Source organism: Anguilla anguilla, chromosome 1 (genome assembly GCF_013347855.1).
Source record: "Anguilla anguilla isolate fAngAng1 chromosome 1, fAngAng1.pri, whole genome shotgun sequence".
NCBI classification, from domain to species: domain Eukaryota; kingdom Metazoa; phylum Chordata; class Actinopteri; order Anguilliformes; family Anguillidae; genus Anguilla; species Anguilla anguilla.
In genome coordinates, this window is record NC_049201.1 from 63,324,616 (window position 1) to 63,396,704 (window position 72,089).

The 72,089-nt window shown below is 39.4% G+C and overlaps 2 protein-coding genes and 1 long non-coding RNA gene across 3 annotated transcripts; 1 reads left to right on the top strand and 2 right to left on the bottom strand.

Moving 5' to 3' along the window:
- Positions 1-10,631: 10,631 nt before the first annotated feature.
- Positions 10,632-20,965, bottom strand: snx10b (sorting nexin 10b). Its single transcript, XM_035388482.1, has 7 exons — positions 20,639-20,965; positions 18,991-19,038; positions 17,991-18,077; positions 17,232-17,332; positions 16,025-16,123; positions 12,533-12,748; positions 10,632-11,870 (listed from the first exon to the last, which is right to left on the bottom strand). Exons 2-7 carry the CDS (start codon positions 19,021-19,023, stop codon positions 11,723-11,725), a joined length of 684 nt encoding a protein of 227 aa, XP_035244373.1. The 5' UTR covers positions 19,024-19,038; positions 20,639-20,965; the 3' UTR covers positions 10,632-11,722.
- A 2,029-nt stretch (positions 20,966-22,994) lies between these two features.
- On the bottom strand, positions 22,995-28,017 carry cbx3b (chromobox homolog 3b). Its single transcript, XM_035378674.1, has 5 exons — positions 27,754-28,017; positions 26,641-26,783; positions 25,652-25,841; positions 24,349-24,500; positions 22,995-24,137 (listed from the first exon to the last, which is right to left on the bottom strand). Exons 2-5 carry the CDS (start codon positions 26,778-26,780, stop codon positions 24,014-24,016), a joined length of 606 nt encoding a protein of 201 aa, XP_035234565.1. The 5' UTR covers positions 26,781-26,783; positions 27,754-28,017; the 3' UTR covers positions 22,995-24,013.
- Positions 28,018-34,676: 6,659 nt separating this feature from the next.
- On the top strand, positions 34,677-43,052 carry LOC118224596. Its single transcript, XR_004764674.1, has 3 exons — positions 34,677-34,748; positions 34,841-34,882; positions 39,763-43,052. It is a non-coding gene; the product is annotated as an uncharacterized LOC118224596 (long non-coding RNA).
- Positions 43,053-72,089: the final 29,037 nt, after the last annotated feature.

Below are 72,089 nucleotides of genomic sequence, written 5' to 3' on the forward strand. Positions count from 1 at the left end.
GGCGAGGATTTTCTGTCTTCTCTGGCAGAGGGGAAATTGGAGTCTTCAGATTCCATTAGTGGAGCCGTTCTGCAGTCGCTCACACCAGCGACGTCAGAATGGGACGCAGTCAGGGTGTGTGGAGAGGAGGAAATGATCAACACGGGCCCCAGCATAATAATGATCTGAGCTGCGGGGGGAGAGACCGTGTCTGGGTGACGGCCTAAAAGGGCTGGTCGCACGGGCCTCAACAGAGAGAAGGGTGGGGGAGGGGTGCAACTGTTGGGAGGGGGTCAGGTACAGCTGCATGCTTCTTCCTCATCATCCTCACTCTGGCTGTGTGTGTGTGTGTGTGTGCATATGCGCCCCTGTCTGTTTATGTTTTACAGTTTCCTCAAACTCCGTTACAGTTAGCTGACCACAAATATAGACTTGGATCATAAGCAAAACAGATGTAATTGGAAGCATTAAATGCCAGCCAGTGTTGTCAGCAGTATTCCATTTCACCCTGAGCAGGGTACAAAGCAGCAGAGGAAGCAGAGTGGTCAAGTGCTTATAGATGCGTGCCAGGATGAGGAGCAGAGCTCAGTATGGTGCAGAGAGGAATAGCATGGCTCTGCAGCAGATGGTCTGTTCCCCATGGAGCTGTTTCCCGTTCTCTCACCTTCTGCAGTGCCTGTCTAAAAAGTGACTGACAGAGCACCAACAGTGTCCGTGTTGGGGAGGGCAATCACACCGATGACATTGGCAGGACACATTTTCTCGTTATAAAAGTGGTTTCTTCTCTAAATGTTTTTTTTTTCTTCCTTTTTTTTCCCCTTTTAATATCAGCCAGTTCCTCTTACTCACTGCTGCGCCGATCTCAAGGCTGGAGAGACTCCGGGTCAATTTCATTTCATTCCTCTGATGTTTTCCTCTCCTTCCACCCTGAAAGGACTGATTAAGTTCGGTCAAAGCTGGCGGGATGGAGCTGGCATTCAGGCTGGACCATTAACCGATCGATTCACTGGGGCCTGCTGAACTTGCGCGTGTCAGGGTTGTCATGGCAGCGCCTTGGCTTTGACAGGCAAGGCCGCACCTGTTCTACCCTAGTCAGCTGAAGGTTAACGGCCGATAGACCAGTGAAACAGGCAATTATGGTATAGTCAATTCCACTCAGAGGAATACTTGAGCAGTAAATATTTCAGATCAGGGCACACAATTAAGGAGGAGCCGAATATTCCCAGGGAAAATCCATGGCTATTACTCCGGTATCTGCGAGTGCTCCACAGGGGTGGCTGAACGAAACGAGCCTCTGAGGGGGATCGATACTCAATACCACAGGCCGAGAGGCCCTCAGCAGCTAGAATATCACATCATCACAATTCCTTTTATCATCCGGAAATCAGAGGGATTTAATGGAAAATTGACAATTTTGACCACTTCATCTATTTTATATATAGAAAATACTATTTATATATTTTTTTAAAACGATTTACATGCTTCTAAGTGGCATTGGTGACCAGTTACACCCTATATTTCTGTGTGGCAGAAATGGCAGAGAAAAGAAAAGTATTGTGCTTTGGTGAATTGAAAAGTTGTCATTGAAAATACTTATGAAATCTCCCATTTGCTTGCATGTCATTCATTCTGGGTATGGTTTTTTATGATAATTAACAACATGACATCTTTATATGTTCAGAGCCATACGGAGAGCCACAGTGAGCAAAAATACAAAGCCCTTTTGTAAAGGACAGACTCTAAAATAAAAACTGCACAGCCAAGTATTGTAAATAAGGTCAGTGATGAAGTGCAGTCACCTGATCAACCGCTATGATGGAAACAAATTTATCCACTCTGAGTTTGAAGGGTCACTGTGATAAGGCAGTCTTTATTACATGCGGCATGGAGACAATTTCACAATGCATCAGTATGGTTCTTTCTCTGAAACAACGCAGCTAGCTCGCTGATATACATACTCTGCATCTTACGCTGAAACTATATATTTATCACATTCTACATTGATCCAGCCATGTGCATATTCTTCTAGTTCCTGCTGAATCAGCTCTAAAGCGAAACATCTTTATCTGGCTTCACAAAACAACTTTATCTAACTGCTGACAAACAAGCAGACACGTTCACGTGGTTATTTCAAAATATACCTTAAGCATGCCAGTCTTCTACACCATTTAAAGCTGAAGGTCTGTCCCTGTGCAGCCTCACCACTGACAGCCAAAAATTATTCAATATCATGAAATCAGGACAACCAAACTGATTTTATATATGTTAATAGCAGACCACCCGTAGTCATTACCATTACTCTCTATATATCAGCTGCCAATGATCAAGCATGAACCATGTTGATTGTTTATTATTTGGAAAAATATAAAGAAAAAAACGACCATTTTTCTCTGGCCTCGCAGATCTTCTTTAATGAAGATGGTGCAACCACTGTTTCTGGCATAGTCTTTTTATAGGATCAAAGGAATCTTTATCAGTTTCTGTTAATCACATGCATTCAAAAGTAGTAAGACAGTAATTCCATTTAATTGAATGCTACTCTCATAATTTAGCTCAATTGTAGAAACAAATAAAATAACATTGCAGATCTCACATGAAGGGACTGATCATATGTGTGTATATTATTTGCTCCTTAACAAACCAGAGTTTTATACTACAAATTCTACATAGATAGAATACATAAATTCAATGTGATAGATACTACAAATTCAAAGTTCAGTTTTTGATTAGTTATCGTAAATTATACATCACATTTTTTTGTTTTGGGGCCATTAAAAAATCAGATAATGTGATCATTGCTAGTGATCATTACTTTTAAAATGTATCTAGGTCTGCTGGACTGCATTGCACCATTCACAACAGCAACATCCTTTTTCTCAATGTTCTCTTCCTCTTAACAATGGCCATGAGCCAGTACTCATGCCAGAAATATTGTCTGCTGTATATTCAGCGGCAACAGTATATTTATGACAGGACAGGGGAGGGAGGACAGGAGGGGTGCCCCAGCTCACCGTTTGAAGGGACATCATTCACACATCCCAACACTGCCCCCCACTCCGCACACACATACACACACAAACACTTTTTTGTAAACGCCGCAGAGAAAAGGCCATCGGCCCTCCCCAGCAACATTAACAGCTAATCCAATATGTAGTCTTTTCTAATTTCCCCTTCATTTTCTCTGACAAATGGCAGATGCTTCTGGAATAGTGGGATTTAGGTAACTGTCCACCGATTTTTTTTTTTTTTTTAAAGGGAACAAATAGCAGGTGAATTTTTTCCTTAAGAGAAAAAAAAATTCTCTGCATCAAGATTCTGTCTATTGTATTCTCAGGATTACAAAGAGACTTTGGGGTTACTATAGGATCAAAAAACCAGGGCCCGAGTGGTAATTGATATCCAAGAATCATATTAATGAGTGTGACACATGGTAAATAGGCATGTGGTCTCACATGGCAGCTGGGGGGAGGTAGGGTGAAATGTGTGACAGGTTGGCTGATACCCTAAGACAGAGACAAGCAAGCCAGACTCACCAAGTGGACTAAGGAGAAAGTGTTTAACACTGGCTCTTTGACACTGATGAATTGACACTAGGAAAAATCGAAGATTCAGTAATCAGCCAATGGATCTGATAACAACAACATTTTTCAGTATTGTCATAGTCTATGCAGGGAGACATTCACCACCGCCACTCATCATTGGCCAACCTTTTGATCTTTTCCAGACCCCTGATTGGGTTCTGGATCATCGTGTTTTTTATAATTTCTTGTGAATGGTCAATCGAAGAAAACAAAAACACGGTTGAACTGAGTTTGAGCAGTACAACAGGGAACTGACAGAGGCAGAAATCCTACAGTTTATTTTGGGAGCAACTGTTTTATTCTTAATTCAGAGTGAGAAAGGGAAGTTAGATATAAAATCAGTTTAATCAATTAAACCATATGCTATTTATATGATGTTATTTCCTAAGGAGATGCCATTGTTTTCCTAACATGTCTTTTATATCATGTATTTGCAGCTGTCTTTATCCAAGCCACCCATATACTACTTTAGTTTGTATAGTTGAATAAAGTGAAACTCCAGTACTGTACCCAATACTCCACTCTACTGCATGTGCTGTGCTGTACATTTAAAAATGCTGCTTGCATTACAGTGCTTTACAAACTTGGTCAAATAAAGACATCACAGACTGGGCGTGTTGGGAATGAATCCCAGAGGATTTTTTGATAATCATGTTTTTCATAATGAGTGAATTCTCTACCCATCTTTTCATATTTTATCTCTGTCTGTTTGATGGCATGTGTAAAACACATACGGCAGATTTACACACATGCACACACAGAAGTGTCTTCCATCTCACTCCTTTCAGTGACAGCCATGCTTCTTCATATAATTGTAACTCCTGGGACCAGAAGAATGGATTGCTTATGACAAGCTATTATATATCTTTAATGAAATGTACAAATGGTGCGAAACATCTTTAGATATGTGTCAGGACTGCTTGGTTGTCACCATAGTACAATTGTAGATCCCATCTCCTGGCAGCAAGTGATACTCACACACGCGCACACACACACACACACACACAAACGCACACACGCACACACACACACACACACGCATGCACACACAAACACACGCACTAACACACGCACACACGCATGCACACACAAATGCACGCACGCAAGCGCATTGTACATATAGGGAGCATACAGAATTAATGTGGGGGGGTCAGTCTTGCGTTAGGTGTTGTGTCCAGATCTAGCTGCACAGGGGGGGTAGCTCCTGTCCTGGAGCAGGGCCCGAGTCACACTCGCCATATGTAATTGGATTGTTCTGTGATCAGCTAGGGACGAGTCCATTTGAATATCACGCTGCGCCAAGCGCCGGCTGCTGTGACAGCTTCATTACCTCTGTGTGTAAAAATGACTGCGGGGTAATGCAAACGGCTCGCAGTCACTCACATACCGAGGTGGGGAGGGGGGGACACAGCACACATCACCGGGAGCCAGACAGCTTTTGTGCAATTTAATAAGTCATCTTCAGGAAGCAGTCCTCCCACTCCCAATTTACTGTGATATGTGCTGGCCTGGCCTGGCACGCCCGTTGAGTGGGTGAGGTGAACGAGGTGACACTCTCCGTCAGTCAGGGAGGCGCGCTCCTTTTGTCTGCGCTATTATGAATTTCTAATGAATGTTACATTCCCTTCCATGAGACACAGTAATCTAATTAATATTACAGAAATGTCAAGTGCATATCAGTCCACCGACAGCGTTGATCACCTCTGCATTAGCATAACAACACAGAACGTGGTAGCCGGTTGATACGCACACACACGTGCACATACAGACACACACACACACACACATACACACACACACACACAAAGCACACGCAAGTGTGAAATCCTCTTTGACAGTGTGTGTGCTACCCCATACAAAAATTAATTCATATTGTGCATTACCACATGGAGAGAAATAACTAATGTGAAGACATATTTCTAGTAGGCTGCATCTCTGCTGGCCTTCTATAATCCAGTTAGTCATTTTTTAAACTCTGTTCTCAAGCAAACTATTTGAACTGTTAACAAATAGAAATTGGACTCTATGTTACATTAATATTTTTGAAATGTTATGTATATAATGTTTTAAGTGGAGATTATTGTGCTGGATATTCACTTTTCCACAAATCTCCCTTGAATTCCACCCACAATGGTATGAAATAGGCTTTTAGGTATGCAGAATTTTTTTTGACAAGATTATTACTTGTAAGGCAATCATCAAGTGACATAGATTTTGTGCTATATTCATGTTTAAGACCCTTCACTCAAGTTGTCCCACTGCAAGTCTGTAGGAACTTTATTTCTAGTCCTTCACAATGCATGCACCCAGCATCTTCAAGAGAGAACTGTTAGAACACCTACAATTAATGATAATAATAATGATGATAATAATAATAATAATAATAATAATTTCTTGCATTTATATAGCGCTTTTCTCACACCCAAAGTGCCTTACAAATTGCAAAGTGTTGAGGGGGAAAATCGCCTCAACCACCACCAATGTGTAGCTCCCACCTGGGTGATGCACGACAGCCATTTGTCGCTAGAACGCTCTCCACACATCAGCTGAAGTGGAGAACAATTTTTTAGCCAATTATGATGATTAGGTGGCAGGTTGAGAATTTAGCCAAGACACCAGAGACCCCCCTAATATTTGTGATAAGTGTCATGGGATTTTTAATGACCACAGTGAGTCAGGACCTTGGTTTAGCATCTCATCCAAAAGAGGCATCTCCAATAGCACTGTGTCCCCATGCTGCAGTGGGGAATTTGGGGTTTCTCTTCAACCAGGGGGATGATTGCCCCCTACTGGCCTACTAACACCACTTCAAGCAGAAACTTAATTTTCCCAAGTCTCCCATCCAAGTACTAACTGAACTCACATTTGCCTAACTTCAGCAGGAGCAGTGTGCATGGTCATATGGCTGCTGATAGCAATTTAAACACTTAAATCATATTAATTAAGTCTTAAATCATAATTTAACATATTTATCTTAGTTTATTTTCCTTAAATAATCAACTTTCATTGATAGACTGTGTGTTTAATATCAAGACAGGAGTTAAACAACTTTCTGTGATCCTTATGCTCATTTTTAGTTATTAGCGATCAAACGGGTCGTTTCGGTTACAGTGAGAAGCGCGTGGAACGATACTCCTGGATATTGCGGCTGTGAACCCAGGCGTGGCGGCTCTGTCAGAGACGCGGACACGCGACAGCAGGAGTGACATTAACCAGCGCGGCAGGCAGGGCGGTGAAACGAAGCCTGTCACCGTCACCGTCAGCGTCGCTTCGGCAGCGGGAACACAATCAACCGGCTGACACCGACACTTCTCAGCGGGAGTGAATCCAGCGGGATCCCCATGGGACCTCCCTGTACATTCCTGATGGAAGAAAAAAAAAAAACACCCCAATTCCTGTTAAGTGCCAGCAGACTCCTCTGAGATCTTATTAAAAATTCTTCCCGACATCATAAAGCATGTGGTGTCAGGTGGATGACAAGACTCTAACAGATCCCGCTTTTTGGAAAGAGAGCACCATGAGATTGTACAACTTGAAAAATCAACCCGTCGGAAAAAAACCTGCATGGTAGGCACTTTTAACAAGGGGTGAGGAGGTGATATAAGGGAGGACAGAGACCCATTCACATCAACTGTATTAAGATAGGGGAAATGATATGACAGAGGGGGAGAGAAGTTTTTAGACTTCAGTAACCTGTCTGGAAGATAATTAAGTGCTGTTCCTTTTCAGAAAAGGTGGACTGCTGCAGCACTAGATATCTCAGCTCAGAGCTACTTTTTTCTTTTTTCTCTCTCTCGTTTTTTGCTTCTCTGAGTGTTGTACAACATAGATTGTCCAAAATTCTTGAAAGTTGGAAATGATTCGCCTTTTAATTTTAAGCTCATGCATCCCAGAAGAAGAAGAAGATAATGCTGATGGGGGGAACAATGACAGTTAATAATAATAATAATAATAATAATAATATAATGGTGTTGATGAAGAAAAAAGAAAAATGAAAAATTCATGATAAAATGATACTCTACTGGTGTTTGTGACCTAGAACACCAGAGATTTTATCTTTTGACATTATTATTTTGGAACACATGTACACAGACAGTCACACACACACACACACACACACACACACACACACACATATATATATGTATATATATATATATATGCAACACCATGCCATGCTGAAAATACTCAATTCAACTCAGTTTTAAATAGACCTAAAAAGAAAAAGCAATCAATTTTATGACGGTTGGACCTTAGCATTTTACCTCATTACAATAAATCATAGCAAAAAACTTGTTATATTTTTACAATTAGACATTATGTCCTGTGCTTAGGGTTAATGTTTTTTTAAATATTTACTTTACTGTGGAAATCAGATAATATGCATTGCACATATCCTAACAATGTGAAGTTAATATTGAAATACACAGCATAGCTGCCCTCTACTGGGCAAATTTGTTCCAATGGAATTCCATGTTCAATCCATTATATATTACCTAGCATTTTTAAAGCATAATAAAATTAAACAACACTTCCATAATGTTTTCTTAAACTGCTGTTGTACAATCTCTTTTATAATATACATTCTTCCTTGTAATTGTTAAAATATGGCATCAGTTCTTTTTTGTTGTACATTTTATCGATTTTGTCACATTTTGCTATTCATCTCTTAATTCGCTCTGTGTTACACCCACTAAATTTGCATCAGCAGAGCACTAGCCAATCAAATAAGTAGTCTGCATTTTGACTGTAGGTTCATCACCTGTTTCCCCCTATCTTCCCACAGGTATGGCCATCACTCTTATTTCCTGTGGGCTTTAAGCCTGGTATTATAGCCACAACCTTTTGTGCTTGATACATGAATCACTCTATCACAGGAATCACTAGACACTGTCACCCAACCTGACAGCCCCAAAAAGCTGAAAAAACCTACAATCCCTACCCTGTTGCCACCCAGACTGCCTCTCTCTCAGAGCCTTTCCTGATTGGCTGCACACATGGCAGCAGTACAGTGCCGCTGATGCTCTTGATACTCTATTAGAGGTTGAATTAAATGTGACTATTGTACTCATAATATGAGACATAACTCCCTTGTTAGCAGGTGCTAAAAGTGTGAGAATGAGTGAATTAGAGCAAGATTGAGAGGGAGGGAGAGAGAGAGGCTTTGTTTACTGTGTGATAATAATCATGTCATGGGGATGTAAACTGAGCTTCTTCAGGACTGGTGTGATGTAAGACTAATACCCAGACTGAGAGGTGATGCAAAAGCTTAGCAGGCTGACACACACCCAGATCACCATAATTTCAGAAACTGATGATTTGGTGGTCATTTGTACTGTTTACATTGTTTGCTATTGAATACCAATTAACCATCACAACTGATTCATAAAATGATAAAATGATTCATAAGACAGACTATATTGTATTTCAACAAACATTTTCTGTAAACGATTTTTACATGAGAGCAATTCTGAGAACCTAGAGATGCATAATCTCATACTTCTACTCACATCTCTTTTACTTTATTCCTTGCTAGAAATCTACCCATTTGTCATACATTGTACTCCTAAAATCTCAGGATCACCGTCATTGTAACAGCTGCAAAGATTAAGGAAGTGAATTTATATCCATCAGTTCCAACATGGGAAGTATCAAGGCCAAATTTCAAGTTCTTTATACCAAGGTACCAGCACAGGACTGGCCAATTGAAGTTCTGTGTTCTTTTTAGGTTTTTTAATTCATACTAAAATCAGCAGAAAGTTTGTAAGTGTTTGTGTGTTTGCTTGTTCGATAACATTTTACTATGTTCAAATGCCTTCCCATCCGTGACACAGCATATTCAAATGAATTCTTCTTCTTCTTCTTGTAGTAGTAGTAGTAGTCGTAGCAGGTTTAGTAACACGGGTGGTGGGGATGTAGACAATACGTCCTCATGATAACAGCATTTCTATCACTACATGTTATTTATAATATTAATTATAAATCCTGAATAATTTAAATCACTAACCGTACAATTCAGAAAATTTTTGCAGGTATGAGAAATGATTATTCATGACAAGCCATTAACGTATTGCACTTGAGATATCACTTTCCCTGTAGGAAAAACTCGCACAATTTCGATGTTGCTTTGAATTTGCTTATTTCTCGTGAAATACCCGTCTGGGAGAAGCAACGTGTCTCGACTCTCTGCTTCCAGTTGCCAATGGTTACCAACTGAGGTTGCCATTGGATACCGTAGAGAGACCGCCTTCATCTCAGGGAACAGGAGCGTAGAAATACACGCGAAATGTTCCGTCCATAGGCAAGCCAGGCCACCGTAACGGCGTCTATATTCAAGCAATAACATCAGTGTACATTACCCACGAAAATAATATTGTCTCCTGATAATAAAACTGGATCGTTATATAACATCTTACGGATACATAATTTAAAACCAGAAAAAAAATCCGTGAGTTGAATATCTTGGAACTTCTATGTCTCAATGTAGAACGGCTGCTAGGAAGATACTTTGTATTTTTTCTAGCTAAAATTGTGTGGGAAAATTGAACGTGTCGCTATCTAATACCTAATTCTAACGCCTTGTGAAGCAAATACACGGTGTATAAAATTCCATGACATTAATCTTTTCATTCTGAAAAGTGAGACTTTGTATCATTTATTTTCTCGTCAGTTTCTTTGGAAACGTGATTTGCTTTCTTCGGTTCGGCATTAAGTATGCAGATTAATAATTAGTTACCGGTAGTCTCATCAACTAAAGCCAAAATTGGAATTCTAACTTTTGATAATTGAAATGATACAAGAAGGTTACATTATTAAAAATCTGCAGAGGCTGTAAAATAATTGCATGCTTAGAGATTGCCAAAATAAAACAACAAGGTCGATTTCATCCTTAAACGTGGTTTCCAGCATTTTTAAATGCAAGAAATGCTATGTTATTATCCTGTGAGGTTTACCCTAAAATTAATGTAGAGATGTGTTGCTTTTCTCGAAGCATAACTGAAAGTGGTAGATTACACAATTCCAACTCATCAGTACACAGGTAAATGTGCGTAAGATCAGTAAATGACATGATTTAATTTAATTTACTTTATTTGTACAGGTACATTTTTCTTCTAAAAACCTTCCAACCTACTCAGTTCCATGTGACTTGCACCCGGAATGACAAACTTAACATTATACCCATCACAGGAGAAATAGAATTCAGTGTAATTAAATACAAAACTTCTATTATATACACATTTTACACCAAATCCCTTGCTACTGTAAAATTCAACTGACTGAATTTGCCAGTGTGCAAGACTTTATCCCAGCTCTGGTTTATTCCAGTGACATAATATATACAGACGTGAATTACAAAAACTTTCAGTGTATGAAAATACATCTTATAACATCAATTACAAATATATACACATCCAACAATTGAAACAGCAGAACAATACACCATTTTGTTGCACAAAATAAAAGTGTTAAGACCAGAACTTCATGTTTTCCAAATTATGCTTGTACATAATATGGATATAATAAACAAATGATTTGCCATAGGAAACTATGCAATCAGAATCAGCTGCATGCTATGAAAATAATAGCTATCCTATTGGGGGTCAAATGTAGTCACTCATCCTTTACAAAGTCATGGTTGTTTCTTTCACATAAAAGATCATTTAAAACCTAGAATGTAAATTCCATGTAGCCTTCACTAACCTTAGATTTGTATACTACAGTACAAAGCAAATACAAAAGGTTAAAATTCAGTAAAATACTTCAACATGATTTTAAGAACCTTCCCCAGTAAGGCAGAAATGTACGCACTTTCTCTAAAAGCAAAATTCCACTAAGTCATGAACATACATACAGCTGACCTTGACTACGTTATAAAAAAAAAAAAAAGATAAAAATTAAGAAGGCTCTTATGGATAAGAAAACCTCAGCTGGCACTCGGGCAACAAGCTCATTTATTCCTCACAGCTGTTATATACAAATAAATTAACCGAAAACATCTGGCTTCCCTAAACCTGGATGATGTACAGTAAAAGGCAACACATGTAAAATAAAATTGAGCCAGCTGAACCACTGGTCTCAATCCTCACTTTCAGGAACTTTTAGGATGGAAAGTTCAGCAGCATGAGAATCTGCCAAGGACTTCCTGGCAGGGATGTGGTGCATCAAGGCTCAACTTCCTGCTCGCCACACACCGACACTGACGCACAGGTTAGGAGCGCTTCCTTGATGGGCGTGGCATCCTGTATGAGTGTGTCTTCCTCACAGGCCATCGCAGCCTCACTGCTTTGTCCCAGTCCTGATGAGGAAGTGCTGAATGGAAGGAGAGGTTTTCAGTTTCCACAGTTTGTGGCAAAACCAAGAAACAGCTGAAATCCTGTGGCCATAAAATGCAGACCCTCCCACACCACAGGGACTTTGACAATACTTTTTATCCATTACATATATCTGAAAACTTGAATATTAGCCAAATACTTATGTGAGGTCATGTACTAGCTTCAAAATGAAACCTTTTTTGGCACAAATATCAACCCACCAAGCATTTTGCCTTACATTTAAACCCTTCAAAAATAAACAGTATATTACAAAATGCAGAAACACCAAAAACAATGCTGGTTTTAATCATTTCCCTCTCAAGCCATTTTACCACAAAGCACAATGAAACACAATATAAAAAACTGTTCATGAGATCAGGACTGTTTTCACAGTATTGTTGAGATAAACAAATTAAATATTTTGTGTTGTTCCAGAACACTGAATGTGTATATAGATTATTTTTGGCTGGACCACAACAGCGGGGCCAGCCCTACAAACACGAATGTCTGTGACTGAGTGACTGAGTTATGAAGTTACACCCCTGGTCGGCCGGATGAAGTGTGTTAGGTCCAGCCATATACCAGGTTTTGACCTGGTCTTGTTTTAAAATTGACAGATTACAAAACAAAGGACAGCTGCAGTTGTAATTGTTGGAATACCTTTCACAGTCTGAGTCCCAGCAGGCCTTGTCCACTCCGCGTAGCTCATCCTCAGAGTGGAAACGGCGGAGCTCGCAGCCACAGCGCTGGATGGCCTGATCCACAGAAAAACGCGTCTGGCCCGAGGCACAGGCCTCCATCTTGGTAACGCTCAGCTGTGACTGTAGAAAGAGGTGGAGGCGACTGTCTGATAACACCACTGGGTTCTGGAGGATCCTGTGAAGAGGAACAGAGGAATGGGAATGCATGTTAGCTACAAATCGCACGTGTTCACTGGAATATAACTCAAATAGCCATTAAAGTTGCAATCTAAAACTGGCATGAACAGTCAATATCAGCGTGCTTCCCCCAAAACAGTTGGGTATCAGTCAATACTTGTTTTAGTAACCTAACCACAGTGTCTCCTCTGCAAGTCATGCCATCATTCCAGTCATGATATATGAGGCTACCCTCACAATCGCAGCTCCAGGAATGTACTTCCTTAGCTTCTGACCAAATCCCCCATTGAAACGGAGTACTTCACAGAAGTAATGCCACATAATAGTTTCATTCCAATTGAACTTGACATCAACAGCAGTTTCAGAGGAATCCAAGGAGATGGAATTCCAAAAGTGCTTTTCTGCCTGTCAGCCAGCCAACTGAAGCTGTGGCAATAGTCTCACCTGCCTCACGTTTTATTTCCCCTTCAAGTCAGATTTATTTCCCCAATGCATTTTAGTTGAATGGTTTCAGGCAGTCACCCATTTAATGACCTCTAATACAAACAATGACAGACATTAATTTAGCTCTACTTACACATTAATGTGCACACTGATTTATGGATCAACTGATCAGCTGTATTTCAGCAATAAACCTCCAGCCTTCCACCACACAGAATAAGCACAGAAAGGAGATTCCAGAAAATCCACTGTACTGTATAGTCAATTGCCGCATGTAAAAATCTCAAGGGAATATACTCAGTCAGTACTTACAGTGCAATCACATCGCTAACCACCAACTACACAACTTCATTATCAGCCATTTAATAGGATTAGTAGAAATAGAAACATGCAAGTTGTTCTTAATTTAGCGCAGTGGTTTAAACCGTGACATTTGCTTTGAAATGATTCACCTCCACAGGGAATAAAAGTGTATCTTTTCTTTATTTTCCCCTTTTATTATCAGGTGAATAATGTAAAAATGAATTATTATTTAGAAAAATTACATTTAATATTATTTTTGGCTGGAATCCTTTCCTAAGGCACAAACAACCTGAGACTGCTGTGCTCAAGGAAAGCAGTATCACCACAATATGAACTATGGTAATCATATTTATCATTGTGAAAAAATGCTATAATAAACTGTTTATATGTAATGCCTCTGGAAATATAGTGTCATTATACAAGCCACTTTTGAGTTAGTCGAGTGCTTTTTCTTGCTTAAGACCACATAATTATGAATGCCCGACTCCTGCCACCGTAAAGAAACAGAAACTTCTCTAAATATCCTTCATCAGACCTAAACTATCTGGGCAAATCAAAAGCATAAACTAAACCTGAAATAATGCAAAAAAAAAAGAAATCTTAAAGTTACAATCTCAAAGATTTCAGTTTCGTTCTCTTTGGCGGTACCAATGGCGAGAAGCGGTAATTGCAGGTGTGTTTTTGGACCTCACTTCCCATAGATCCACCCGATCCAACCAGTGTCGCCTGTGTGACGTCAGTGAGTTGGCACCTGGGCCACGCCAACTATTACACTTATTTACTGAATAAAAAATGGTTGTTATACAAGTAAGGTTATGTACATACTCATTCATTGTCTAACATTAGGCTAACTTAAGCTGTCTTTACACTGCCGAGCCGGGTTAAAATGCTGTAGCAGACCTGGGGTAGAATTAGTGATGATCAATTTCCACAAACGTTCTTTATCCACCTTTTGCTCGGTATGAACATCTTTTCACTGCAGAGAAGAATTTGCGGGATTCGCTGTGGCTCGTGCAATTATGTATCTCGTGCATCATCATCGTGAATGATTGTTGTGTGATATTTCTGAAACAATTGCCTTGTTTCTGGTTTTGCTAGCTAAACTGTTTGAGAATAAAGCTGAGCTGGGTGTTAAATTAGCAATCAGAATAAGAAGAATAAAACAAAAACAAAGGATATTTCGTCAAAAAAAGGGCATCAAGGCTGAAGGAACATATGAGGAAGCGCAATAAAATAATAACAACGCTAATCCATACTGCCGTATTCTTTTATTTAGTTTTCTCCGGCTTGACATCTTTACACAGAAATCAGACCCGGCTCTGCTCCACCTATACCCCGGCTTATATATTGATGAACTTGATGGCAATGTAAATAACGGTAATGTTAAGGCCAGTTAAGATCAATGATTCGCAACGAGACGAAACGGTTTTAGAATGTTGCAGAGAAAATTGCAGCGGTGTGAACTGGTTAGTTGCAGAGCCTCTGAAGCGGTTGCCTAGGGTCTCAAAAGACCCACCTTGTCAAATTGCCAAGTGCAGTTTTAGAACGTTTACAATCAGACGTCTTGGAATTTTGCAAGTTGCATCCAGTCTCGTTGCGAATCATTGATCTGAACTGGCCTTTAGTTAGCTACATTGCAACGCTGCAACAACATAGCATTGCATTCGAGAGACGGTTTGCGAGGTCGGTACCGGTCGGTAGCATTAGCTAGCGTTTTTTCTTAGCTGAATTGTTAGCTGACATTAGATTGTGTTAATTACATTAGCTAGCTAGCTAACGCAATGTTACCTGATATGAGAGATGGATACTGTGCGCAACGTTGTCTAAACTAATGTTGCCTTTATTGACATGGTCCGGTAGCTAGCGTTAGCTGTGCAAATAGCTATGTAATTTAGTAACGTTACATTACCATCAAATGTATAATACAAAATCTACATCAACAAATAATATGACCTCTCATGTTACACAAAAACTTATTAGAGTTCCATAACCCCCCCCCCACCTTTAACGGTAGCAGACACCAGAAAAAACAGTACGCCGCTCACACACAAATGAGTTGAAGAGCAAGCCTGTTGCGTTAGCTCCGCCTACCCTCTCTGGGGGACCAACCACTGATGGGCGACGGAAAACGCGTCACTATCTATGCACCGCTTGTGATTTTTTCCCGGGAATGTCGCCACAGACACCCAGTTCTTTAATCACAAATTATTACAATAATAATAATAATAATAATATAAATTAATATAATAATAGGCTCAATCACCATTGTGTTACCTAATTCAGCAATAGATAGTGACTCAACAGACATTTATTTTAATGAAAATCTTCGAGATTATTACTTTAAATCACATGTAAATGCAATGCTAAGTTTAATCTTCATTAACTACTTAATTCAAGGGACCACAGCCCACCTTTTTTTAATTTTTATTTCACTTCCCAGTTTCATGAGTTTTACACACCCCCCCCCCCCCCCCCCAATTCACATTAGCGGACTTCTCGGTGAGATTAGCTCTTAAAAAAGGGCACTCACACATCCAGGAACTGCTGAAGCCCTTTCATTCTCTCAGTGATCTGCTGCGCATTGTTGAGACTGAAGAAGGGGTTCCTGGGTGGAAGTCTGGGGAGCTCCCTGCAAGAGGACATGTGACATCAAGACATCATACATTCCATTCTTGAACATGTCTTAATTTTCCAAGCATTACAGATTACAATATTGTAAGGATGTAAATTTGACAAGTACTATTCCATTTGCTGTCTTAAATGATTAATGGTCAATAATTGAACAGTTCATTTATGACAATAATGAGAAAGTTGATGAAATCAGACAGACATATGGTACAGATGCATGAAAGCTAAATGCAAGACCCCCCCAAAAAAATTTTCCCCTGCCTAAGTACTCAGAGACTACTCGGGGTTTCAAATTCCATTCCCTGTAAAACAAACAATCCTTCAACCAGGCCTGTTTCACTTATCTGTCCAGGTAACCACATTTCCAGGTCAACGATAACAGAAACAAGGCAGCATTTGACTGTTTTATCACTCCAACTCGTTGCTTTAAGACGTGATTGAACACAGGGTGGTAACAGAGAAATGGCAAACAGGACACATTCCTTCAAGCTAGCAAAGATAATTGGAAATAAAGACAACTGTAATGGCAATAATGGCTGCAGCCTTTGTTTAGAAGCACAATGGGGCAATTAACTTTAGAATTTCTAGCTTTAACTAGTTTTAAGTTGAATTCAAATATACTGGAAACCGATGGATTTGGCTGAATGCAAATCCCATCAAAAACTCTGGAACCACATGCTTAGAAAAAGGGAAAATCACTACCTCTACAAAAAGAGAGACTGGAGCCAGAGACAGCAATCCCATAATATATTGCTCATTTGTGAAATTTCACAACCTTTTTAAAACCAAATACAAAAGTAAGAAATTTTGAAAAGGCAACCAATCTCTGCATTTTCACTTTATGTTTTTTCCAATTCCTTTTAAAAAACTGCAGTTTTTTCACAGGTTAACTGAAACTATATAAATGATACATATTTTATGTCTGATACAGATTATCATTATTCCCGTACAGTAACAAAATAATTCAATATAGCCACAAATCCTTGAGCAATAACCATTTCCCAATAGTACAGCAATTCTTTATACGGGTTTAGTTTTTTCTAAAAAAATAAATGTGGCTGAAATGAAGCAGTTGCTGGAGAATGATGATGTAACTTTGGCATACGTACACTAAAAGAGCATTCTCCTGCAGTCTTTGCCGGAGCCATACAAACTCGCTGTATCTCCTCCTCACACACGATATCTTCTTAGTGAAGCACATGCTGTTTGTCTGACAAGAGGAAACATGTTCCCATTAGCATTGACAACAAACACACACACGCAAGTATGCACACTTTTCAAAGAGCAAAAACCAAATCCCATTCCAAACAACAGTCAAGACGTTACAATTTTGGATTGGCATCAAATTATTCTTTCAACAAGTTCTTCTGTGTTTCTGGTACTCATCTGACTGGAAAGCCCTAAGGATTTCCCTATGTCAAGCAAGGGGAAGTTTCCTTCCGAATGAGGAAGCCACCCACACACAAAAATTACAAGCAAATAAAAAAATAAAAAAACTAGGCTGTGATGTTATGTGATGCAACAAAAAAGTACGAGAGGTTATTCCAGTCAAAAAGAGATACTAATAAATAAATAGATAATAAATATGGTCCAAAAGAGTTCTATTCTATTTGTTGTCTTTGGCTGTTCCTGTTCAAGCTCTTCTGAGCAGGAAAAACATGCTAGTCTAGATGGAGAAATGTCTTCAACTAAACAACAAAGCTACAGTCTGGTGCTTTAGATGAAAGCAAAATTGCTTTAAGATTTATCAATGAGGACCTCTGTCACTTTAGCACATAAAAGTCCATTTGAATTCTGGAATTATGCATAATTCATCCAAATAACTACATTTCTTCAGTTTTTCAAAGCTGGTGTTTCGTAGTACTTACGTGTATGCAGATTTCATAATCAATGTGGGCATGCCAAAAATCCTCTTTCTGGATTTTTGGATCCCGGACCCAAACGCTGACAAATTCCTGTTGACGCATCAGTATCAGAACAGCAAGATCAGCCAAGGTATGGTGTGAAGAGTATCAGCTCAATTCTGTGTCTTTCCTAACGAAGGAGTGCGACTAAGCCAGATTGTGAACTGCAGCTGGCAACGGCTTCAGCTTTTTAGTGAAAAAATGAGGAAGTGGATTCTCACGTCAAATAGGTCCTCCAAAGCTCTGAGGCTCACAAGTTACCAAACAAGTGTGCCTGTGCTAAAGAACCACTCAATCTATAAAGTATAAATTATGTATTAAGATTATGAGGTGGTGCTAAAGCAAAGTTCCTCAATCTGTAAACAAATCTGAAATTTCCACATTTTAACAGATGAGGTAGGATCACATCTGCTCACAAAATTAAAATCAACTTTAACGCATGCAGAATTTGATTAGCTTTGCTAGTTACATTCTAATCAGTCGTGCTATAGATACAGAGTCACTGAGGCGATATGTATAGCTATACAAACATATAATTCATATCGGCAAGGGTGAAAATTGTATGCTTCAAAGACAAGAAAAGGACATAGTTATTTCAACTTAAACCATTAGTCATGTGATGCTCACTTGGGTAGCAAGTTTGGAACGTTCCTGCACTCTGAGCATAAGGCTCATTACTCTTCCTGCATACTCAAGGGGTACATTTGCAGTTCATGAATTTGAGGCTGTAGACATTACACTCCCATAGAAATCACTGGGGAGTATCATCTGATGAAGGCCAGGTCAGCCAAAACTTCATGTTTTCATAAGTAACTATGCATTGTCTCATGAGTGAGCGTCCTACCTTTCTTTTTGCCTACATGTAGTACTGCAACTTGGTTGCTTGAGAGCAAACGTTTCCCACAAGGCTTGACACCTTAGACACACAAAAGAACAGTAAAAATAAGGAGGAGGAAGCTCTTACCTGCATCATTAGACTGTCAATCATATCTTCCATTGTCAAAAGTCAAAGCTGAGAAAAAGAAGTGGGAAATGTAAGCTTTTTAAAACATATGTATATCTTGAACTGGAGAACATAAGTAGGTTATTTTCTTATTTACTTAAGTAGCAAGTGGTTGGGGAGCAAACCCCTTGATTGGCCTGTATCTGCAGCGCACATACACTACATGGCCAAAAGTATGTGGACACCTGACGTCCAACATCTCATCCAAAATTATGAGCATTAATGTGGAGTTGGTCCACCCCTTTGCAGCTATAACAACCTCCACGCTTCTGGGGATGTTTTATATTAGATGTTGGTGCACTACTGCAGGGATTTGCTTCCATTCAGCTAGAAGAGATTCAGTGAGGTTGGGCACTGATTGGGCGATTAAGCCTGGCTCGCAATTGGCTTTCCAATTGACCCCAAAGGTGTTGGAGGGGGTCTGTTCAAGCCAGACAATTTCTTCCACACCGTTCTTGACAAAACTATTTCTATATGGACCTTGCTGTGTGCCCGGGGGCACTCTCATGCTGAAAAAGGAAAGGGCCTTCCCCAAACTCTTGGGGAAGCACAGAATCATCCAGAATGTGAATGTATGCTGTAGCATTAATATTTGCCTTCACTTGAGACTAAGGGTTCTAACCCAAAACACGAAAAACAGCCTAACCAAGGTCAGTCCAGATACCTTTAGTCATATAGTGTACAATACATGGTCTTTGTCAGGATCACAAAAACACACAGGAAATTGAATTTAAAAAAAATTTAACATGCTACATCATTTTTTTCTATTCTGCACTTAAGCAATAAGCAACTGGCTTATGGTTGTCAACTTCATACAGTACCATGTGTAAGGGACAACTACATTTAAAATAAAAATCTTTCTACTAGTGTTTAGATTCAAAAGCAATACATTCTGGAAAATATTAGTCATGGATGGATTTCTGTCTTGACTGTTTTCCATCATCATATGTCATAAATAGTGTAAAAAGAATACAGGGACTGAACACAGAATAACTCAACTAAATAGGACAATTATATAAACGGAAAGAATGGGATTTCTGCAGAAATTATCACAGCAAATAAAATAAAATAAATAAATAAAACCATTCATGTTTCATAAATCTAATAGGCCTAGTGTTGTTTCGTAATTCCAAATGTACACTAATTTTGTGGTAGACTATGGACCATTTAGTGCGTTTTTAATAGCCTGTACTAAAACTTATGTATTCACTGTGCGTTTTGTTGCGGTAGATATTTCTTAGTTTATTCTGACATTCAACAACATAAGCTAATCATTGTCATCCGTCCTATTACTTCACCCATTCCATTTGTGTCGTCGGTTTCTGGAAGGCACCTAGCCAATTAGCCGGAAACTGGTCAAACGCATGTTTAAAATTTTATTCACGCATATATACACAATACATTGACGCTTTAGCGAATCTAGTTTTATACGTATGGACGCTGTGGGACTTTAATTGCCACGTTTAAATGTTTTGCTTCTTGCCTGCGTGTTTATGTGAAGCAAGTAATCGTTTGATTTCCTCACAAAACAATTTCAGTCGTTTCTTAACATAGTAACAACAACAAACGACTTGCCTGGCTTGGAAAACAAGAAATTTAACAAACATACCTTGAAATGTACAATCTGATGGAAACAGTGACAGCAACCTTCTACTTCCGTTTCTTCCACTTCTGTCTACCCCACTGACGCAGTTGGTACTTCTCTGTTGGATGTTGTGCGTTGTTCACAGAAATGTATCTAAGTACGAGTTGCCTTTTGTGCGCATCTGCGTGAACTCCGGAACGATAAAGACTGTTCAGTTTGGTCTGTAGAATGTTAGAATTAGATAACTACTGTATCTTGAGTTTGGTTGAATGGATTACCACATTATCGGTGTAATCCTAATTTGCCGAACGCGTCCTGGAACTGCTAGAAATGACGTACACGTGCAGGAAATCAATACAAAAAGGGCTCCAGAGTTCGCCACTTTCTACAAGTTGTGTGCACGGTGATTGTTTTATGTAACACGGGTTGTTACAACATTATAGTAGTCTCACAGCTTCTCGAACAGCGGCATGTAGTTATTCACTGTGGCAGTATATGTTTGGGCAATAAAAACGCAGACCTTTTGCCTTACTGTATAAGCATCAGGTGTTCCTTTTAAGCGGTACACTGCAAACCGAAGTGTTTTTTTAAAGGCAGAACTGTTAATAGTTTTGTACCTACTTTAAAATGTAAATTTGCTTGCATCCTTGTCCACCACGTATCGCATAATGCATATCCATTCACATTTGGCTACATGCTGCACGTTACATTCGTTGCTGCGTTGCAAACAATTTTGTTGAGATCATATGAGGTCTGTGTGAATCAGGTCAACAGGAAATAAAATTAATTTTGTGAGGTGGGTCAACTCAAAAGTCACACTTTTTTTTCCAGAGACGAGCTCCACTAAAATATGCAATATCAGAGCAGGGTTCAGGGCAGGGCAAGTTAGTCTAGATAAATATCAGCAGTGTTGTATCACCAACAATACATTTGGAAAGTGAAACTAACAAATCCAGATTTAATTCAGTGATGTAGTTAACTGACATTGTTAAAGGAATGCATTTGGTATCCTTTTCTCTTTTGCATAATCAAAATCTGTAGGATTTATCACCTTAAGTAACACACACACTTCCAAGTTCGGCTGAAACTGAAGCACTGTACTGCAGTGCAGGTGGTTCCCTCATGACAAATCATCACATTTCCCCAGTGAACATATCCCCAGGGGCGAGAGCAGCAAAAAGAAAACAAAAACTCCTCTGGGAAAACTTCGTAACCTTCTTCCATATCTGTGATTAATGTCTCCTGGTTGAAGCAGGACTGGGTCCTAGTAGTAGGGGGGTGGGCCGGGGGCATGGGGCTCAAGCCTGAAATGTCTGTAAATTGCTTTGAGACTTTGCTCCTTTGTAAAAAGTGTTATACAAATAAAACTGAATTTAACTGAAGCTGGACTTTAAAAGATTTGAAATGATAAAAAGGAAACAGACTGTACTGAATCCGGCTGCACAAAATGTCGGTCTGACATATGTTTCAGCAGAACAAGAGGACACTGATGAATATGGTAAGATTTCTCAACACCCAATACTGCGCTGTATTACATTCTGAGTGGAGATGAGATCACTCATTATACATGTAATGCTAAAATACAGCAATTCAACATTAACTAACATTAAAACTTCCAAGGTCTATCATTCAGAGGTACATTTCTCCACAAATTTCACATCTTGACCATCTCAAACAAAAAAAGAGCATGGCAAAGCTGTATCGCTCAGTGCTGGAACATACATTGTGACCTTGTTTCAGCTGTTCTGAATAAACTACTGTATTTTATTCTGTGGAAGTGGTTTTCCATAAAGGTATCCTATTAACCCAACAGAGATTTGTAAAGCATAAAACAGCAAAAACCTGATCTCTTATGTAAACATATGAGCTAAAAAGATGCTAAATGTTAGATAAGAAATAACAATGAAACATATACAAAGCTACAAGGCGTCTCCGGCCATTGCTTGTCACAACGAAAACACCCGTCAGCTGTCAGCACAAAGTCCAGCATACTGTGATTGTGGTCATGAGACCAGCCTCTACATGCCCCGACAGCAGCTCTTACAAAACATGGTAAACAGTTATAATGTACATAACCAGACCCAGTCAAATTAGGGTCTACATTTAACCAAGGCTGTGACCAGGCTTCTATCTTACTGCTATGTACTGTGTCTTCGACTTCAAATAATTAATTTGAGGCAATGTTGTTTGAGATACATTGCCTAGATGGTTAATGTTTACATGTACTCTTGAACTATCCTGCCATTAAAGAGCATTATTCACACTTCACCGGAGAAGCAGCTATTATTAGCAAGTCCAAAATTACTAAAAACTGTTTTTTCCAACAGGGTTTGGTGATATGTTACATAATTTCCACACAGTTTAGGAAGGGACCAACAGACACATTTTAAGGAAGTGTTTATTTTCAGACATATTCCCAGATAAGGAACAACGTCTTAGGCGGCTGTTTATCCATCAGTCAGAAAAGTCCATGTTTTATTCATAGCTCTATGAGCAGTGCTACAGATATGATTCCACACCCGAATATCCTGATGCAATTATTAGAACCTCTAGTTAAATAAAGCACTCTACGAGATCCTTGACAGGGGCAATACATCACATTTTGGATATACAAGACATTACTGACATTCTATTTGGTATTTTACCTTTACCTATGAAAGGAAGTCACTTGAACATAAACATGTACTGCAGTTACACCGAGAACAACAAACAATGGTGTTAGAGTGATTGAAGCACTCCAGCATGTTTTACCATAGCATGTTTCAAAAATATTTGAAGCAGTCTGCATTGTCTCAGGTTGTGGCAACCAAAGCAAATGTTACATCTGTTTCAGATATTAAAACAAAGCAATGAGACATGGTAGACCTGTTGAGTGACCACATTCCCAACATAAAACATGAGGGCCTGTAATCCACACTATTGTACAGCTTGACCTTTACACAGACACAAGTTGTAAGGGCCATGTTGTACCTAGTGTTCAAGTCCATCAGTAGTCCTTTATAAAAAAAACTGAGATAAAACATGAAACTTAAAGTCTCAACTGTTAGGAAACACTAGACACAACATTATCATAAAAAAACAAGTTTAGGATGCTTTCCCTTTAGGCCTGTGACCACTGAGAATGACTGGTATCTTTTCATTTCTTTGTTTTTATCCATCCCTCTATCGTACATAAAAAACAGTGTCAATGTTACTACACACAAGGGTGACGCTACTTTTCAGTCACACTGTTATGGAGGGTTCTATAATTTATAGAACAACAAACAGCTGAAAGGATATTGAAAATGAGGATACTGAGAGGGACATCCTAAAAGCTGCCTTTAATGGGAGTATAGTGTCTCCCTCCATGCACTGTAACTGTGCTTTGTCTTTCTCTCTCTCTTTCTCTGAGCCGTCTCCTCACTGCTGATCGTCATCGCCACAGTGCCAGGTCAGCTTCTCTTCATAGAAGGTGATGACCACCTGAGGCCACCTGGCACTGGCTTCCCGGGCTGACAACAAGGCCACCTCCTCGGTGCCTTTCCTGTTGCGACACGCGCACAAGACAGAATGCACAACAAAAGCACAAGTCAACATGCCCCAACAGGACAAACCTGTCTTTTTGACTGCACACCTTACTAACATGTTCCAACTTATTTGCATTAAGTTTCATTATTGAGAGCACACAATAACATCTTCTCTTATTTCCTGGAGCCTAGTAAGGATCTGACGAGAGAAAGAATGGATTTCTTTACCATTTGACCAGGAACATGAGCTCCCCCTGCCTGTCTGTGGACCCAATGATGCGTTCAGGCTCCAGCTGGCTGAGGAGGCCAGCGGGGCTCCCTGCCTCTCGCTCGCCTGGATCCGGCACCTTGCTCTCCTGCTGCTCACTTCCAGACAGCTCCTGTGGGTGACAGAGCACAAGCAGCACTGTCACACTAACTGCCACACAACAAGGCCAAATAGCTATTTGGGCTCCCACAAAGCAATTATTACGCTATAATCTCCAAAAACATGGTCCATGCTTTGCTTCAAAGAAACCAGATTTCATTCTATAAATCACAACAAGATTAAAGTATAACATCCTATTTGTTGAGCATGGTGCCCCTAAAAACGCATCTGAAACGTCCAGAGCCATATAAATTCAACCTACTATCATTCTTTTGTATTTACATTTCGGTAGGTTGAAAGGATAATTGTAACATCAGCTTTGGCTTCTTACTACTATTGCTGCTGCTGCTGCTGCTGCTACTACTACAACTAATAATAATAACAATAATAATAATTTAAATAGCACTTTTGATCCCATGTGAAAGGACAGTATGCTAAAGTGTACTTGAAGTATACTATATTATTATTATAAGAATACGTGAAGTATAATTAAAGTTTATATCAAGTATGCTTAGTATCCATTGTGAAATTTCCAGCTCAAACCAGCCTAAGCTGCATTTTTGACCAGCCAGTATAGTCAGCTAGTCCACCAGCTTACTCTACCAGTATAAACACATAAACAATCTTAAACCATCTTTGAATCCTAGCAGGAATTTTCAGCAGGGATGCTATTTTTCACATGGGATTTGACAGTAAAAATTTCAAAGAGCTTTACATGGACAATTTAGTAAATTAAAAAGGATTTTTATTAAAAGTTTAACTAATAATATTTAAGAAAACACAATGTAAATATTAAATTCAATGTGCAAGCTATCTCAAGACTACAATGGATAGGCAGTCTAAATAAAAATGGTTTACACATGCTTCAAATGCATTTTTGCGAGTTGGAAAACCCATGGTGCCCGTTACCGCTACTGTGTTGTAATCTTTGCCTTCTCATACGGCAAGTGGAAGTTTCAAAATTACAGAAGTGGATGATATAAAACGGATTTTTCACATTTCCTCAATGTGACAGTCTGATACACTCCCAAGGGTGTTTCAAGAAAATGCCAAAAAAAAAAAAAAAAACATTTCCTAACACCTCATTCTGTGTCGCAGCAAGAATCATGTTTGTACGGACTGGCCCCTAAGTTCTGTGCGTTTTCTTTAACTGGAAGTACATACAGCAGAAACAGGGTGGTCAGTGTAGCTCATGTGTACGGTGCTGATCTCAGTAGGATTTTCAGGGTGCCCATGTGTATCTGTGGGTGACAGGTCCTCCTCAATATCCCCTTCAAAGGTGAAGCTTTTCAGGAACTCCTCAATCAGCTCAGGACAGTCCAAATTGTCCTCAGGCTCCCAAGTATTATCAGCACTGAGGACACAGATGGACAATATATGCATACACATGACTGCTCACACAATTACACATTCATGCCCACAAACCACAATGAGGACATTATGAAATTCTGATATCTTCAGCATTTCACCACATGTCAACAGTTATTCATTAAGCAGACTTTTGGTTTGATCATCAAGTATCAACCAACCAAATTTTACATCCACACAGACAGGCAGACAAACACACTGTACATATTTCATGCATATTAAAAATCACAACAAAAGCTGTACAAACCAATTTTATGCATAATATTTACCATCTAACTGTTAGTACAAAAGGACATTTATGCAAATAAACATAAATTAGATATGTGACTATAGAATCATAGGTGTTGAGATGGGGCTCAGTAAAATCAGTGTATACCTATTGTAAGCCGATGGAACTGCTCTGCTGATGGAGTTTATTTAGCTATTTACCATTCTGAAACACTCAAATAAATAGACTTGTTCACTACAAAAATTACTCTCCTGATGCTTTATAATGCAAATAAATATAACCATGCAATATAACCAGACCTTGAACTGCATTATGCAGATATCGACTATAAATAGCACTAAACCTGACGCTGAGACCAAAATAAACATATAAACATACATATGACACACACTGTATATTCTCCATGTGCCCATGACAGTTGTAATAATTTTAAGTGAGAATCCATATATTTAACTTTAACAATTGCTAATTACTCAGTCTCGTGCTTTTCCACCTTTTCAACTGAGTTTGTATGTGTGAGTTTGAGAGAGAGAGAAATGTTCATATGTTCCCATACTCTGTGAAGCCTTTCCACTTCAAGTAGTACTCCACTTTTCCATCAGTGACTCTCCTGTGGATGATTTTCTCCACCACAAACTCTTGTACGACTGTAGTCTCTTCTGTCTTCCTCTGTTTTACATTCTGTTTCTTCCTCATTTCCTGAAGGGGATTCTCTGATTATTGTACGTAGTCAATCAAAATAATATATTAAATAAATAAATAAAAACAGAGATAAACGAGCCCTATTTAGACAAACTACTGTATCAGTTTAAATGTGGAAGAGCAATAGGTGATAATCATATTGGCCTACCACCCATCGAATATATGCTGAACCCTAACTCCCCCTTTCCCATGGGGCCAGCTGGTCATTATGAGACGGAAGCTGAATTTGATCTCAGTATACTGACAACTTCCATCCTGCCTCACTTGTATGCTAAAAAATGATACGAATTATCAATGTAATTAATATACCCATTTGAAAATACGTTCAGATGAATACATCCATACATGCAGTTAACAGCATGTAGGCTACAGGAGCATTGGAACTTCGTAACATCAACTTTCATTAAAATATACCTAGCTAACAATCCTCAGCTATGCAACCCGTCATAATTATAATGTAGATCCACTGGCACAATGTGTAAAACGACTTAAATTCAACTTTGAGAAAGTTGGCTAACTTTGTCTATATATCGCTTGTTGCTAAAACGTTTACTTTGCAGATCACTTCGAAAGCTTCTATCATATGCTACTATTAGCTACAAAGCTAGCAAGATCCATAGATGTAGCCCACAGAAAGAAGCAGACGCTCGTCAAAACAACCGATGCGTCTTTGTCGAATGTCTTGTACTCTCATCAATCGTTGCAATAACGCAGAAGACACTAAAGCAATGTTCCTCTCGCGCAGTAATTATATCTCATTTGAAATAGGGAAAGTTAATTTCAATATTTCGAGTCGCCCAGCAATATTTCACCACCTAGCTTGCTGGCTAGTTCTTTTGTGCTTTAGATGTAACAAGCTAACAAAAACAATGTCGCCAAAAGTAGCCGGGTAAATGGCTTTGCTCTACTAATATGTGACACTTTCTACATAGGAGAATTTGATATAGCCAGCACGGTGCATAATTACCGTAGCGTTTCACCGCGGTGGATGACTCTGTAAAACAATTCAACAGACTATTGACTGCGCTAATATACCGTTTTGCGTATTCTTGTGTGAGCTATCATCAGAGGTCTAGTAAAACTACGTAAGCTTTCAATAGAATACAGAGCCAGCCAAGACGGAATAATTCGGTTTAACATAAATTATGTTAAGAAACATTTTCCTCTATATTCTCTTGGGATTTATGCAAGAAACATTTTGCGAGAGTGGGGAAGATGTCGAGATCTTTGTGTTTACGGAAAACTTTTCATGAATGAGTTAAATTAAAAATGGCCGGACGGAATGCTCGGAGGAAGTGGTTTCTCTGGGAAAAGGCCAGGGCAGGAAAACAGGGAGCACCGAAGATCAAAAGCGTCGGGAAGTGATACAGGCCTAAATATTATCCGAACAGAAAACATGCATATATTATTGGTGACAATTAGTATCCTGATCAATATGATTTCTCTCAGTAATTTTCTCTGAATGGGTCATCAGCTTTTATGTAGTCTACAATGTTTTTCTTATACGAAATCAAAAGGAGGGACGAGTATGAATGGAGTAGACTACAGACAGAGGGCGATGCTGCGCATCAAATCAGTAGGCTACATTGCACTTACATTATAGATTGGAATAAAATAAACATTTAATCATTAAATAACGATTGTTCGTTCACTTGTCATTGTTGATTGTTTTCATAAATGCATCTCCTGAAATGAAATTTTCAGGCTCTTAAATTGTGATCAGCAACTAAAGCATAGCCTACCCTTTGGAATAGCTATTGTCAAGAAGTGTTATCTTACATAGTACATTAAGAATGTATATAAATGATATGAGCCTATTTGCAGAATTTAACTCTTTTAAAGATGAAAATTTAATAGGCTCAGTGACTGTTCAAACAGGATTCAGGTGTACAAAAAAAAAAAAAGATTTATGCTAACAGAGACTGAAATACACAATTTCTGACAATCCATCAGACAACTGTGGTAATTTATCTAGAGCAACTTGATAGCTGATAACGAGTATCACTGATATTTGGGCCATGTTCTCAATTCCCAGCTGGGATGCTGTCATTGTGCCAATAAGCATGGTTTTAACCTGAATTACTTCCATAAAAATATCCAACTATAAATAGATTGCATCTAAAAATGTAATCTGTGTAAGTCACTTTGGATAGGAGCCACTACTAAATGCCTAAATCTAATGTGATGGTTTATGTGTATCTCTGCTATCCTGCCTGTGCTCAGGACAGGTGCCAGGTGAGAGGCATAAGCACCAGCTGTGTGCTGTCATTTTTGGAAAAAGGATGTTCAGTAGGCAAAGTGCTTGCTATTAAAAATAAGTTAACATGGGTATGCCTATACTGTAGCTGTGTAGGAGAAGACATTTATTTAAATAGCCTACTAATTAAATATAAAGTAAAATACAAATATGATATGAAAATAGATTCAATTCCCAAGTAGGCCTACATCCCATTGAACAAAGGTAGGAAGACCACCATGTTCCACATAGCACATATTAATTGCTAAAAGTTTCTTTTGAAGTATTCCATCCAAAAGTGGACTGATTAATCCCAGCCCAAATTCCAGGTCTACAGAGTACAAGGTGATGTAATTTTTTTCTGTACCTTCATTTTCAAAGGAAGAAGCATCATAAGATCATTTTATTTATTTATTTATTTATTTATTTTTTGTAATCTAGGTCTATGTTGTCACTTCACTACTGTATAAATGATATATGAGCAATTAATTTAACCTAACAACAAAGCTACTATGTTCTGGCACATATAGACTATTATTAAGCGGGTACCTGTATTGAAAATACACATTCCTTATTCATTATTTTCAGAGTTAGGGACAAATATCTGTATCTGTTTAATACTTCAATACTCATATGTGTTTTAAATTTATACTAATATAATCTCCAAAATGTGATACATAGTTTCACAACTTTAATTGCTTTCGAATACTGTTATGGCCTCCCCACTTCATGAATATGGGGTGTGCGGAAACCTCACTAGTTGAGATTTGTTAGTAAAGTGACCTGACCAATAGACTTCCAAAGAGGGGACTAATTACATAAATGCAGACTAAGCATTTCTTTCACTGCCCAGCACGATCCCCATCCTAACTAGTCTAGATGTGTAGCAGGAGTTCGTATTAGTCCGAGAATACTGCACTACAGAGCATCACCTCTAATCAAAAATCTGACCTTGCTTTTCAAGAGGATAGTTTCGGCTTTCATTATATAAGAGTATTTCTGAAAAATGTGAACAGGAGCGATATTTTTATGCCCTTTTAAAATTTTCAGATGAACAACATTTGTTTTATTTTTACGCAAGCAAAAGTGCGCAAAGGTTTAAGATAATTTGTGGTATTAATCTTGTAGAAAATGATGAAGTACAAGTAATATGATAAAATCAGTAGCGTTATTTTCTAAAAACGACACAGAAACTATTTGCGTATGCATTCGCGTGGCTTCATTCATGCGTCAGAAGGCGTAAAAAGCACGTGGTTGAAGCAGTAATTTTTGTAAAATCACGTAAAATGCCGACTTGAGAAATATGTATGGGCGAGGATTACTCGAATATAAGCAGTAAACCGAATTCTATTGAAATATTGCCACCTTGTGATTATTATTGGAAATTACAGCAGCTCAATTCCTATAAATCCAACGGAATGAAAGAAATTGTACTTACACCAGGTAAATCAAATAGAAGTCATAATTGACAATTTGTGCCTTGTTTCTGCCTCTTGTTTAAAGTCTTGCTTCCGCTGTAATTGGTCATCCAGAATTTATACAGGTGGAACTTGCCGTGAAAGGTGTTCTGGCCAAATTACCAGCCTGGCTCTGTTTATCTGAGTTTTTGTTTTAATAATATCTCATTTTAAAAATACCACTGAAGTGGGTGCAATACATGGGTGATGGTTGGGGTGATTTCTCCATTTCAATGCACAGCACCTTGAGGTCCCGACACATAACAAGCTTTATAAATACAAAGAATTACAATATTTATTAAATTAAATCTGTTTCGAGAATTAAATGCCACCAAGTATGCAATTTTGGTCTGGTTACAGGATACATATGACCAATGCAAATTTAATTTGAGTGTAACACTAATTATATAAATTTCAAACAGTATTTAAAGGAGTAAAGTTGTTAAAAGAACGCCTTACCAACAAAGTTGCCATGCAGTCATGTATGAGCTTTATATTACTCTGTAATGTAAGCTGGAAAACATCCTTCAGACTTTTTTTCTATCAAAACAATAAATAAATAAATAAATAAATAAATAAACATTCATTCAGAAAAATACTCCTAATCTGGAGTTGAATGTAATAAAAAAACTTTTCATTATTTATGTATTGTTCATAAAATTGCATTCCTATATGAACAGCATTATTATTATTATTATTAGTATTATTATTATTATTATTATTATTATTATTTTAAAAGCACAGGAGTAGTGGAATACTTCAAATATTCTAAAATAACATTGTCAGTATTCATCATCAAAAGACAGTTTACTGTTTACAAAATATATTGTATGTCATGTCGATATAATTGACAATTAAATACAGTATATACATATATGTGCTCAGCTGGAGGTAATGCCGCATTGTTGTTCGAGAACTTGAAATTAAACAGCAAGATTACGCATCATGAATACGAATAACAGGTTGCCACAGCTCTTTTTCAAATAAGAGGTACTTTAAATGTAATGTAATCTAATCCAATGAAATGTGTAATATGTGGTGTTTTTAAAATAAATAAATAAATAAATAAATAAATAAATCTACCTGGCTTTAATTAGGCTATTATACATGCATTTAATACTTTTTTCGACTCTTTTGCATAAGTTGGTTCTGATTGGGTAGTGCTCAACAATGTGGGTTGAGTTTACCTTGTAAGGGAATCGTCTTGGCAACAGACATTGGCCTTCGTGATCTTTTCAGTTTTGAGCTTTCTTATTGGTTCGTAACAACTTCCAGTGGGAGGAGTTTACGCGTCAGAGGCGGTGCAACAAAGCTTTACTCTAATTTGTTGAAAATACACCACGCCTCGAAGTGTTGCATATGTATGTTCTTCATCTTTTGCCCACTTAAAATGTATTACACTGAAAATTATCATTTCCCCTATCAATGTAATACCATTTAACCTGGTGTCTAACGATTTTAAAATACGACTATAATTTCATAACAAATATTTGAACATTGAGAACTAGTAGACGCGTTATAACACTTTTAAAGCAGGCTAATTTAAAATACGACTATTATTTCATAACAACTATTAAAACATTGAAAACAAGCCGACGCAGTGAAACACATTTAGGGTAGATTAATTTATGATTGGTTAATTGGTTGCTTATTGAAAAAAAGGTAGACATATTCAATCAAAGCATTCACAGAAAAGACCAGAAGACCAACGGACTTCTTGAATTATTTTAAAGTAAAGGAAACCCTTCTCAGAGTTTTCGAAAGTGACGGACAGGAAAAAGAATACATTTGAAAGGTGAGGCTATCAAGTCATTGTCTGGGACACGTGAAATATGATCAGTGATCAAAAACAATTCAACATTCCATCCAGAATATAATCATTAGTTCAGAATGTAACAATAACAACATAAGATCTGCAGAAAGCGTGACGGGCTGTATGATAGAGGTTTTATTATGTCATGCATCATAAAAACAATCACAAATAGGCTACTTTACACATCAGACAATGACTTTTTAGACATAGGCTGTTTATGTTCTTGTTGCAGCTAGCCTACATGTCGTTTCTTCAAAATTTTGTACCACGAATTCGAATTTAGAACAACGGGGGATAACTTTTTAAAAACCTTCCATCTTTAGAAATGTTTACATCAACACACATGACAAATCTGTTGAACGTGAACTTCTTGGTCCATGTAGCTGATTTACGTGGCAGCCGGAAACAGCGATATTTCAAGCTTTAGCCTACTTTCAGATTAGTTCATTATTTAGTAAAGATTAGTCGACAACTGTCATAATTTATATCATGCTATGCTGGATCAATTTCCGATCTCAATCCTTAACTTAAAGGAAGCGATTTTCCACACTGACCATTTTTGTTTCCTCACACACTGTTCGAGAGATTTATTCTCATGACGCCCAAACAGGAAATTCCTGATTTATACGTTCAGTTGTGGTGTTCAATACATCTAAGATTACAGCCACAAAAGAACTAGCTTTCCTTCAAATAGAACAGATTGCAAACCGGTCCATCCAATCAGATCATATTTACCTCGTTTTTGAGGGGAAACATGTTTTAGGGTGCTCTCTTTCAATTGGTACGAATAATTACTTATAAATAGAAACACACACAGCCAACTGTGTGCCGAGATGGTTACCCTGATGTCAAAGGAAATGAAAAAATTCGCCACGACGTCATACAGCCATAAGACATTAATAATAGGCTACATAACAAACGACGTTTCATAGCTAGAATAAGTGTCCCGAGTAGCCTACGCACAATCAGGTTGTTTAGGCTACAATAATCGTTTTGTAAACAGAGACATGATACAAAATTAAGTGTAGCCTACAGAGAAAATAAGACGACAGAACTCCCCAAATGATCAGCTATCCCCTTGTTGGGAAATAACCTTAATTCCGTGGAAAGCTTTTAGTCCCCTGCGGTAGCTGAACGATCAAGTTTAAAGTCTTGAAGAAAACTCCAGTCTTTGAAATTCTGTACACCGAAAAGCCAGAGGTGGGGTAAGATTTTATTGAACCATAAGTAAAAATACCTAAATCAAGTTCGTGACATTGTGGACAGATTTATTGCTGGCAGCCTCTTAAATCATTACCGCGGTCTGTCTCCTACCTTTATGCATCCTATTGGTCCAAACTTGTGACGTCATACTGACTAACAGTGTTGCATTGGGCATGCGTGAACTGGAACGCAATAGTAGGTTGCCTCGAGCTGCGGGAAATAAGTAGGTCCTCTGGGGTTGGCACTCGAGACACTACCCGGCCTTGACTATAGTGTTCCTAGTTCCCATCCTTTTCCCAACCGATTTTTTTTTCTATGTGGTAGGCAGCCTTATAAAATTTTGCCAGTCTTATATTCATGTTGTATATTCCTCAAGAGTTTCTGTGATTAATATGCAACTTAGATTTCATTTTATAGTGATAGGTACGTGGCTTTGCCTTCTTACCCCCAAATAGACAATTCAAAATTGAACGATTGGAGGCACTGGTAATGCAATTTTCATTTGAAACTGCGAATTCAGTTGCCGATAGCTGAAACTAGATAAGGTTCCCAATCCTAAACCCTCCTAGGAATGTGTAAAATGGTCCTCACTTTTTACTTTTGTGCCATTAAGCAAGGCAATTATTATTACTTATATATTTCAGTACATGTCCACCTGTACACATTGATTGTATATAAAACAGTAAGTTGTGTTCTGGGTAAGAGCATCGACTGGCTAAATTTAATGTAAAAATGTAAAATGATATTCGTTACATATCTGTTTTAAATATGAAAAGTAGGTCTATGAAGTTAGCATGTAACAATAATAACAATACATATTATTATTATTATTATTATTATTTTTATTATTATTAATAAAATAATTTGCACTAGTGGTAGGCTATTTAGCAGCCGAACAATAAACTAACAAGGTGTAAATGAGACTCTTTTATACATGTAAAATGTAAAATTTAAGAGCAAACATTTCAGCGTGGAGTTCTTCTCCCCTCCATGCCCAGCAAACAAATGGTGCACGCACGGGCGAAAGTTAAAAAAGAAAAAAAAGAAAAAAAAAACTTTGATTGACAGTTCCGCTTTACCCAATCACATCGCCGCCACTGACCACAGTTGTTTGATTGGCTCATATGTTTACTAGCGTCACGAAACCAGTTTAACCAATTATATTTCAATATGCAAATGACAAAAAACTTATTTCGTTCATTTAAGGTTACTCTTTGGCGCCACGGAGAGGAGACGGATGGAAGCATTCTGAGGTGGAATTTGTATCTATTTATACAAATAATTTGAAAACATCATCTAGTGTCATTCGATATTTTTAGAATAATGGTTGCATTATTATTTACAGGAATAATCCAGAAATTAGCACCAAAAAGAACCGCGATGGAAGGTAAGAAAGATGAAAAGGCCTATCTGTTAAATATTTGGACACGGGTAAATGAGCATTTGTCCTCTAGGGGGTGCTGACCACTAGTTCACTCGGTGGAAGGCAGAGGTTGACTGCTGGTTAGCATTATAATCGAGTCTGAAAAATACTTTATCTGCACTCTAGATGTTTCTGTACTCGCTAAGATCAATTGCCTATGCTTCCTGATTAAAAAGCTTAACACTGTCATTTGCTGATTTATTCGATGGATTCTGATGTTAATAATAAGGACATCTACTATAAGATTAAAGCCTCCAGCCACAAAAGAACTAGCGGCCTTCCTCCAGATTTTACACATCGATGCAGGTTGCTTTTTAACTGTTTTGTTTGTTTCCACTATTAAATAGTTTTTTTCTGTTTGCATGGCATATCATTTTGAAACTAAGTTACACATTTTGCCAGTTTTTATGTATATATAGAATATATAGAATGCTGGCCCTAGGACTTGTATCTGTATGTCAATTATAATAAAAATGCAGGTTAACAGGCACAAAAAATATGTGTTGAGGGCTAACAATAACTTGTGATGCATGGAGGGATTGTATGTATACTAATTTCTGCTAGAATGAGTCTGTTAAGCCCGCATTTTAGAGGTAACTTTCCAGGATAACAATTGACTTTAATAAGTTATTAACTCAGTGAGTGTGCTGGGATTTTAAGTTTTGCCACATTTTATATTCCACATGCAAATTTTTAACTGTCCGAGACACTATTTATTGCGGTGTAATAGTCTAATTAAACTTTGTAAGTTGGGCTTTTAGTGCAAACTATTTGGGGTCTAGGCAATTTTTTATATATTGAAAATCCGAATAAAACATTTAGAAGAATCATGCACTGATTGTCCTTCATAACAATTGAAGTCATTATATTTAGAAAGGAATGCAATCAGAATTACTGTGTTGAAAGTCCGCAAATGGTCACATTATGTTAGAGTGTGAAACTGAAAATAATGTTTTGGAAGAGCGTGTCTGAAGTAACTAAAATGGGTTGGTGCAGGTAGGTTTTAGGTCTGGTCTGTACATCCCCCATTTTACGCACTGGTGAGAAAGGACAACATGTGGAACTGAGTCAAGCTTTCAATCATTTGTTTGGGGAAGCACAGATACCCAGTTTGGACTCTGCATGAATCCTTTCTGCTACCAACTAAGCCTGGGCATGAGAATTGGCCTCTCCCTTTCTCTCTTGCCTGCTGTTTTTAAGAGGCACCTATCCTGTACTTTCAGACTCCGAATCTGATTTGTGATCTGAAGATTCAATCCTCACATTAAAAATGGAAAAGCTGTTTTACCCTGTGCTGCTGGGTTTGACCCATTCTCCAGTTCTCAGCAGTATCAGTCTCTGAGAGGCACAAATCCAGCCAACACTGCTGGGTGGACTCTTTGGTGTTGACAGAATATTTTTTGTGCAGCACCAGAGTCTACAGACTTTATGTCAGTCTTCTAGATGCCAAGCCTGATACACGTCTGCTTTTCATGGTCGTGAGTGCATTTAATAGAAAAAAAATGTAATCATTTCAAATGTTTTTGAAATGATTATATATTCAAAGAAAATGGTGTGAATGGCCAAGAATAATAATCTTTGATGGTGGCCTGAATGATAATAGAAAATAATTTTGACAAAAAAGGTATTTTTTCCACCATAAGGTTTTTCTTACACCTTAAGAGACATTCTAAAATTAGGTGAAAAAAAGGTGAAGTCACAAAACCTCTAGGGCCATGTTATACAAATATCAACAATCACCTTTTTGTAAATTTATTTCATTAAGGAAAATATTTTTAGCTTTCTGTTTCAGTTCTTGTTGATACTTTAATGGACTTCCATAGTAAGAGGGCATATCCTGAAGTATGTAAAACATCCTTACATCTTTACAAAATATTTAATTGCAAACTCACAATCATGCAATAAAATATTATATTGGACAATTTAAAAATGTTGACTAATATCTTTGTTTATTCGTTTAGCATATATTTTTAAATTTATCAAAATACTGATCTAGCCATTGCACAGTTCATGTTTATATTTACTGAAGTAATTCAAGTTCTGTGCAATGCTTCACGTTACAACAAAAAAATTCCATCAAAAGCAAAATTCAATTTAACTTTTTTTTGTGGTGCCTAGCTGGTTGATCACTGCATTATATTTTACTAATCACATTTCTGCAATGTGATTGGTAATTTTGCTGTTTCTCTTATTTTGGAAAAGTAAAAAAGCCTATCACACTCTGATATATTATGTATGGAACTAGTTTTCATAAATCACTGTGTAAGTGTTTTACTGTAGGCAGGCAATGACAATTGTTTAGCTTTTTTACTGTAATTATTTTCCTGAATTTTGAAAGTTGTGTTTTTCAAAGCAATGCTTGATTTGCCTCCTTCCAGATTTCCTCTATTATTGCATATTTGTCACTGAATGGTTTCATATCTTTAGACAAAATGTAATGTTAGACAAAGGGAACCTGAGTAAAAACACATTTTAAATTTATTATTTCATTTATTCAATGAAGTTATCAAACATCCATATCACCTTTAAACATAATAGCTGGTTGCACCACCTTTGGCAGCAATAACTGCGACCAAACGTTTCCTATAATTTGATAGCCCTATCAGTCTTTCACATTGCTGTGGAAGGATTTTAGCCCACTCTCTCTTGTTGTAGAACTGCTTTAATTCAGACAAATTGGTAGGTTTTCAAGCATGAACTGCTTGTTTCAGGCCCTGCCACAGCATCTTTATTGGGTTCACGTCACAACTTTGACTAGGCCACTCCAAGACATTCATTTTGTTTCTTTTCAGCCATTAGGTGTGGACTTGATTTTATGTTTTGGATCATTTTTGCATACCAAGATTATGCTTCAGTTTCAGTTCATAGACAGATGACCAGACATTCTCCTTCAGAATTTTCTGGTAAAGAGCAGAATTAATGGTTCCTTCAATAATGGGAAGTCATCCCAAGGCAGCAAAGCATCGCCACACCTTCACACTACCACCACCATGTTTCAGTGTTGGTATGATGTTCTTACTGTGAAATGCTGTGTTTGCCTTATGGCAAACATAATGGGACCCTTGTCATCCTAAAAGTTTCACTTTTGACTCATCTGTCCATAGTACATTACCCCAAACAGCGTGGAGGTCATCCAGGTGTTTTTTTGCAAATGTGAGATGAGCATTGATGTTTGATTTGGTTAGCACCTTGCTACTCTCCCATCAAGCCTGGCTGTGTTCAATTAGCTGAATCCAACTATCAATAGAATTTGGTTAATTGGTTGATTGAATAACTAAAGGGGGGGGGGATACTTTCTCTCATGGGCAATATGGCTGTCTGAAAACTTTTTAATTGAATAAATGAAATTATAATTTTTAAAATGTGTTTGGTGGTTATGTGCAGTTTCTTTTTGTCTACTATTACATTTTGTCTAAAGATCTGAAACCATTGAGTGTGACAAATATGCAATAATATAGGAAATCAGGAAGGGGGCAAGTACATTGTCACAGCACTTCATATTAGCCTAAATATTTCACTTAAATTTTTATCAGTCCACAGTTGTCATACAGATGGGGAAGGGCTGGACTGAAAAAATAAGTATGTAAATAAATGTGGAAAAAGTTGGGGGCAATCCTCAAATTTTATATTGAAAAATCATTAATGAATGTGACTAAAATGCAAACATGTTTTTACATGACTAATGAATTATAAGAATATTGCTAACACATAAAATACAATTAATGGGGATCATTATAAACACAAATGTTCATAGACGTTACATAACTAATAAAAAAATATTTTTTTCTTGACGTTTCCAAATGAGCCTATATCATAAGTTAAGGAAATGAAGTACAGTTTTACTTAAAGACTTTATATGCATAATCTACCCACACCCTGGTTCGCATTGGCACTCTAATGAATCATCATAGATTTTTGGAAAGTTCTGGCATATATTGCATATGCATAAAGATTATCATGATAATTAATCGGACCCCCTATATCCTTATTATCAAAAGAAAACATAACTATGGAATGTGCCTTACAAATATCTTCAGAAAAGCCAAGGGGCCTGAGTTGAAACTGGTAGGTTTGCTGTGAAGTAAAAAAAAAACAAAAAAACACCTTATACCTATTGTGACTTATCTCAATGGCTAATACTTTGCATATGTAAACAAAGCAAAAAAGAGAGAAAAAAACTGTGAAATAAATAAATATGTAAGTAAGGTCTGATGGGTCACAGGGTCACAGGAAATTGTGCAGTCGGTGACTGGCACATTATATGCTTACGTGACACGTCGTTTCTCTTGACTCATTCATTTGCCTGAAATGTAGGATGTGACTTTACGTGCTGGTGCAGTTCAGACTAGGGCACCCCAACCTTTTAATTTCCGGGCCCTCTAAAGGGACCACCCTCTGGCTGATGACCCCCACAAAAACTGTTCACTTCCGACACTTTTATCTTATGCCCACTCCTGCCTACATGCAGTGTAGTCAGTAGTCACGGATCTGGATAAAACATGCAGCTACCTACGATATAAATAATGAATACAAATATTGATTTGAATATTACAGAGGATTTTTGTAAACTAGACGAAGGTTATTTTATCTGAAGGTTGAAAATATGTAATACATATGGAATATGGAAATATAAACACACTATTGTGAAAATACATTGTACATTTTAAAAACCCTGGGACTCTCATGGACTCCAAGAGGCTCCCATTTTTGCATGTGCATTGTTGAGACTGAGGGTGTGCATACCTGGTAGTTGAACAGGTAGTGAACATGCGCGTTGCTCAGGGGCCAGGGCCTGCATGGGCAGGGCACTCACAGTTCTCTTCCTTTTGCTTTCTCACACCCAGGGACCTCCCCGGAGAGCTGATTAAAATGTTTCCTGTCGGAGAGCTGGCAGGGATTGCTGCGCAAGATGAATGTGGTGTTGATGGTCTCCAGTATGAGCCCCCATTGATCATATTGTGGCTGGTGGCACGGGACCTGAGGAGACGGGCACTCAGGTTGCTAATCAATGCTGGATCCTCTCACCCTTCCCCCTCCCACCAATCCCAGCATGATCAAGTTGCTGAGCGCTCTGTGTGCCACTGAAAGACTACTAACTGACTGAGAGACGCAACAATATTGACCAAACATTGAGGAAAAGGATTTGGTATCTTGATGAAGGTGGTGTGTAACGTACATAGGACCGGTCTGTTTCTGTTTGTGTGCTTTTCATAGCTTATGTCCGTCCACCTTATCAGGTTTCCACATGCTCAGTAATTGCTCCTGTGGCCTCCATACACTGGATGGTTGAGAAACCACTCATCTCTTTTGTGGTTTCATGTTTGTTTTTATACATTTTCACACTGAACAATGGCTTTCTCCCCTGTGCAATTTTTCATGATCTCTTCTCATTTAAACTGAAGCAGTAGCCCACAGCACATTTCTGGATTTGCCATGGCCAGGATTTTACTGTGTTCAGTGTGAGAACAGTCCTTTGTTTTAACAAGTGAGAGAGTTGTTTATACTATAGTGCAGGGACAAAAGTATCTAACCTGACAGAGCTCAAACACTGGTGCCAGAACAAAAGCAAAAGGTATTTCTCCCATGTTAAAACATAAACATTGTCTTTTGCCGTTGTTACATTCATGGCTTCTGCTGTTATTGACCAGGTAGCAGCAGACATGGTAACAACCACATTATATCATCAAACTAAGTCACTTCTAATAAAAACTGCTCTCATTTCCTCTCTATTTCACATCCAACCTGTTTGCAGTGGTTTATGCTAGCTCTATATTTTCATTGTTTCAGTAGAAATGAAAATGAAAACAGTTCACTGTGGCAGTACATATATATATTTTTGTAGGGTGTTTATAATAGATATATGTTGTAATTGTTTTTCCTGCAAATTCTTTAAATGCTCTAATTCTGTGACACATTCTGGGTGGGAGTAACTGCAGAAGCTCTGGTGTGGATGTTATTGTGGTGGAGTTCTGCGTCACTGGTGTTCTAGAAAGCGCTGATCTTTGTGAAGTGATACAATGTCGCTGCCCGGAACATCAGAGGGATGCCTGTAATGGCTATGTTGACTGGCCCCTGACACTATGACCTTGTGATCCTGGGTCATTGAAACTGTGGTGACAGCTTCCATGGCAACAGAGCACTTAATGTGGGGAGAATGGGCTCCAGGCACTGAAGTGGAGGGGAGGGGGTAGGGTGGTGTGGGGTGGGCTGTTTGTCTCTTTCCCCATCTGGCCTGAATAATGGCTTACCTTCTTTATGCAGACCTGAACCTCAGTAGGCTACCAGTTGTGTGCCATCAAATCATCTGGAGAATGTCCTCAGCCTTACCTGTGCTGGTGCATCTTGTGAAATATAAATGTTCCACCTTTACAATAAATGGTCATCCTTCAGCTGCATGTCTGCTGCTGTCTTTACAGAGCTCTAATGCATGATTTGTCTTGTCTTCCTCATTTCTAACCTTTGAAAAACTATTTAATATGCTCTGCTTCTTATGTTCTTATCTTCAGCTTTTTCTTCATTTTAATGTTTGTTGACCTTGATCAGCACACAAGTCCAGCTGTATGTCCAGCATCCTCTGTGGTTTTCCAATCACTGCAAAATTAAGAGATTTGTGGTTCAAAATGGTCACTGGTCACTAGACTGCCTTGTGACTACCTTTATCTTCAACACTTATGGCATTAAGCATGAAGGAATTTGTGTCGGCTGTCTTGGATTCAGGAATATAGTGGATTTTTTCTACAAGCTCGCCATTATTCAGGGTCAGGGGTCAAAAGAATTCCTCTTTCCCTGGGCAGGATGCCTAATGGCTGACAGATGTGTATAAATTCTAACTGTTACTTGTTTGGAGTGAAACGGTAGGCCTTTTTTTCCACAGCCATTGGGTGTAATCAGTAATGTTTCTCCTGGAAAAGCGCATTCCTCTGGCCAGTGGTGAATGCGCTTCCCACAGAGGGTCAACAGTGGTCTCCTGTCAGCGGCAAAGCGTGTCCAGATGGCCGGACCCCCGCACTCCAGCTCCTGCAAGTGGAGGCCTGTGTGGCTCGGGTCATGTCTGACTGGACCCTTTTGACTGCGCCAGACCCACTGCTCTCAGGTTACGGGGAGGCATGCACCAGTCATACCAATCTTCTTCTTTTTTTTTGAGAGAGAGAAAGAGTGTGTAAACTTTTAAGCCAATTTGTTTAAGCACTTTTATTGAGTACATGTCACCATTTCATAGTCTGCATTACAGTAGAGGACACAAATGTTATAGTGTGTCTTTATTGGCCTGTTACATTTTCATATATCCTGCCTATCTACTTTGAGCATGAAGAGCCTCTACTTTCACGTATGTGCGAAACATGACTGATTGATTTAAACACTCTATTTAGAATTTAATTGGTATGATTTGTTCTTATGGATAAACACACGTTGATCTGTGCTTTATGATGTTGTGTCACTTCATGTCATTTTATGCACATTTATCTTATTTAACTTACTTAACTTAATTTAAATTACTTAACTTTAGTCACATTGTTAATTAACTTGATGAGTTGAAATTATTCTATCTGACATAAAACCTTGTAATTTTGCTGTATGGAATAAACAATGATTTAAATAAGAGAATATAGCCACTCCACCCCCCTTGTCTCTCACTCTCTCCCTCTCCTCTCTCTTTCTCTCTCTCTCTCTCTCTCTCTCTCTCTCTCTCTCACACACACACACACACACCAAGGCATGGCTAATTCTGGTTTAGACCCCTGCGCAGATGATAACGGTCCAGAAATTGGCTCTGTTTCAAACAGTTAAAAAGGCTCCTACCAAATGCATTTACGAAATGAATGTCCTTATTACGACTGTTGATTTACAGGTTGTTAAACTGTGCATTAGAAAGCCATTGCCTTGATCATAACTCTGAGACATTGACACATTAGTTTTTTATAGCTTGTTCAAGAGAGCTTGTTTATGGATGCACCCTCTGCTGGCTGCTGAATTTACAGAGGATATATAAGTGATATTTGGAATGTGTTTTCTGCTAAATAAATATAATTGGCTATTTAAATAAAGTTGTAACAATGATAATAAATATTGAGAATTTTCTGCCCTTCAACACCAGCAGTGATGTCTCCAGTAAAACAGTTCTAACAGTGGATTGGTCTTCTCTCTGACCTTTGGTGTGCAGTCCTACTCATATGATGCTGAGAGACGGTAATGTAAAACTGGACACAGTTCGACAGCTGCTTCTGTTGCCATGAGAACAAATGTAACATAAAGATAATATCTCCACATGGACAAGAAATGTAAATCACAATTTAATAATTAGTGCTATTTATTCTTGGCCTAATGTGTTGTTCATATGTGTTGTCTGCTTTTATAATTCATCTGACTGATTGTAGCAGACGGTGACATAGTTGTGTTTCATATGTCTCTCTCTCATAATGTGATATGATATTATCATATGAAATGATGGCGTAATGACAATTATGAAGCAAGTTTTAAGTCGGTTATTAATTCAGCTTTCAATGATTCCAGTGACTGGAAAGCATGGACTAATGACTGTCATTTCTCAGCTGGAAGTATAGAATGTTCTTTCTGATGGGAAAGGGATGGCATGAAAGAGAAGTGTTTAAAGGGCATTCAATGCCATACTGTAGCCTGGGAAGATGTCAGCTGGCTAGGTTTCAGTGCCAAAAGCGCAAATCTATGTGTGCTGTCGTTGTTCAAATGCACAAACTGCTAAAATGCACTTCACATGGACTTAAAACTTTCTACCTTTTTAGGACACAGTAAAAATATAGCCCACATACTGATAGAGTGGTAAGCCAGTTAGTTTGTTTTTGCATAATTGCACAAAAATATGCTATTTCAAGGAACTGGGCTCAGAGCTCTGAGATTTCTGGTTTTGGCATGTGTGTGTGTGTGTGTGTGTGTGAAAAAGAGAGAGAGCGGCCAATTATTAATACTGAGCCTAAACTTCTGAGTGAGAGAGAGCAAGAAAGAGAGAGCGAGCAAGAGAGAAAGAGAAAGAGAGAACGAGAGAGAGAAAGAGAGAGAAAGAGAGAGAGAGAGAGAGAGAGAGAGAGAGAGAGAGAGAGAGAGAGAGAGAGAAATAGAGAGAGGGCCTTGCAGGGAGTTCAGGTCAGCATGTGAAAAGACATCAACAAAGAAAAGCCTGTGGTTGCGATCTGAGGCCAGCTCAGCCTTTTATTGTGACTTTCTTCGTTTGTGGGCGTTGCAGCGGGCATGAATCGAGGGGTGCCGTTCACCATGGAGCACAGGGGACCAGGGGCAGCAGCTGCCTCACTGTTTCCACGACAAACCCTGTCTCTTTCTTTATCATCTGTCCCAGCGTCCCTGAAACAGCAGCTATGGTTTACGTCAGACCAGCATAAAGCTTCCATTCTCCTACAATCACAAATACAATAAAACTGGGCTTTTACTTATCCACTTTCGGATATGTTATGGCTGTGTTTTGAGTCATAAAATATGTCTTTTTGATACATAACAGGAACAGCAGCAAGCAAACAATAGAGCTCACACAATTATCTTCTCAAATCAAAGCAGAAATACACTATGACTCGATGTATAAAAACATTCAAATACAGCAGAATGCATGGACCAACCTAATTAACCTTGGCCAATTTTCCAGTGATTCAGAATGTTGCATATCACATCACACAGACTTCTAGTTTGATTATTTCATAACCTAATATAGGCCTAATCACGCAGCAAGAAATAATAGCTACAAGCTGGGGTGGTTGGGTAGAATAGCATTTGTGGACTTAGATTTCATTGGACCACAATGCAAGTACAAGCTCCAGTTATGATGCTGTCTGACGTATCTTTGAGCAAAGTACATAACCTGAGTTACTCCTCTATGCTGTTATACTGCATACTGTGAATAATGTGTGAAATTGAAGGAATGTGTGTCCCTCTAGAAATGGGTTTCTGCCAAGAATATAAATGCTTTAATATATTTAAACAGCACCAGCTCTCATGATCTATCTATGCATTGTGTTTCACACATCATTTACAGTATTTCTATCAATCTAGCTACTATTATCAACCAAAGCCTGGAATGTTAAAATGCATGAAAAACTGTACAGAAACTACTTTCTTTTCAACCATACAGAAAAAGGTTATACTGCTAATATGTTGAAATTACACAAATATTCAAGATACGAAGTAGTATTGTTTATATTTCAAAGCAAAGTATTTTAAAATATATTGCAATATCTGAAAGTGGAAATAATTTGTATATAATTATATATATTCGACAAATAATTTTCACTTTCAGATATTGCAATATATTTAAAAATCCTTTGCTTTGAAATACATTTATCACTATTTTTTATTAAATAACTTTTGTACGTCGCTTTGGATAAAAGCGTCTGCCAAATAAATGTAATGTAATGTAATGTAAATATATTTATTTATATTGCACTATATGCTATTTCCAAGAGCATCAGGACAATGTCTATATGCTGCTTCTTGTCAAAATAATTCAGTAATTACAAAAAGTGTAAAATCTAATAAATGCACCTATCTATTTGTACCTGCCAAAAAAGGTCCCTGACTTAATGGTTCTTTGGCATGTACTAGGAAAGAAGTACACACAAAGCACAGCATGGAAGAATCCCACAGCAGATCAGCTCAGGTGCATAATTAGACCGGTAGAACCCCAATCCAGTGACTCCAAGATGGGCAGTCATTGATTTGCTGTGAATTATATTTACATGAACATAATATACAGTATTGGCATATATTCCACATCCATGAAGCATGTAATTATTTATAATTCCAAAAAAATACTTGATAAGTCTCCCTGATTGAAAGGAAATTCATTACATTTCCACAAGACAGCTTGGTGCACTGCTAGATTTTAACAATGGAGAAAAAGGTCAGAGGTCAGGTGTTATTGGAGGTATGTCAGGAGCTGGAGGTGGTGTGGCATGTGAAGAGGCAGAGGAAGTGGAGAGTTAAGAGGAGGTGGCTGAAAGGGAGTTCTGTAGGAAGAATATGAAAAGGTATCTGTGCGGAGGGTGAGAGGAAGGAGATGGTGAAAATTTGATCAGTACGGACTCACAATCATGCCAAAATGAACCATTCACTTTGAATTAAGCGCAGACAAGGGAGAGGAGGGGTTGCTGTGAGGCAAGCCAGCCGCCCGCTCTTTGACAGGGCCGAGGGGATCAGATTACCGGGCGGCCCAGGGGCCACTGCTCTGGATCACGTACAACCTTCGCTCTGTGTCTCCAACACTAATTGAGACCGACTTAGGGGTACCCTTGACCCACTACCCACTGAGTACACAAGAGAAAGAAAACATCCAGCTTCTACTGAAATGCTGTATTATTCTGAAAGGAAGTGGTCTCTGGTATTAATACAGACATTCATGTGTTTTTAAACGATGAAGACACAACACTCGCCTGTGCGCTGCTTTTCTACAAGCAGCCATTCATGTAAGACAACTTATGCAGGAGACCTTGATCAGAAAAAGTGTAACTGTGTGTTACACTGATTGAGGAAATTGATGAGACAGGATGTGTAAGTATGGGCTAATGACTGCCTGAGTGTGTGTGCATGCGTGCTTGTGTACATGAGTACCCGCTAACACATGCGCCTGTGCGGTTTTGGGCCTGTGTTTGAGCATGTGTATTTGTGCGCAGGCTCACAGATGTTTGTGCGCATGCATTAATGCAAATGTGTCAGTTTGTGTGTGTGCACGTGTGCGTGGTTTGCACGGCAGTGAAATCAGTGGACAGTGAGACAGCTGTTTTCACCAGCCAGTACTCAGAATACTCCTCGGACCTGCAGACCTGATGATAGGTGCTGCCGTGTGAGAGCGACAGAATTCAGCCAAGACTGGGTCAGGCTCAGGCTTCTCACAGTGAAACTGGATCAGACCCAGCCAGCAGAGGCCCAACCGGCTAGTCCCAGAGTGCCTGCACAAACAGCTTAGACCTAAGAGTGAGAGACATAGAGAGCCGTTATAAGTTACTCATTATTTGTCACTGTTTGTTTTAGTTGATAGAATCTCGTGATTTTTCTTTTGTTTCCAAGATGGTATGTTTGTGTGCATATTTGGTGCAAACATTATTATTGTTTTTCACTAACAGAAACTACTCACTGATCTGCATGGAGTGAAAATGATTTTGTATATTTTTATTATGTTTCAGTGATTTTGTGTATATGGAGAACTCAAAAAGCTTGTGAGTATGGGAGAGGAGGCAGGATTGAAGGCAGAGGTGAGGAGTGTGAGGACTGATGGTGGCTGAGGAGAGAGCTTTGTGGGCTGGTTCTTCAGGGCTTGGCGGCTGTGTTCCCAGCACAAACAGGTGGTGATTTGATGGCAGCTGCTGCCTGGCTGATAGACAGTTTCCGCAGCGCAACATGAGGCCCTTTGGTGCTGATGTCAGGCTTATTGACGGATGAATGACACCAATGAGAACGGACCCTCTCTCCCTTGGCCACTGCAGTCCTAATTGATGGACAGAAAGCGAGGAAAAAGTGTCTTTGAACCTGAAAGGAATCTTTCTTTCCCCCCTCTCTCTAGCTCTCCTCACTGTGCCCATATCTCTCACTTTCCAGGCCTTTTTCTCGCGCTTTCTTTCTCTTTCTCTCGTGGTGTTTTGTTCTCCGATGTTATTGGACCTGATGGAGCCGGTTGACTTTTCCCCTGCTCCGTGGCGTCAGTCAGAGCGGAACGGGAGGCGTGCTAAATGGAGTCCTTTCAGGGGCAGGGGGAGGAATGTGTCAGTCAGTTCACAAGCCCTGTTGTGTTTGGAGCTGTCAGAGGGGGCTGGCTGGGGGGAGGCAGGGAAAGGCAAGTTGGGGGGTAGGGGGGGGTGGGGGGGGGAGTCCATAACCCGTAACCATCACTCTGGAGATATGGGGTCATGAGCAGGACACCATGGGTCACTGTGTGGACCATGTTGGAAGCTCAGTACGACTGACAGTGGTTTAAATCAAATGCAGATCTGCCCTCCTGTATGAAGTATAACTGCACCGCGAGAGCCATAGCTCCATGAACTTTACACTACAGGCCCCTATATGTGAGGTATAGCACTGCAGGTCTGCCTACAGGAGGTCTAGCAGTAAAGGCCTCTTTGAGTTATAATGCACTACAGGTCATCTTCAAGGTTTAAGAAGCACTGAAGGTATTTCTCATTGAGATATGCCACAACAGACTCTTCTCTGCAATACTGTGTACTATAGGCCCTTTAAAATGAGGTATAGATGTATGGACCCATTTCTCTTAAGTTCAACACTCCAGGCCCTTTTCAATGCATTGTAGCAATGAATATTCTTTATAAATATCATATGGAGTATAACTGTGTTGCAGGTCCATCTCAATGACTTGGTTCAGGTCCTTTGCAGTCTGGTGTGGCACCACAGGTGGGCAATGGAAGATCTGAATTTCACTTTGTACCCCTATTCCTCTGCTGAGAAAGAGGCAGGCACCCTCAGTTCAGGTTTCCCTCCTGCTTTTTAAATGCACTGTGTAAGAACGTAGGTGTCAAGAAGTGTAAGGTTGTTTCTTGCTTTGTACCTCAAAAACTAAGGCTCAGTACACACTTGGTCTCTCACTCTCTCTCGCTCTCTCCTTCCCTCACTCTCTCCCTCCCTCCCTCCTTTCTCAGTTCCATCTCTCCACCCCCACGCTGTTTCCCAGAGCCCTTCATAGACTCCAGATCTACTCCATTCTTCTCTGCTATTGTTTATGTTGTGGTGGGCTTGCTTTTGTACCAGCTCACTCTCCACCCTGGCCTCTCTCAGCATCAAGTGCTCCCTTTCACAGCTGCCAATCAGTGTGCTGCCATGAAAATAAGGGTGCCTGTGACCTGGGCACTCCTATTTGATGGACAGGGGGAGAAATAAAGAAAGCAAAAGAGAGAAAAAGGGGAGAGAGAAAGAGAAATGTGGGGGGAGGTACTTGGGGGCCCTGAAGCCTGGAGTAGAAGCAGCAACTCCCCGGTGGATTAATCTGGCTTCTGCAAATGGCTGTAGATGTTTATCACAAAGACATACACAAATAAACCCAACCCAAGCCAATCAAAACTGAAGCAATCAGGAACTGTGGACTTTATGATTTTGTTAATCAGTTTGTTTATGCCAGAGCTTCCTTTGAGACATTCCCCTTATATAAACACTAAGATAGACACATGCCATAGGTTTGAGAGTTGTAAGCTGGCATTCTCTCTCTCTCTCTCTTGCATTTAAAATTGTGTGCACTGTATATGCTGTAAGATCATGGAGCAGTGAGAAGGGAAAATATGTTTCCTAAATCCTGACAACCACTCACTTAAATCCTGACAACCACTCACTTTTTTTCAAAAAGGAGATTCAATTATAAATTCTGTCAAGAGAACAGTGTATGAATGCTCTTATATTACTGCTATGTTTGCTGCTATGCTGTGGAGAGATAGATGGAAAAATCCAGGCTTATATTAGGAATTGTGGTAAAGTATATATATATAATAAGGGCAGTTCATAGGTTTTTGGTTATTTACATTTCACTAGCACCTTGATTTAAAAAAGGAAAGACCTCATGCTAATGTTTAATGTTTCAGAGGTTTTGGAAAGGCATCGTTTACACACAGAAGGGTTAAATCTAGATTAGCCTACATTTTGCCAAATGTGTCTTTTCATTGTGGACACAGTTTTACACTGTGGTGTTTTATAAAGTTCACTAGACCAAGAGGGACATGTAAAAAATAAAAACATAAACACTTGCCACAGGGAATTCATCTGAATGTTAATATGCAGTAGTCCACAAATAGGTAACTACATTTTTGAATAATGATTACATGCCTGGAACTGTAGAATGGTTTCATAGCTTTGTCATACAGTAGACTCAGATAAGAAATTATCAGTCTTGATTGCTTAGGAGGCTTGTAGGTCCTCTCTGTATGTTCAGAAAAGGCTGTGTTCTGATTGACAGGGACACCACGGCAACATCTGACGGACAGGTCCGCTGTACCAGTGCAGTGCCATTAGCACATTGCTGTCTTGTCAGTGATTTTTGAAATGTGATGAATTACATTTATGTTATTTCACTGAATGGCAACACATGGTCCCACACAAACACAAATGCGATGTTTAAATGAAGCTTAACAGAAACAAGAGAAGAAACAGTAATCAGTATATTTGATGGTCTATATTTGGAACAATTCTGTGCTGTCATGTAAAATTTAAGCCAGTTTTTAAATTTCCTGTGCTTCCTTTTTCAGCTTGTATAGCTGAACAGTTGTAATCTCTTTTTTTGTGCAGCATTCATTGGTGTTGTGTGTAACAGTTTCTGCTGCTGGTATTTGGAAGTATTCTGAGTGAAGTCTAAAGTGAGGGCTTGGGCTGACCCCTCTCACGCAGGTCTTAGAAAGGCTCGGTGCACTCTGGTCAGGGGGCCTGACCTTTGACCCCTCCCTGTACAATCCCAGAGTTCCTCCTGCTTCAGCAGACCTCCACTGCGCTGAAAGGCCCGAGCAGACTTGAGAGGAAAGTTCAGAGTCACTGTTTGTTTGTTTCCCAACCTCTTCATCTTTCTCCCTTTCTCTTCTGGTAATTTAACAAGGTAAGCTGGTTTAACTAATCTTAAACACCAGGTCAAGTTGGTTTAAAGGTATGAGTGGATCCAGTAGGAACACATTTTTTTTGAGAGTACAGCTGTCGCTGAATATCACCAGCTTTCCTCTGGCCATTGTATTCATGCAGAATATCAGTGTAATGGATGGATGGCTATTATTACTTTTATATAATGTGTTTTTATAGCTCTCTAAATCAGGTCAGAGAGCCTGTTTCTACTTCACATTGATACATCGCAGATCCAGAGGAATGGAACAGTCGCTGCTCAAAATTTTTTACACAGCCTTAAAAAGAGAACACTATATGAACAATATATACAATACTTTGAAAGGTTTGCTCACATCATGCAATAGTCGCCGTATTGCTTGAAGTTATCCAGAAGTCATGATGTATATTATATCATGGTAGAAGAGAAGGAACCCGTTTCTGGTGTTTTAATTTGAATGGATGACTGGAATGTATTTGTGTAAGAGATGAAGAGTGGAGAGCTCTGCGCACACATGGGAGTGATTACCCATAATAACAAACCCTGGGAGTGTTACAGAGCCTGGGTCACACCAGCGGTCTGATCCGCTCTCTTGATTATTCCCTTCATCTGTCAGACTGAGGAACTGGCTCCAAGATCAGTTTCTATCTATTTGTTAATGCTTCTTCTTCTTCTTCTTCTTCTTCTTCTTTCTTTTATTCTCTTTTTGAGCCATTACATTCATTTATTGTTCTTCAAACCTGATTTTCAAGTTTGTTGCTGGCAGGTGAACAGAATGCTGAAAGGAGCAGTCTTTGGGAACAATATTAAATATTGTTTTAAAGCACAATTGGAGAGTTTTTTTGTTGTTGTAAAGGAACCAACAAGACAGTGTAGTCAAAAACTCATGTAGCACTTGGCATCACATCTGGATAAATACATTCCATACTTCCCCAAAAGCATATATATGTATGTGACTGTCATTTTCATTGAAGGACCCATGGATAGAAATAATTAACAGGTCATTCTGGATAGAAGTAATTAATCTGATGAATTATAGATGGCAAAATATTGCTGTAAAAGCAATCTCTTGTTTGGGATAGTTCTTGGAGATTCGTATCAGCCTGGTAGGAGTACTCAGACATGGGAGCAGATGAGCCAGGGCTAGTCTGGGAGAGGGCAGAGCTACACGAGAGGACAGTGGGAGGGGACAGCTGGCAGGTGGATAAAGTGCCAGAAGCATCCTGGGAAATCCTTCTGTCAGTTTTGCCTGACTCCCCAGCAGGAGCATGGGCAGGTTAGAGGCATAATTCTCCATGAACGATACTGCGTATCTTTATTTTAATACTTTTAACAAGGGGATGCAACAAAAAATGTGGCATAGGAATAAAAAATAAATGTAATTAGTGGTGATTTATTTTGTTACAGTCAACTAATTACATAGATTAGGATCTGAATCACAGAAAAAAAAATTACAAGGTAATAAATTTCAACTTTGAAGGGAAACACCTTTGCTGGCAATGTCTGGATGGACATCGCAATTCAGCTCTATTGTAAAAACTTGCCTGTAATTCTAAATATGAAGTGCATATAAAAAAGGATAGGACACCACACAGACACACACACACAGACACACACACGCACACTATAATGAGCCATCAGATATGGTCATCAAACCCCTTTCTTAGAGCAGACACCTGAAAGACATGTATCAGCTGGCTGTGCAGTGACAGTTTTAGTGACACGTCTCTTGGCCTGGATGTGCTAATGCTGTTTCTCCTGTCAACACGCGACATACGCGTCAACCACGCCTCTCCCGAGCCCCCCATTGGTGTTGCGTCACCAGGCCCAATCTGGGCCTGACTGGCAGGACCGTGGGCCTCCAGCGACCCTGTCCAGAACTCAGCCCTGGGCACTGCAGCCAAGTTTCTGTCCCGGCTCCAGTTCCGCTCGCCCAGGGAGACGGAGCTCCCTGAAGCAGCGCTTTTTCCCCCCGCTTCTCAAACTCTCTGTTCACTGTCAACAACCCTGAGGAGCATTACCCTGCTCTGCCTCAGTACTCAGAGAGAATTTGTTTTCACCGCATCGGCTTTCCCAAGCTGCTTGGCAAGCTTTAGATCTGGTTGCAGAGCCGAGAGCTGATGCCCGCCTCCCCTAATGAGGCCTGATCACGGCCAGGCAGGACGGTACGGGAGGCCTGGGGTCAGACCGATTGCGTGAGGCCACTGGCGATGCGCGCAGCCACGGGAGACGCCAGAGCTGACATCACTGAGAGAACACACGTTTCCCACAGTTACACGCATCACTGCGGAAGTCACAGAGAGCACATGAGCCCAGCTTGTGGACCCTGTCACTTTTAATGTCAGTCAAGCCGGGCCTGTTTTCTTTACCGTAGTATTGTCAGCCTGAACTGAGAAGTGGCTTTTACAGGAGCTACATAAAACAGAAAATCCAAAGCGCTGTTGTTCTTTTTATGATTCATGAACTTTCCAACCATTTCATACCATATGTTGGGTCTTAACAAATTAGCATCAAACTAGTCATGAACTGTTATTCATGAAGGGGAAACTGGGTAGCTGTTGTGACTGCGGTGTTTCCACAACAAGTTTTCAGCCACTTTCTCTTAAGAAGAAACACACAGTATACAGTAGTACTTTCCAAAATGTCTTCATCATGACATTCCTGGACACTTTCAAAGGTTTGAAACGATCAAACAATGCTCTCATTAAGTAAAAAGAACAATAATACAGTCTTCATTTTGTACTAAATGGTTTTGAAAGGAAGTTTGATTTGATTGTCTCCAGAATGCCTGTTGGGAAATTTAACTGATGGGTGAGACTCTGTATGACTCTTTGTTTTGGGTTCCCATCAAAGCCTGGGAAGGGAATATTGCCAAGAGTTCCAGTAAAATAAATTATTTTAAATTAGGTTGACTTGGCTTTTTGTAAGTCCCAAAACCAACAGTATGTATTTGTGGTGGACATTTTTATTCAGTCTCAAGCTGGTAAGAGACCAGATCTGGTAACGCCTTCAGGGATTAGAAATTCTGGCCCATAACCTGACAATGGAGAGGCTCATACGCTAATTTCACTATTGCGTGTTCACATGGCACTTATTGTGAAAGTACTGATGTTATTATTATGGGTGGAATCATTGCTCTTTTAATCACAATCAAACTGCTATGAATGAGCTGCTCTGCGCAGTTTGTATGTGTGTGTGTATATGTCGTGTGTGTGTGTGTGTGCATGTGTGTGTGTGTGTGTGTGTGTCTGTGTGTGTATATGTGGTGTGTGTGTGTGTGTGCTGTGGGAGGGGGGACCTTTCATCATCCTGCAGCTGTTGCCTGTCTCCGCTCTTCCCAGGAGCTGTCATAATCTCCCGTAGGCTGTCTGTTCACCCTTCACCAGGACACTTCTCGGCCTCCCTCTCTCAGCTGTCCACTATGAACTTTTAGGAGGAGGTCAATCTCCATGACAGCCAATCTGGACCCATCTCAGTCCCCAGTCCAGCCCTTCTCCTTTAGAGACTGGCAGCTGCTCCTGGGTGGGTCAGGGCTCTATACCAGTAGGATTGCCCGGCTGGTCTATGGAAGTGCCAGACATTCACAAGAAAGTCAGAACAAACCAGCCTGATCCAAAAATCACCAGTCTCTCAGATAAAAGCAAATTTTGGTGCATTGATCACCTCCCCATCTGGAAAGTATATTAAGGTTCTCAGTATTCCAGGGCTTTTACACTACAGTCTACAGTCTGTAGTGATTAAAATGCATCCACACTGGGATTGCACCCCAACGCCCTACAATGTTATGAGAACTCTATTATTGCTTGGGAGTATTCCACTTTTCACTTCGCAAAAATACATTCACAATTGTATGCATTTCAAGAATTGATTTGATAATCCATTCCCCAACATCATTTTATTCAACTTGAACCAGTGTTGCATGCTGTTTTTTAATCTCTCTAGGTTAGACAGAGTGCCCAAGGCCTTGGCAAGACTGGAGTCAGAATGATTAGCAGGGTCCTGCTTGTGGGTTCGTTCTTTTTCTGTATCAAGTCTCAGTGCCAGTCCAACTGTGGAAATACCTGGACATTAGCTCTTTACGTGCCAGGTTCCTATGACCCAGTCCCACTTAGTGCTGACAGCGGTTGGTTCCCCACACATGTTTCAGGCTGCCATGTCTGTCAAGCATTTGGTATTAGGCTCCCTGGGTAGAATTTGCAGTAACAACCTGCAGCTGGAGTCTAAAACAAAGGACAACGCCCCCCTAAGTGATGAATGTTTAATTTGCAGAGACAGGCCTCAGTTGCTGACCTTTCTGAGCACGGAACGTTTGTGCTCCCATGATCGTTTCAAGGTTGCCATTCAATGTTACCACAGCACGATTCCACATCTTTCTCTTTTATTTCAGTTTTCCTGGAACCTCAGGGGCTGAAGCTTCCAGAACATCTAAAATCCTCATGGATTGCTTAATTATGCAATTTTTGATGCTGGGTATCACTCATTTAAAATTCACTTTTGGCAAAACGAACTTCACAACTCACAAACTCATAAAACTGATTTTATGGTGAGTCTGACTGTAAGTAGGTCAATATTAAAACTGTTTTGAATTAAGTTTGAAACAAAACTTCCTTGTGCCTAAAAATATTTTCAAAACAATATTTGTACTAAACAAACTAAAAAAGTTTTATATGTTTTTAATGAGTTTCCACCAAAAAATAAAGCTTCTTCTAACATGGTGAATTTAGATTCACATATCTATTAGATATTTTTTGTTAAAACTATCTCTACCAGTGCCTTTCACTAGATCTTCACCTTTTTTCTCTTATGTTCAGGTGCCATTGAACCGACAATTTCAAAGGCAGACATTTTTGATGTGGCTTTGTGTGTGTGTGTGTGTGTGTGCGTGCGTGTGTGTGTGTGTGTGTGTGGCAGGGGTTTAAGTAATTGGAAGAATATGTGGGGGAGGGGCAGGGGAGGGCTCAGGGCTAACAGGGACCTGTCACTGGGCTTGAGGTCTGACAGGAAAACTGTGGGCCCCACGCCCTCTCAACTCTCTGAGAAACAGAACTGCCAAGAGACACTAGACACTCAAACCTTCCATATTGCCTGAGGCACAAATGATCTGTGATGGGGAGAGGGGTACGAGATTCTTCCACAAATTATGTACTCTCCAGTCAATCCATGTGTTTGTGGTTGTTGTAGAAAACAAGACGACCCTCTTTTACCCCCCAAAAAATGGCTAAATAGTTTTGAGCAGTGTTTCCCCTCTTAGGTTTATGGGAACTATGTAGTTTGTACATCTGGTAAAAAAAGTTCTAATTAGATTGACAATGCAGGCTTTCTTTAGTATTTTCTATTTAAAAAAACTATGGAATTCAAAATGAAAAGGTTCAGAAAAGTTTTAAAGCCACTATTCAGCCTCTATGACCTTAATTCAAACAAGACAAAACTATTCTTGTAAACGACACCAAGATTCTGCAGTACTGCAACCTGTGATTGTAACTAAAATTGATCTTCTATCTGAGTCAGCATGTTGAATGATCAAAGACTGCCTTCCCTCTGTAAAATCATATTTTGTCCCAAACTTCTACGTCTATTCCATTAAATACTTGATTGTTATTATTAAGAACAGTATCAATCTCATGATGGGTGCTTGGCGTGAGAATTTGTTCACAAATTAAGCTTTCATTGGCCATGAATGGAGAAAACCGCTGCCGCTATATGCCCCTTCAGAAAAACCTGCCTGGACCTGACAGAATCAGAAATGGATTTACATTGTCCAAACTCAAAATTGTCTCTTTCAATTTGGGGCCTATCAAGGAGCAATCTGGAAACCATTACTCAGTAAGTCCTCACAGTAATTACTCGCAGCTGAGATTCCAGCCCTTGGTAACCGAAAAAATGGAAGGGGGAACTCGAGAAGTAACAAGTGCAATTGATTCTGTTCAGAATTCCCCCGGTGTGTTCTGCCATGTTTGAGCTGACGCAGAGGAAACAGGCTCTCATAGGCCAGGAAATGAGCTGGCAGACACAGGCTGGTTTGTGTTCCCTCTCAGCCTCCAGCTGGTCCTTGTTAAAGTGGAGACTTCACGACTCCTGCTTTTGTCCAGATTTTCCTGGTGTTAAACAAGGCTGCAAGACTTCTAAATATGGTTAAGTGGCCGTGAAGGTTGATTGCCACTCTGCAGAGGGGTCCTGTGTTTCTCAGAGTTTGTTCCTCTGCTGTGCTAGCTGTGATTACACTCATGGTGGGCAGGAGCCGAAGGTGGTCTGGGCCCTTTGGACAAGTTTTTTCCTTTTTCATTTTTTTCAGAGCAGTCCATGTGCCTGTTGGAAACATAAGCATCAACGTTGGCTCATTTCAATGAAAAAGTGAGCACCATCAATCACTCGGAGAGCGTTCAGGAGATAAAATTTATATACAGCCATTCTCAAATTGCCGTGACTGATCGCATTTCAGTCTTTCCATCAGCGGTGATGAAAGAATGTCATTTGTAATGGTTGTTTTCAATTTTGTTCCGATGAGGTTAAGCCATCTTCCATATTTCTCCTGTGGAGACCTGAATCGTGTCCAACACGGGCAGGAGAAGCAAGTCATCATTCTCCTTCGTCAGGAAGCGGTCTCTTCGGGAGGCAGAGCATTTATGTTCGAGGCTGCCTGGATAAAAGCACATGATGGCTCTGTTATGTGAGGAATGCAGGGATTTATCTCTGGAGCTGTCCTCCGTGCATCTCCTCCAGCTCTCCTGAATCATCCTCCGCCTCTGCCCTGCTGTTTGGAAAATCTTTTAACCAGAGGCAGATGGAGAGGAAAGAAATGGCAAAAACAAGAAGAGATAACGCAGGCGGACAGAGACTGTAGACTGTTGTGAGAAAGCTTTTTTAAAGAGTATTTTTAAACATTTTGGTTTCACCACGTAGAAATTGCAGCACTTTTTATATATAGCTCCCCATTTCAGAGCACCATAATGTTTGGGACAAATACTTCACAAATGGTGTTTCTGTTTAGTCAGGTGTGTTCAATTGCTTCCTTTGTGCATGTATAAGACAGCTTTTAGTATCTAATCTTGATTCTAGGCTTTTGAATGCCTCTGGAGTCTGTTATTGGCATTTGTCAACATGAGGTTCAGAATTCTGCCAATGAAAGTCAAGGAAGCCATTATAAGTACTAAGAAATAAAACAGGCCAAAATTTAGGTGTATCAAAATCAACTGTTTGGAACATCATTAAGAAGAAAGAGAGCATAAGTGATTTCATTAATCGCAAAGGGTCTGGTAGGCCAAAGAAGACCTCTACAGTTGATGACCAAAGGATTCTCACAATAATGAAGAAAAACGCTGTCCAATAGATCAGAAACCTCTTGAGGAGGCAGGCATGGATGTGTCAGCCTGCAAAAGACTTCACAAACAGAACTACAGAGGCTACACAGCTCACTGCAAACCACTAGTTAGCTGCAAATACAGGATAGCCAGATTGTAGTTTGCTAAGAAGTACATTTTTCAAAGCCAAGAACTGGAGAATTGTTTTTCATTTGCTGGAGAGAAAACTTAAAGTAACTAGCCTCCAAAACAAGCAGGAACTATAGATGGCTGAGGTACAGACCTGGCAGAGCATTACCAGAGAGGACACTCAGCAACTGGTGATGTCTATGGGTCACAGACTGCACAACTAGTCATAGTATGCAAAGGATATACAACAAAGTACTGTACTAAACATGACTATATGCTTTGATCGTTTGTGCTGCAGACATCAGGAAATAAACTGTTGTCCAAACCACAAAGAGTGTCTGCTGTTTTGAGGAGTATTTTTTCTCATTAGGTAGAATGGTGGGGAGGAGGAATAATCTCATCTGGCAACTCATATAGTCCGCTGAAAATTATGCCACAGCATGTAAAAGAATGACATTCAAACTCTCTGACTGTCTACCAATATAGTCCCATCCCTACAGAAAAAAGATGGTGGCAAAATAACTGGAGTGAAGTCAGTGCCTTTATGAGGGGTGCTACCTACAGGAGTCAGCAGTGACCCTTGGATTCCCATGGTTAAATCCTGTTATTGACATTCTGCACATGGCTTTTGGAGCAGCTTTAATTCTGTAGGAGAAGCAGTACAGCTTGCGCTGGTACAGCTTTTCGAATGCAGGATTTATAAATTATGTTTTGCAGCTGAAAACTGTTGCCACAATGTTCACATCAATGCTTTTTTCCAATGCCTAAATGAAGTTTTTGACTGCTCAGTGTGAAACAAAGCGACTTCCACTCTCTGAAATGTCAAGGCCATGAAACAAACAGCCAATTAGCAGCACATGTGAGTGTTCTAACGAGGCCACAGGGACCTAAAAGGCTGACTCTGATTACCGTCAGAGAGGGGCCCTCCACGGGGTCCAAATTCAACTGGATGACAACGGCACTCCAGCTGCGAGAGCAGGGAGAAAACCAGACACAGCGCACGCACAGGCAGACCAGGGATCTGATCAAAGCTCCATCTGCAGGGAGGTCCTGATTTGCAGTGTACCGACTGTGCAGGGTTTGGCTCGCATGTAATATATGTAATAACAAACCGGAAGATTAAATCATTCAGCAATGCTGATTGGTTCAGCAAATGCGTGCCAAAACCACAGACAGTGTTTCTTTGTCTCAGTGGTCGTAAAAAAAAAATTACCCGGAAAGTAGCCCAATGAAAAATATAAATCTGCTACATTTCTCATGATTTTAAAGATGGAGCTTGTAGACAGCACACATAATCAGCCATGCACAATAAGTGATAAATCATAGCTCATCCCATGGACATTAAATGACAAATCATGTTTACCCTCAGTGATAAAAGAAAATACAACAATACACCATACCTATGAAAGAAATGCTTAAACAAGACATTTCATATGAATGGCTTCTGTTTGAATGTGGCTACGTAAGTGGATATGTCACTCAAACCAGCCTTCGCAAACAAAGCTGAAATATACAATGTGTATTATTACTTTGCACACTGGACCTGGACATGACTCTGCCAAGCATTTTCACGCTAGCTGTCTGTCCCTGGGGCAGGAAGCAAACATGACCCATTCCAGAACATTCCGTGGATTTGAGACAGAGATCAGCTCTCCGATAACAACAGTTAAAGTTACACACACCTGCATGGGGCACAGTGGGGGAGGGAAAGCCGAAATAAAGCTTGCTGTATGGTTCTTTTTATGGAAGTCAAACCACCTTCAGATGGCTCCCACATTGCAGGCGCTGGTTTCACACTGGTCTTGAGGCAGCCATAAAGAGGGCTTTCTGTGTGAATAAGGCTAGGGTGCCCCGCAGTGCTACCCTGCAACAGCCCCCGTGATTCAACTCATGAAGTAAGCCACTCTGATAGCATTCATTGAACCCAGTTTCCCTATATATGGACTCAGGTAGGAATGTTTCAGCAACCTACATGACCAGTATCTGATGGTGCAAAATCAGACATTTCAATATTCCAAACTACGTGGATATTAAGGCCAGTGCACTGTTATTCGTTTTTAATTTCACCATTTATACTGTTGAATGAATTAGATTTTTCAGGGAATGACCAGGTTTCTATACTGGTAAATGGGCTTTTACACTGAGAGCAGCAAGAGAAATTGTATCAGTGCAAAAGGTTCACAAATACTGTATACTCTGAATATGTGGGAAAGAATTATTATCATTATTTAAATTGCTTGTTTAAAGCATTTAAATGCTGCAAACTGTCATGAAACCAGGACACATATTATCAGGGATGGAACATATTTTTACCTATCATAAAATAATTATATATTAAACAATTAAAGCCATTAAAAGCACAATATTCACCTCTCATTTTTACCAATGAGCTTTTTGTAAGGCTTTTATATCATCATTTAGGCATGAATCTTGTGGAAACATGAGGTTTTAACAGTAGCAGTGTAACTGGGTGATGTACAACTATCTGAAAGAAAGGAGAATTTATTTGGGGAAATATGGCCCAGGGTCTGAAACATTAAATTATGTGGAATTAGCAGCAATGCCACTGAACTGTAAATCTGACTTCAAACAGTAAATTTCCTACTACATGAAACAGTACTGGCTCAGATGCTCATGAAAGTAAACAGCTCACTATATTACATTATGCTACAGTATTTAACTGTTTTTGAAAAGTTCAAGGTGTTGGCTGTGCTCTTGCTCCACTGTTATGAGCTGAAAAAGCCTGTTCATACACTGATACGATTCCAGAACTTAGGACAAATGCTAATGGTTTTAGCTGATCTATCATTAAAATCCAATATATAATCTGAATGAAGGGTCCTGATGAATACACTGGCCTATGAGAACCATAGGAGTGCTCTACATCTATCCAGCAGGACTGTGCTTTACTGCGTAAGCCTGGACTTGGCCCAGTGTGCCAGAGACGGCCAGATGGGCCGAGCAGTGGGCTCCGGACGGAGGATCAGCAGGAGTTCCGGAATCCCACTGAGGTCAGCACTGACTCCATTCCCAGAAAAACATGGAGCTGGGCACCAAGGCCAGAGCTCTGGAGCCACATGGACCTGCAATTCAGCAGAACCAGAGGATCTGACTCCCACCCATTCTTAATGACATTAACATGACTCTGGGTCCTGCATGCACAGCTAAAATGATCTACTCTCCAAAAGAAATAAAATGGGAGAGAGGTTTCAACAGGGAGTTGTCACTAAATCTGATGAGCCAAGCCTAAACTCTCAGAGTGCAGAAATTATAAGAGGAGTGCTGAAATTAGTGAGGAACCCATGTTGTACCGGTGTACTGGCTGTTGCTTTAACTGTCTGAAATTGACCATGTTTATGACTTCACTGTCTTTATTAACTACAGCTTGAGGATGAGTGGTAGTGCACATGTCTGTGACAAGAGGCTGGTAATGATTTCTGCAGCGTTGTGTCTGCAGGAAACTTCAGGGGCCTCTATGGGGATATAATTATTAATATTACTATCATCTCTTTATATATATGAAAGTTGAACACCAAGAGCACATGTCACAACCAAACAAACAACAGAAGAGAAACTGTAACACTGAATTGCACTTACCTCACATAGACATGGTGCCTGGCATTGATCAATAGCACTATATTATATTAATTTTATAATGCTCCATAGAGTTACAGTATGCTTGGTTTTACTGCTGGCAAATTCTGATCAAATCCAATTTGTCATAATGGGCAGATTTTCAGTAAATATGTCATTATCACAAGTTGAAACTTAGCACTTCGAAGGATCAAGAATTTGGGTTGTGCATCCTACAAATCAATAAATTTACAACAGATTAAAAACAGGTTAAAGGTGTAAGCATTAAGCCCTTTTACTCCACACATACAACAACCTCGGAAGTTAGTCACATGTAACTGCCATGCGTGTTATGTAAGAAAAATCTGAAATACGCCTTTCTTTGGGAGAGTCTCTCCAACCGATATTGTTTTTGTACATTGTCAACTCTGCTCTTTTTTAAAAATAAGGACTTTAACCTTGTGTTCTGGTGTTGTTTAAGATATGCAGGACATTGTAACCGGCCTCACATCCAGGTAACAATGAACTGTCAGAGATGGCATTGCAAGGTGTGGTAGTTTTCTTTGACCTTGTTAAATATTTAACACGGTTTGTAAGTGATACTCCTCCCATTGCAGAAGCCCGGTCCATTACTGTCCAGCCCTGCCGTCGCGCTGTCTGCACGCTTCGGGGCCCAGAAGGTCCTAGCACTCTTTAATCTAAGTTTCTCAAACCCCCCAGGTGGTCAGATCATGATGCGGGTGTTCATATTTCCAGCTAGATATTGATTTCTCATGGAGGATTTCTGTGAACTCATTTAAAATTCTCATGGACCAACAATAGTACAAGTAACAATGTCAATAGAAGCCTTTTTGCATGATTATTAACTGTTGTAGAAACTGTACCCAACCACAAAATATTTAAACTCTGTAAAAAGATACCTCTCTCCCCCTGTAAATATACTCTTAAAAGAAATGCCATGTCAACTGGAACCCTTTTTGAATCTCAATGTTACATCGCTCTGTTTTTCTCCTTCTTTTAGTATAATAATTAAGCTGATTTTAAATTGAGAATGAGGCCAAGGTACTAGGCCAATTCTAAATACATATGCCACTGACTCAAGAAATAATCTTACTGAGGCAGAACAGATCATCTTTTTCAAGCACGACATATTGCACTCTAGCCCAAATACCTGAAAAGCTGCAGTCTGATGTGTTAAAGTAACAGTATTTCTTCTAATCACAAAGTCTGTTGTTGGTAGGGGTTATGAAAACATTAAGGCACTGGGTAATGATGTATTATGTCAGAGACCTTTTATGAAATCATAACAGGCAGACTGTGAATTCAGACAGGAGGAATCCTCTCTCACTGTGCTGTGGTTTGTATATCTGACTTCTGCAGTTTCTGTCAAGATGTGACATTGTGAAGAGGTTTTCAACAGCTTTGACACTTTCACCTGTCAACAAAGACCTGTCAAGGCAGTTGGCACGATATCAGAAACAGAAATGCAAAATTAAATCATGATGTACTACCTAGCTGTAGCTTCTGTGTGTTTAAGTACACCTCACTACCCTATAAATTCCACCAACTATTTTTAATAAGCACAAATGTATCATTGTTAAAATTGTGTTTTTTCTGTGTTTATTTTAAACTTAAATGCAGATTGAGGTGTTCCGCATAAGTTGAAATATCTGGGCTCACGTTCGGTTCAGCTTGGAATGGGTAAGCACCTCTCCTTGGCTTAGCTTATCTTGGCTCAAATGGCTTGGCTCACCTCAGCTTGGCGCTAGATGTCTGCACAGATGTAGAACATGTGGACTAGCAGGGCTGGACTGGGCAGTGATTGGTGGCTGTGTTTGTTGTATAGTGAAGCTCAAAGAAACATCTGTCTGGCACACACAGTCTATCTAACCCCAGACATTGGGTAGCTGTGAGTAGCAGAGATCTGAGATCTGACAGGGAAGATGATAGTATCTCCATTTACTTCTTGTTTGATGAGTAAGTCCTGATGTCATTCCTATAGAGTAAAAATAAGCCCAGAGTGATATGAACAAAATAATCAGACAAACCTACATACTGTATGTCTGCCCCTATGTCAAACAGACAGGAATCCCCATCTGAGACATTGGACTAGTTACAATAAACCTCACCTTAAAGGGGACCTGTCTTTCTGCATATCTTGAACAAGCAAAAATCCATTTTAACCGCAGAATTACACAAAGCAAATTCAGCTGAATTTCTTTGCACTGGTATACAGCTTAGCATTTAAAACTGTCATATTCTGCATAAAAGTCCAATTCCTTAACCACTGTGCCATGCAACCTCCCACTCATTCAACCAGAACCTCCTCAGCTATCCCAAGAGTATTTTCAGGAGTCAAAGATGGTAAACAGGCAGAGGAGAGAGGGCATCAGGGTAGCCAACCAGTGAGGATGTGCCACTGTGAGTGGCAGCTCTGCACCTCTTTGAACGTACCGCAGTGCATTCTGGGAAGAGTGCTTCTCATGGCAGATGGTGTAAAACGACTGTGCATAGCCTGCTGCACGGCCAGGGAGGGGGAGAGGGGTGCAATGAGCCATACATCAGCTTTAAGTTCCCGGCTCTGAACCAGAGATCAGTGCCTTTGGTCAGTTGAAACTGTTCAAAATTTGCAGTGGGAGGAAAGGGAGGGTTCTTTCATGCTCATCTCCCACACTGGAGCCGTATTAGCTTCACCTGGCAATACCACTACAAAAATGCATGCCATTGTAGTGGGAACTGCATACATGTTCACATCAAGATCTCTCATACAGATTATCTCATCTGAGTTGACAGTGCAAAGTGGTAGAATGTTAAAGGAAGTGGTGCAGTTCCCAGACCCAAATGGGCTATCACTGATGAAATCTTGAACAAAGCACATAACCTGAATTTCTTTTATATGTATATATATATATCTGAACAAATAAAATCAAAATGGTTGTTCTTCATAGAGATGTGTACTAAAATGCAATCATAATCTGCTAAATAATAGTCTGCCTTCGAAAGTTTTTTCTCCTTAATAATTTCTGTAAAAATATGCTTAGAAATAAAAACGCAGTTGTCAAGCTGCACCATGGCACATTCGCAATGATGACAAGATGCAACTAATCATCAAAGAATTAAAAAAAAAAACATTTTCTTACCCCAATAAGTTGTTGCATTCTAACTCATCTTTTTAAGTAAAAGTTTGAAAGCATGCATGTAGTAAATTATACGTGCTTCTGCTCCAAAGCCAAAATGAACAAAGCGTAGATGTAACCTAATACATTACGATAAAGATGTAGATTTTGGCTGAATGTCAAGCAAAACATTCGACGGGGTCACGGTGCAGCAAATAGTACATGTCCCCGTGACACTCTCCCCCACTGAGGAAACTCTACCTGCCCTCAGCGAGTTTTCACACAATCGGTCGTTACCACGAACAAACACTTTAGCCACTCGCCCACCGCCTGCTGTACGTCATGACATGCTGTAAATTCCGTGACATGTGCATTAAATCTCCCGCAAGATGCAAATTAGGAGCCATAAACATTTAACGGAATTCTACACAATATACAGTAACATATATAAACAATATACGTCTTCCCAAAATGAATAGACTTTAGGTTATTAGTCTATATAGGCTAGTTTGTATTCACAATTCAGACTGGCTGAAACACCAAAAAGAAAGAGACTTGTGTGGTGCGTTTAAAGCAATATTTAATAACAACCAATGAATGAATACGATTCAAACTATGTTGTCTTATTTCAGTGAAGCTGAGTGAACTGTGTTACAGTTTGAATGGCAGGGGTCTTGGTCTCGCAGAACCGGTGCCTCGCTCGAGGGGGCTTGTAATTATCAAGGGTGAAATACTCGCCCCGTCCATCGTAGTGACAAGCCTGACAACCATTCTTCAAAACCAGAAGAAATCCGACAAACAATCAAAGGCTTTTCACCGAAGGAATCCAAGGTTCGGCCTGCCATCACGCAGGGGCGTTCCCGACTGTCAGTCATAGGGCGACCCTCTCCGCCCCGCGGCGCTGTTTCTCATCGGGACTGAAACGTTGTTTTCGTTTGTGCGAGATGCTCGTGCCCTTGCACGTCCCAGGTTTAATGAGAATACCAAGATTTTATTCCGACGGCACCCACACGTTTAACTCTCAAGTTTTTATCCTTACATACAGTGAAACAAGTTTCCACTCGCAGAACATTCACACTGTGCAAACCGCACTTATCAAAACATGCTGACTGACCGTTTCAATGTGTGTTTTATGAAGGTATAAAACGCGTCGCACACGATCCAATCTTATAATTAACTTAGGCCTAAGCCTTTAAAAATGTTGTTTTTCAGGGGACAGCCGAAACGGTTCTAGCCTAATCTTTTAAAGATCAAATAAATATTACAACACATGATTGCATCAATCGAACGTACATAGATTCGTCGTTTTCTTAGAAAATTTGCAGCAGTAATGTCTTCGTTTAAAGGGTAACCTATACGACTGAAAGTGTTATAATACAGGGATTAAATAAGATATGAATGGTTTGATTGTACAGTTCAGTCGAACCAGTAAAATTATATAGCATTCACGAACTAACGCTGTTTACAATTCGTAGTTAAAATTAATGGATCTTACTTTTTTAGTATTCAGCAAGATTTTGAACAGATGGGTTGAACATCCTTCCATCCATTAACCTATGCTACCCGTTTATTCCTGGTCAGGGTCGCGGGGTGTGCTGGAGCTTATCACAACTTGCATTGGGCAAGAGGCAGGATTGTACAGATAGTGATAGTAATATCTGCAAGTTCTATCTATGGCTTTTTTAGCTCAGACTGTGGCTTGTAATCTACACCAGAGGGCGCTGTCTACACAAATACATTGAGCAGAACCACTACAGTGACTACACTTGTGCTGTGAGGGAGTGCAATACGGTCAGCCAAAGAACATAGGTTTAATTCATATGTTTTCTTTGCAATAATTAATTAAGTGTAACTATTAAATAAAAAGTGTATGGGTTTTACATTTTTTTTAGAAAAATGATTGTACATCATTTGGAGCTCTGTCTTTTCAACGTATTGTTTACATTACCATAATAAAGGGTAACATTTGAGACATTTCCCCACAAATACAACCTTAGACGTCACATTGTTTGTTTTAAATAACATCTTAGAAGTAAACGTGGTTTTAAATCCATTCCAACAATGTGTAGTCAGGTGTAGTCAGAGAGATCTGCTGAAGCAGGGACCTTTACGGTGATAGCCTGACAAAAGATTTTGTTGTTTGTGTTTATCACTGGGAAGCTATTCCTGTCAGAAGTCTGTCACTGCTGGAATCTCCTCTGTACTCACTGATTAGCCTTTGTTCTTTACATAGCCCCACCTCTGCTGGAGCAACAGCGCTTTTATCATTGCTCTTTTTTTTTTCAGCTGACCTTACAATTTCAACACCTACTGATGAAGATCTGCATGTTTTATGCAAACACAAAGTCAAAAAAGCCGGAAAAGCCAGGAAACGCCTAAAAGGAATTTGTTTGCACAATTTCACAGCTTTCAGAAACGTGTCAACACCAGAAGATGTTTAATTTTCAGTGAAGACATTGTGTGAATTGAGTAATGTTATTAACAGTAATCATCTCACAAAGTGTGGCTTGAAGAGGTTTCTTAACCAAGGGTGATTTCCCAGTGTGCAGATGTCTAATAATAAATCAATAAAAAATATTTTTGTTAGTGAAACAGAAGGGTAATTCCAGTATCTACACGTTGAGAGCAGAGAACCAGAGACATATACTTGCATGTATGTAGTTAGGGTTAGGGTTATGGAATAATATAATACCACCAGTTTGTCTCCACCATGTGACCTGCAGTGATTTAAGCATGTATTTCAATAGTTATCCTCCAGGGGTCCCTATTGGCACTCATGCGGCACAATGAAGTGGCTAATATCCTTCTGTGCTTAATTATTGGCAATTTCTTTATCAACTCTGCTGTGGTCTAAAGATGCATCACTTCACTTGAATGTCCTGTGTCTTCTTTCAAGTCCAGGTGAAACTTCTACAGTTATATAGTGGCTTTTTGAAATACAACCATGCCCCACCATTCCAAAAAGCAAAGCAAGCATTATCTGTTGAGTTTTCAGCAGTATTTGTTACCTGTCATTACATTAGGCAGTTTTGCCATTTGAGTTTTATGCTATAATACAGTATCCTCCTGCAAATGCTACAGTAACTGAAAGGAAATGAAGCCCTCCCTTTCTTTAAAACATATTGGCATACACTGCACTTTTGGTGAAGTCATGGACATTGACTCCTCCCCCTCTCCCCCTCTTCGCACCTGCACTTCCAGAACACGTCTCCTGTCTGTTCTGGCCCCATGATGGTGGAATGACCTCCCCGTGGAGGTCAGAACAGCTGAGACACTGGCCCATTTCAAACGACGACTGAAGACTCACCTCTTCAGGCTGCACCTCTTCCCATCCCTCCCTCCCCCCCTGTAAATGACTGTAAGCTTAGGGTTGTAACTAGGCAGCTGTTTCGTAGGTGACTTAGGTGCATTAACTGTCTTAACTACTGCTTGTATTTTTTCCATAGACTGCATTGTTGCCGTTCTCGTTGTGTTAGTGTTAATCAGTTTAACCTTCAGGGTCCAAGTTGAACTATGCGGTTGTTCCCTGCACTTGGACCGGTACTTCTCTCTAGGGTTTTCGTCATACTTGTTCCTGGTTATGGTTATACACTTTGTTGTACGTCGCTCTGGATAAGAGCGTCTGCCAAATGCCTGTAATGTAATGTAATGACTGTGTTGGGCTTTTTGGCAGTGCAATTAACAATGGCAAAGTGGAAACCTCACACAAATATTTGATAAGTTAGAACATGGAGTACACAGCTGTTTTAAATACCTCTGTCTTATACCTGTAAAAAAAAGCTTGAATGTTTGGTTTTGTATTCCTCGGATGTACTGGAGAGTACACTGCTCTCCCATTAGTTTTGCTTGTGCCACCAGGCTCATGGCTTCTAGCACATTTTTTATTGACCAGGTGATATGAATAATAGATTTGAGCACTCATTTCCCATCTCCTGCTCAGAAAGGAGAAACTACAGTATATTCTTGTCCAGATCGTACATCTACTCCCCATTTATGTTTTTAATGACTTCCCAATGCACATCATTTGTCATGGAATTTGGATGAGTTTTTATTTTTATAATATTATAATTACTATATTTATTCTGCTATAGATGGGAATTTGCCAGGCTGCTACCAGGACATTTCACTTTCAGGACTGCTCCTCAAGCTGAGGTTAGCTAATATTCACTCGTATTGCTTGAACTGGATGCTATTTTAAGATAAATATTTAGATTGGAGATGACAATATGATATATGAATAAATATAAATGATGTTTTATGAATGTATTAGTGGTGTCAGTTTCTTGAAAATTAATCTTATGAAAGCAGTCAGGCTGTTGGCAAAACTAGAATTTTCCTGAAAACATACTGTTCCCCACAGTAACAAAAAAGAAGAAAAAATTAGATACTGAATCTGAAGTGAAAGTGGAAAGTTGGAAAGGAATAGCAAGAAAAAAGCAAAAGGATCTCTAGTTCTAAGGAATTTCAGGGATGTTTTCCATGAAAAAAATAAATAATTCCAGAAACCTGTCTTTACTGCCGTCCTTCTGTCTGTTCAGATTCTCTTTATGAAACACAGCTGGGACACATATGTCAGAAGTATCTATCTGCACAATAATATTTTCCTTTTTTCACTAAAAAACACTGAGAGGCCTTACTGGATAGGGAAAACACTGCTGTCTTCTTGTCACCTCACATTCTTGTTAAACCCTGATAGTCGTGTCACAGTAAATACGTTTTGTAACATGCAGGCATATATTGCCTGTAACACACATAAATGCTATCAAACACATTTTTGTCAGTTTGCAAAGGGAGGATATGTTGGTGGATAGCCTCTTTCTTATTTCTGTGGTGCAATTATTCCATTTGTGGAGGGAGTGCTAGGACTGGCATTATTTCTTTGTTCTTTGTTTGTTCTCTTTAGGTGCTCTCCTCTCTTGGAATTCAGCATGTTGATGAATAGGATGTGAGTGTTAATCCATTAAATGACTCGCATGCATTTCACAATTTCCTTATGATGGAATTATGAGTCATACCACGTTCAGCCTTAGGATTGGTACGTAATGCTTTGACACAGGAAAGGAATGTTGTGGTAAATCAAATACGCCAAATTATGTGCTAAATTGAATTGATTGAAAGAGAAACATACCCTACATGCAATTCTGTGCTGCCAAATGTGGTTTATTTACTGCACGACACATGGAGAAAAGTTGGATTTGCATTATTTTATACAACATAACTTCATCATGTTTTCAAACAGGGAGACGCAAAGAAGGAGAGGTAGCATCAAAGCAGCATTTGACTGCGGTGGCTTAGTCCAGGAGGCATACATGAGCCAGGGCTTCAGTTTCCACAGAGCTTCCAGAAACAACACTGAGCTCCAAGATGGAGAGAGCCAGAGCCCAAACCTGAAACACAATTAGACCCACTGTAAGCCTCGCAGTCTGAAAGAAAAACAATTCCCAGACTTGTGCGAATAATATTCTAAATAATGTCTAAAAAAATAAAATTAAAAAACCTTTCATTTTAAAGCAAGAGGTAGGTGGATTATTTTTTTCAGACATGACCCGCCCCCCTTTTAAGGGCAGTAATATTTAAAGAGAAACGGAGTTTCCTAATTGGATTTTCTGTCGAACAGTACATACATGTCTTGATGTGTTAATTTTTTATATCTACAGTATGAGAAATGTTGACAGAATGCAAAGTTATTTTTTCACTTCAGAGAAAGATGTCTGAAACGACTGGATCACGTGATGAATGAAATATAATCTGTGTTGCCATTGCTTGGTTCATTTATATTCTCAGTGCATCTAACTGTGAAGTTGTGTTCTTCATGAGAGAAAGATGACAACAGAGAGATAACGCTAAGGATTTGAAGTTAAAACCTGTTCCAAAACAGGTCAAAACTCTTTAATTCAAATCAGAAAGGTAATGTCAATTTTCCTTGAGCTTAGCAAAACAAGAAAAGTGAATATAATTCATCCTGAAAAATAACATCTTTACTTTGACTTCCAATAGGGATGTTGTGGCAGGACCTGAAATGAGTAGTTCATGCTCAAAAACCTACCAATTTGTCTGAATTAAAGCAGTTCTGCAAAGAAGAATGGTGTAAAATCCCTCCAAAATGACGTGAAAAACTAATATCAAATTATAGGAAGTGTTTGGTTATAGTCATTGCAGCTCATAGTGGTACAACAAGTTATTAAGTTTAAAGGGGAAATTATTTTTTCACATGGGTGATATGGGTGTTTGGTACTTTTTTCATGAAATAAATGAAATTATAATTTTTAAAATGTGCTTGTGTTTACTTAGGTTTCCTTTGTCTAATATTATATTATGTCTAAATATCTGAAACCATTCAGTGTGACAAATATGCAATAATAGGGGAAATCAGGAAGGGGGGAATACCTTTTCATGGCACTGTCCCTCCACGTGGGAATGAGACCTGCAACATACTGGATTGCAAGGTTTGGTCCCTATCCTTTACATCACATTACAGGTCACATATTGGGAAAGGAGAAGTTTCGATGGCTGAATCCCTGGGGCTGGACATGTATAGGGCGATGGTGATGTCATTCACATGTTTAAGCCTGGTGTTATCAGTTATGCTGCACACCTCTATGGTGTACCATGCATCACACTTCTCAGCGGATGGATATATTGCCAGTGACCTTTGGGGTGAAGGTTGAATTAATTTATTACAACTCTGACATGTTTTCCTTGTTTTCTTTACAACATGTGGCAGGAACATAATATTTCCCTCTATGTCATGATGGAATGGATGTACAGTAGTCGCTGACACATAAAGATTTGCCAATAAAGGCTGCTGTCATTTTCATATAATACTAAAGTTTATACCTTAGGAAAGGTATTCCTGTTTTCTTAAGTACTTTTAAATATTCACAATCATTAAGGCTTGGAGAGAAATAACAGGCTGTTATCTGAAATGGGAAGAGCTACAGATTGGTGTCTACATGCAACTGCAATAGCTTCTTTGTCAACAAAAATGACACAACAAAAATGGGGGGTCTGGAGCCTATCATAGTGTTCATTAATTGGGGCCATTGCCATGAGGTGACAGTGTTATTCACTGCAGTGCTATTTGAATGGAGTAATAAAATGTAGTTCACAAAACTACAAATATTTTACTGAACCTATTGGTCTTGTTGACTGAACAGCATAATATTTATACTAATTTATACTAACTAAGTAACAGTAATTAACTTATTTATGGTTGCTGTGGCAACATGAAAGGCTTGTCACCACAGTATAGAATTCGTAATCCGATAAACCTAAGTTGAGCCAAATGAGTTTGTAGTTGAAGGCATCTTACATTTTTACAGTGCAGATATGGAAAAAAGTCAGATGAAGAAAAAAGAAGAAAAAGCCAACAACAGCAAAAGCATGTTTAATGATTAAGGTTATTTGAAGCAATACCTTTTAAATCAGCAGTGAAACAAAATCCATCAGAGAAATTCTTTAGAGGGAATGCATCCTTAGTCCCTATGTTCCACATCTATTTGATC

Bases quoted from the DNA above. Each gene is read 5' to 3' on its own strand.
- snx10b (XM_035388482.1), bottom strand. From the start codon at position 19,023: ATGGAAGATATGATTGACAGTCTAATGATGCAG. The intron at 12,749-16,024 runs GTGAGTGCCCTT...TCCTCTTCACAG, and splicing joins CTTCAGCAGTTCCTGGATGT to GATCCTCCAGAACCCAGTGG. The intron at 11,871-12,532 runs GTATTCCAACAA...CCTTCCATTCAG, and splicing joins TGGGACTCAGACTGTGAAAG to CACTTCCTCATCAGGACTGG.
- cbx3b (XM_035378674.1), bottom strand. From the start codon at position 26,780: ATGAGGAAGAAACAGAATGTAAAACAGAGGAAGACAGAAGAGACTACA. The intron at 25,842-26,640 runs GTATGGGAACAT...CTGTGTCCTCAG, and splicing joins AAGTGGAAAGGCTTCACAGA to TGCTGATAATACTTGGGAGC. The intron at 24,501-25,651 runs GTATGTACTTCC...TGTCACCCACAG, and splicing joins CTGACCACCCTGTTTCTGCT to GAGCTGTCTGGAAGTGAGCA.